The 62,229-nt window shown below is 34.3% G+C and overlaps 5 protein-coding genes across 5 annotated transcripts; 3 read left to right on the top strand and 2 right to left on the bottom strand.

The window, feature by feature from the left end:
- Positions 1-2,508: 2,508 nt before the first annotated feature.
- Positions 2,509-6,552, bottom strand: LOC132554694 (U6 snRNA-associated Sm-like protein LSm3). Its single transcript, XM_060219005.1, has 4 exons — positions 6,532-6,552; positions 4,298-4,408; positions 3,375-3,470; positions 2,509-2,705 (listed from the first exon to the last, which is right to left on the bottom strand). The coding sequence occupies exons 1-4, from the start codon at positions 6,550-6,552 to the stop codon at positions 2,622-2,624; spliced, it is 312 nt and encodes a 103-aa protein (XP_060074988.1). The 3' UTR covers positions 2,509-2,621.
- A 223-nt stretch (positions 6,553-6,775) lies between these two features.
- Positions 6,776-20,053, top strand: LOC132554706 (transmembrane protein 209-like). The gene is made up of 16 exons (XM_060219017.1): positions 6,776-6,810; positions 7,760-7,895; positions 8,757-8,815; positions 9,293-9,424; positions 10,073-10,311; positions 11,301-11,532; positions 11,821-11,913; positions 13,325-13,500; positions 13,963-14,025; positions 14,394-14,490; positions 15,283-15,408; positions 15,704-15,798; positions 16,284-16,398; positions 16,978-17,075; positions 17,420-17,493; positions 18,541-20,053. Exons 1-16 carry the CDS (start codon positions 6,795-6,797, stop codon positions 18,590-18,592), a joined length of 1,803 nt encoding a protein of 600 aa, XP_060075000.1. The 5' UTR covers positions 6,776-6,794; the 3' UTR covers positions 18,593-20,053.
- Positions 20,054-20,869: 816 nt separating this feature from the next.
- On the top strand, positions 20,870-24,532 carry LOC132554693 (uncharacterized). Its single transcript, XM_060219003.1, has 6 exons — positions 20,870-20,931; positions 21,445-21,496; positions 22,407-22,594; positions 23,031-23,221; positions 23,706-23,798; positions 23,979-24,532. The coding sequence occupies exons 1-6, from the start codon at positions 20,870-20,872 to the stop codon at positions 24,530-24,532; spliced, it is 1,140 nt and encodes a 379-aa protein (XP_060074986.1).
- A 10,577-nt stretch (positions 24,533-35,109) lies between these two features.
- Positions 35,110-44,025, top strand: LOC132554692 (nucleolar protein dao-5-like). The gene is made up of 9 exons (XM_060219002.1): positions 35,110-35,172; positions 37,751-37,802; positions 39,210-39,314; positions 39,612-39,716; positions 40,380-40,430; positions 40,857-40,991; positions 41,164-41,280; positions 42,421-43,404; positions 43,475-44,025. Exons 1-9 carry the CDS (start codon positions 35,110-35,112, stop codon positions 44,023-44,025), a joined length of 2,163 nt encoding a protein of 720 aa, XP_060074985.1.
- Positions 44,026-48,815: 4,790 nt separating this feature from the next.
- Positions 48,816-61,046, bottom strand: LOC132554712 (uncharacterized). The gene is made up of 17 exons (XM_060219023.1): positions 60,913-61,046; positions 60,461-60,523; positions 59,300-59,332; positions 58,588-58,769; positions 57,604-57,763; positions 56,997-57,093; positions 56,168-56,253; positions 55,475-55,639; positions 55,075-55,156; positions 54,442-54,596; positions 53,639-53,801; positions 53,279-53,359; positions 52,592-52,740; positions 51,217-51,334; positions 50,482-50,623; positions 50,018-50,150; positions 48,816-49,577 (listed from the first exon to the last, which is right to left on the bottom strand). The coding sequence occupies exons 1-17, from the start codon at positions 61,035-61,037 to the stop codon at positions 49,439-49,441; spliced, it is 2,073 nt and encodes a 690-aa protein (XP_060075006.1). The 5' UTR covers positions 61,038-61,046; the 3' UTR covers positions 48,816-49,438.
- Between the last annotated feature and the right edge of the window lie 1,183 nt (positions 61,047-62,229).

Genomic DNA, 62,229 nt, shown 5'->3' with positions numbered 1-62,229 from the left:
TAACACCCATCTTGTTTACTGTCCTATACATACAACGGCGATAACTATTATTAAATACACATTTACTACTAGGCGAAATTATCAATCTATAATATAAAGCCTAGGTTATCAAAATGCAAAGTATACTATCGAGGCCTGCTGGATTTGAAATATTACACCGGCGTTTGGTAAAGTTCGATGAGATAAGCTTATAAATTTTAATGTATTTCTAAATATAATTTCCAATGACATGAACGGTGATATGTTACAGTTTAATACACGGTATATGGAATGTTGTAGGTTCACAAAACTATGTTATTTAATGTATTGTAGTATTATTAATAGATAGCTACTGTAACAAGAGGCCCATGGGTCTTAACGGTCACCTGACTACAAAACTTTCAGCAGGGAGAAGGGTTATTTTTCTACTTTGAACGAAATCTTATTATACTTATTAAGAAGCCGTTTTCATATTGCAGATGATAGTTTAGGTGAGGAGTAGGAAACTGTAATGAGTGTTATCTTTTTTTTTTAAAGCAGAGTTGGAGCTCAATGCAACTGGTGAAACTTGAGAAGTTTGAAATAGGTGTTGCAAAGGAAAGTCTTGATTGTGCAATCATGTTTAAAATGGCCTCTCTGGCTACCGTGTCAAAGTTTTGACAAGGTCGAAAAATAACAAAACTTTGTTGACTACCTTTCCTTAACATTCCCTCCGATGTTTAGCTCAATGGCACCAGTGGAACTGGAGATGAAGTTTGAAATGTGTTTTTTAAGGTGGCGGCCATCTTGGATATCAGACATACTAAAAAAATAACAACACTTGGTCAGGACCATCTCAGGATCATTTCGTGCAAGTTTGAGCTCAATCCTTTTGTTGAGAAAAAGTTTGAAATAGGTGTTGAACAGGACAACCACGATTGTGCAACCATGTTAAAAATGGTCTCTCTGGCTACCTTATCAAAATTTTGACACGGCCAAAAAATAACAACACTTTGTTAGCTACCTTTCCGTAACATTCCGACCAATTTCTAGCTCAATGGCACCATTAGAACTGGAGAAGTTTAAGATATGTTTTTTTCATGATGGCGGCCATATTTGATTTCAGATACACTCAACAAATAACAACATTTGGTCCGGACCATCTCAGGATCATTCCATGCATGTTTGAGCTCAATCCCACTAGTGAAACTTGAGAAGTTTGAAATGTCAAAAATTTCCGCACGGGGGACAACGGACGAAATACGATGGTTATAGGTCATGATCATTCAAGGTCAGGTGACAGTACTGCAACTGGTCCTGCTTTATTTTTATGTCACAATGCTCTTTTTGGCCATTCATTGTTTCCACTGTTCCAATAACTTAATATCCTTCATCGTACAAGACCAAGATTTTCGTAACATGTAACACAAATACAATTCTATAACCAATGTTTCCCAACTTGATGTTGGTGATGTAAAAATGTTTATAAAAGCAGTGCTTGAATGGAATTACAGTTGATATAATTGCAAAATGTCCTTCGTGAGTTCATGGGATTTAGCAGGTCACTTTGCAATCTTAACAACTACAATTACAATAAGAAAACATTTCATTTCTTAAATCTACTCTAGTTTTGAGACACAACGCATTACTTAATTATGGCTTTTTCCATTAAAATATCTACCTAATAGGAATGCAGGTTTTTCATATAGGAATTACTCACAGAAGTGATTTAATTAACATATTATCTATTAATAAGTTTTTTTCTCTAGCATCCAACATGCACACATTCTTTATTTGCGGAGTTGGATATATTTTACTGGCATAGAACCAACAACATGAGATGCATGCGCAACTCTTTTCCAATTATTCATATTTTTCGTCTATGCTTGAAAGACCCTTATGAACTTGGAGGTAGGTCAAGATCATTCATCTGAAAAACTTAATCCCAGCACGTGTCCATTCCCTTTTATCAAGACTCCAAGTCTCTTGGTTACAAGTTGTACCAAGATTTAAAACCCATTTGACCTTGTTTTCATAATCATGGCAGGTAAAACTATGAATATGAAGATGAAAATACTTGAATAAACAATAAATTCTTTTATCCTTTCACTTTATAAACAATGATAATTCTGGGAGCCCTATACCCCACAAACTACTACCCCTTACTTTTTATTTTTAAAAAGAATTTTCATTTTACTTCTAGGAAAAAACGGCTTCAATCCTCTCTGATCTTAAATGATTCATTAAAAAAAACCAAAATAACATGTGAGTCCTCAAATGTAACCAACTCACTCTTTACAAGTTGTATTCATAATAAAATTCAGTAATTAACCAGAGTAAATTATTCGAAATCGGTGATCAAAAAATTCTGATCCAAGAAAAATTCAAACTGTATTCACTAGTATGAACAAATATGTTCCGCTCGAGACTAAACATAAATGATGTCATATTTCTTACAAGCATACCAAGAGCAAATTAACATTTTGTAAAGGGAGATAAACGTGTATGATCTCCACATTTCCCTAACCAATAACAACCAGTAAACAATGGTAAAATTATAAATGAATATGAGTTTAATGTGTTTGATGCAGATCATGAATTAGCACATAAACAGTACAAAATCAACATAAAAAAAAGAAAATCAAAATTTGCAGTTGTGTTGTTCAAGTGCCTGTCCTCATGGGAGGCGATACCAGAATCACACCATCTCCTCGTACAAACAACATCGGAATATTCCTCTTGGTTGACTAGAAAACAAACAGACACAAATATAGAGAGATACATATTTACTAATAAACTAACCATGTTAAGTAATTAATTAACTAACTTTCTAATTATTACCTCATCAATAACCAGAGTTGTGTTTCAGAAGTACCTATTAATTCTAAAATATATTTGAACATTAAGGTCATCATATAACTTACAAAGAACTTCTTCTTTTTAGCTCAATATGATGGATGTAAAACAAGTAACTCAGGTTCTTGTGAAAGCAATGAAATAGACAATGAACTGATACACTGGCACCAATGTAGGGACTCAGGAATATTACTTGTGACACTTTTATAAGCATTGCTGTAACACCTAGAAACTTATGGTTGAGTTATTTTCTGAAGGGTGAGTATATAACCCAGGTAAATACTTTGCAATATATCAGTAGGCTGTAGAGATCTTCTCTCTAACTCAATTGATTAAGTGTGAGACTAGTAATTCAGAGGTCTGGGATTTGAATCCTTGTGATAGCAATGAATGGAATAATGACCTCTACTACAAACAATTTAGAAAAGAAATAAGAATACTGAATAGGAATGCTATTCTCCTTTGGTTTAAGAATTAGGTTTTTTTGGTGGTGATATCTTACTGTATATTACAATCTTGTCATGATCTCCCTGGTAACTCTAAATTTTAATACAATGTACCTTGTAAATCTCCTCGTAAGTTTCTTCATCAATCTCCACTGTTGTGACGGTTTCCTCAACATCCCCCATTATCATGTTGAGATGCTGATCATAAGCCTGAAGACAAAACAGGAATCTTAAAATACAGTATAGATCAACATAAAGGCATTTTACCTGATAACTCTCTTGGTGTTTCTTAGAATAGCAAGTATCAGATAAATATTTGAAATAATCTAACCTGCATCTGTTTCAACTCTTCACTATTTTCTAGATTGAAGTTATTTCAGCAATTACATGTCTCATTACATTAGATGTGTCAAAACCCAAGTCAAATAGGCAGGTCCTTTCAAACACAAATAGTCAAAATGTCCTTATGTATATAAACTTTATCTATTTTACAACAATTGCGAAACAAGTTATGTCAACTTATACTAATCACTCTTGTTGGCCTGGATGTAAGCGCGCGAGGGGTCTTATTGTGGGAGGAAACCAGAGTGCCTGGGGAAAACCCATGTCAGGCAGGTGACCCCTTACCTTTTCATGTCAGTTCCGGGAATCGAACCCTGGTCGGCTAGGTGAAAGGCGAGTGCGTTACCACTGCGCCACCCCACCACCCAATGTCCTTATGTATATTCTTTACTAAGAGTTCCATGGGCCTCCCCTCTCATCCTGAATAGTAGCATCTAGTCTTCTCAATATGAAATGCTTTGTTGTTCCTTTTTATACACAATATTCAATTCCTCCTTACGAAGAATTGCTCAAGGTCTTGGTTATTTAACCCATTCAAAGCACCCTGATGGACAAATTTAGAATATCAGTAGCCTAAAGGGGGTTGGACTTTGAATTTTGGAATCTAAATCTACTTTATATGTAACAAAGCAAAGCTTTGGACTTAAAGGATTGGCTAATACATATGGAAACATCACAATTATGAAGAAACATACATGAAGCCTTCCTTTCAGCTCACGCTCATTCCTCATCTTAACATAAATCCTTTCATCAAGACTCAGTCGGATCAAGTCAAGTGGTTCCTCCACATTCTGCACAGGAGCTTGCTGTAATTAAAGAACAAGTAAAACTTAAGCTACAATATGTATTAGCATTAAGCTATCTCTCACCTTACTTAATACAAGTGCAGGATGTGTCAAAGAATGTACAAATAACACCTTTTACTAATATACTTAAGATGTAGTAAAGCCTAACAAAGAATTAAGCTTCATCAATTTTTCAGTGTTTTTCAAAACAATAGACATCCTTTCTATGAGTCGATTCCTAATTTTTTTTTACTTCTTTGTCACAGTTGAAAATAATCTCATTGTGTGCGAGAATTGTGGCCATTTCAACTTCTAAAACAAAATCATTTGGATAATAGACATTTACATGAGTTATAATTAGTCCCCTTTGCTTTTTATATGAATGGTGTTACTAGATTTGAGCCCAGTAATATTTAGTGTGCAGCATAAAGACTAAAAAGATCCTGATGGCGCACTTTTTCAGGTTTTATCAGTTTCATACAAGATACATATTTACATAATTATATATGTGAGTGCTTTATATACTCCAACAATTGCATTATAATCATAGTGAAATGTCTTATCAGACATGTTACTACAAGTGAACAGGTTAGGAAACCCACATAGGAATAGTAGTCCTGTATTTACATGACATTGACTGCTTGAGGAATAAATTTGTTACTGAAGTGTAGGATTATTTGAAATATCAATATGTGATTTATTTTTAAACATATGCAACAAAAAAGCCTCATCTTTTTAACATGGCCCAAAGGCCAATGTGACTATTCATTTATATAAGAACTATTCATTTCTGTTATCTAACTTTGTGTAAAATGACATTTTATGTTACTGACTTTGTTCTTTAACAACTATACCCATTGAAAGCAATTCACTTAACAATTAGTTTATGTATAAAGAAAACTGTACAATGTGCATCAGAATGTCAATACATGATAGCAGGCATTTTCAGACACTGTGAATTTGGGTTTTTTTAACAAAATAATTCACTTTATTATGATAAATTATGTGCATCAGAATGATTGATCTTTGTATCATTATAATCAATTATGTTGCTGTTAAACAATTAGATAATTGATTAAATCCTATCATCGTCCAATCAATATATAGTATGCCCTATTCACCGGTGTACCTAATGAGTGTCCTGGGACAAATGAGTGTCCTGGGGCATATTTAGTTCCCAGCAGTTCATTCATTAAGATACTTTTATATTTTATATATGCATCAATACAATTTACATCAATATCTAGCAACAAAGAAAAGATAATTATGATTTAACAAAAGTATAATAATAGTAAAAAAAACCCACTGTTGAATTTGATGTGGAGCAAGCACAATTTACATCATATGGATCTACCATGTAGGAGTGAGTGTCCTACTAGGTTTTCACGCACCCAGCACCTCATTAATTGAAAATTTTTAAATATTTTTTTTGTATTACCAAGTATGTACTTTACATCAATGCATCATTGAAGTTAACATTAACAAATGACAAGAACTGTCATGGAGGAGTATGATAGGAAGGACGGTTCTATGATTGTCTTGGGGTATTCATTATTTAAGATATTTAAAAAAAATTGTATTATACAGTGAACATTCATTAGTCTGACCACAGCCATTTGAAGTGATTCTCATTTTCGTGACAACAATAACGCCAATAGATTAAAGTGAAACATGCGATTTGTTTTATAAACTACAATAGCAAACAGAAATTATTTTTCACAATCAATTCGAAAATCATTAAGCTTTTACTACTTTTGAACAGGTTAATAACGTACTTTTTGAGAAAAATATAAACATAGCAAAGCTATAGATAACTCTAACTTGTTCACTATAGTGTTGCAAAGAGACATGTGCAGTTCCGTATCCAACTGTATCATACGTCCATGATTTGCGAGAGAAACAAATTTACTAATCATAGCAGTAATGAAAATACGACTACACTGTGTAGGAAGGGAGATAACTTTGTGTGCAAGATAAATGAACTTTCAAACACTTAGCGCAGTTTAGGGAATGAAAATGATTTTACAACGATGACATTCATCATTTTTACTGGCACTATTTGTATTCTGAGTTATTAGGGCCTATATGCTGCACTACAGTAATTGTAAGCCAGTCGCCCTGTTTACAACGCAGCCATCACGCACCTGCTCTTGATCGTCGGCCATCTTTCTTTTAAAAGTTCAGCGTGAAGTGAATATACACAAAAAAAAATCACTGGAAATTATAACTGTCCATAACAATTCAAAATATCTGATAACATTATAAAATTGAACTAAGTAGTTTTTGCGTACTAAATATTTTAACATGCAAAGTCTAAATTACAACAAAACTATTTTGACCAATCATTTTAAATGGTGATAACTGACATCTTGAAACCGGAAGTAAAGCATTTTCTCACGCGGGATGAATGAAAACATTGAATGGTAAGCCTTCAGTATAGTACAAATCTCGTTATTTAAACTCTAATTTAATACACTTACGTTATTATCCCTTGATACTTTAAATATAACAGCAAAGTTGTATTTCACACATCTATCAAAAAGTACATGTTCTCCAACAATGCAAGAGGTTTACACTACCTAAAGCAATGGCGAGAGAGACTTATTGGTTGGTTGACAGGTTTGTCGTCTCAGCGATTCCTCCCGTGTCCGGGTATCGTCTCACCGTCGAATGTCAGTGTTTTGGCAACGGGGGAGGAGGGGGGTGGGGGCGACCTACGTCACCTTTTGTACGATGGAACCGTCGTAACGGTGATCGTTTGATAACACTAGTTTTGAGTTTTAAAAGGCTGCTCAAGGGCCTAATAGTGCCTTATCCTAACTCTAGCAATTGAAACATGTCTAGAAGCTGACAGGAAGTGTAAGGGCCTATCTAGTTTCGGTTTGGATAATTTTGAAGTCCGTCTAATGTCCTTAGAATAATCGTATTGTCTGACACTATCCCTTGACCCCTTAACTGGTATTATCATGCCTACTCTTTTTATGAAAATCAAAGGGGGATCTTAAGCGTGTGAGAGTGGACATTCCTCATATGAAACTATATCAAATGAGTTGTACATATTAGTCAATTTGACTTGTTAAAGTCTTTCAATAACTGTGCAAGTGCGTTGATGAAGTCAAATTTAGACAGCTTATAATACGCCATTTAGGATTGCAAATTCAATTGTAAAGTACAAAAATAGTAAATATTAATTTTTTTGTTTTTGTTTATAAGATTACAATCATGTGCCAAATAGATTCCAGATTCAGTTAACAAACCATGGTATTCAGTAACTATATGTTGTAACTATGTATTCGAAAAAGGTAAAGAAATGTCAAAGTGATGATTTTTACCCATATTTGAACATTCAACTTTTTGTAATATATTATGCAGAAATGGCAATAGGCAACATAACAAATCCCGTGGTGGAGAAAGCATGGAGAAAACGTCGGTCCTGGAAAAGGTCAAGACAGTCATTGTTCTGGTTTGGTGTTAACCTACTCCTGTCCTTGCTTCTGTACTATGAGCTGTAAGTATAACTGATTTAACAAAAGTGTGCATGTATGCTGTACATGTAGCTAAGACTATGTCAGATTGACGAACTCTTTCCCATATTGTCCAGGATTGATAATCTATGTTTGAATTGAAGAAACTGAATATTGGTATACACGACCCGAGAAGTACAATCAAGGAGGTTAAGAAGCAAAGGGGATCAGGTATTGAATTATGTGTAAGAACATATACCTGTGCTTGTACCAGTGATTTTGGGACTCATCATTTGAATCCTGGATTTTTTGTGTGTGGGACACTGCTATATCTCTTATTAATGGGACATACCAAGATTTAGGAAATTGTGTTCAGAACTTAAATGAAAAATCCAACAAAATGCACTGAGTACTTTAAAGTGACTTTTCCCATTATATACATTATTAAGGATTTTAAAATGTACGAAAATTTGAAACACAGTAATACCACAACTACTAGAATGATATCATTGTATTTGCAGTAACAAGTAAGGTACTCAGAAACCCAGGTCATTGTTAAGACCAATACACAAACTATGAACATTTGCTTAACCAATTGATCTACATAAACAAGTAGTCAATCAGCTGTTCCTCTAGACTCCTCTGTTGTCCAAAAAGTCATTGAACCTTTTAAAGACCTTAAATTGAGCCGAAGAAAAAATGTGTACATTGTATATCAATTTCTTTTGTTTTGTTAAGTTTAGGTTCAGTGACTAATGTATGAATTATAACAGATTGGGAAACCTACAGCCAGACTACAAAGTAATTGCTATGTAAATTGAGACCTCTGAAAATTATAATTATTGAGCTAACAGGATGCCCTTTTTATCATTGTTTATATTTTCAACCCCCTTTTTTGTCACCAGGAATTTCAACACGATTGGGTCCTGTTTTGAGTTGAGTCATCCATTGCTGTGGTATACAGGTAAAGCGTTTCTTACATTTTTTTAGGCGGAAAAATAAAACTAAAATAAATTACACCTAATAATTTTTGGATCTTATTTGAGTTATGTACTCATGCTTTTCTTGTGATAATCACTCATCTTTTGAAAAAAACTTTATCTCTGTGTATCGGGACTCATCTAAATTTTGGATATGAAGTTCTTTACTCTCTTGAAAAATGGTACAAGAAGGACTGTGTCATTGATTTTTAGTACTCAAGATTTTCCTTTGTGGAACTCTATCAATTTGAGTACCCACTATATCTTGTAGTAATTGGACTCAACAAAATTTTGGTGTTGGTGTTTCATATTCTTTTGAAAAAAACCTACAAAAATTACTGTTATGTCTTACTACTTGGGACATTGCGAATGAAAAGCTGAACACTTATGATTATTTCACTGGATAAATAATTACAAAGTTTTTGATATAAAATTTTATATTTTCATTCTTTCATTTACAGAATGTGCACTAATAGTTGTATTCCTCTTCAATACCCTGGCTAACCTAATGGTATATGTACGTCCATATTTAATGCCAAGTACTGTAGAAGTGACCACTGGTCAAAAGAAGCTGCTTGGGATTAGCGATACAGGTTTGTCAATTATTGAATGGTTAGTTAAAAACTTACAAAGAGTCGAAAAAATTATTTAACTCTTCCCATGAAAATGCATTTTTGCTGATGTTGTCCTAACGTTTACATATATAGTGGACCCTCTTATAAGAGTCATTTTCCTAGATTATGTTGCAATAAAGATGTCTGTGTTTTCAGAATATCTGAATAGATATGTTGTATTTTTCACCATGAAGCTATGACATCACATTGACCTTTAGCCTTTAAAAGCTAATTCATGTCATATATTGTCTTTTATACATTGTCTTTGATACAATGAAAGTTAAAGTACTATCATCCAGCCAAGGATTAAAAGCATTTGTGGGCTTCGGAACACTGTTACATCTGTTAGCATAGATGAGGGTCTTCAAAAGGTGGCATTGAGGCAAAGTTATTATACAGTTATGGGTCACATGACCTCAGTACAATTTTAATTTTTCAAAAATACAAATAACATCAGGCAGTTTGATTAGTGATGATAGATTTTCATTATAGGAACTATCATTTATTTTGTAAAATTGTATCTTTCACATTGCGACCATATAATGACAATATGATGTCTTTTCATTTTATAACATTTATTTTTTACATGTTTATATTTAATCAAGAAATATTTTTATCCATTAACAGAACTTGGATTCCGATTATCCCCAAGAAAATCTCCTAGCTCTGTTTCCTCAGAAGGCAGCCTGATATTTGCCAGTACTCCTTCAGGACAGTCCAGTTTCTCCAGTAGTGGCAGTCCACGTTCCGTGGGTCATATCACACCTACCAACATTGGTGCATACCCAGGTCACAAGACCTTTGGAGTTCCCTCCCCTTCTGCATCATTTGCTTCGTATGGTTCACCAAGTACCTCATATGACAGAGTAGGTTTCACTTATCTACAGTAAACTCCGATTTTTCAGAACAGTTTAAGTGGCGTATTAAGGAAATTTGAAAATTAAAAAAGGAAGGATTTTGTAATTTGTTTAAGCTTAAGCCATTTAAGTTTTGAGCAAAGAAGATATTTAAACAATGATTTTAGTTAAGAATTTTATTCTTAACAAGACATCAAAAAGATTGATAAAGTGAAAATATATCTACTTTAGTATTACTTTATTGGCTACATCAATATCGCTGGGTGTTCACTTGGCCCAGGGATAACACACATGTCTTTCACTGAGGCCACCTGGATTCAATATCCCTACTGGACATGACAAGATATGGGGTCTCCATCCCAGTCAAGTGGTTTTTTCCTAGGTTAGCTAAAATAAGAAAAAAGTGAGTTTCATAAGTCTCATATTGAATGGAAATAAATGAAAGATCTTTTTTATCACATGATTGCTTATTAAGTAAAAATTTTAGAAAACAGACATTTTCACTTCAAACTTGAAGCCATTGTGGCTCTTTATCTTCAATCGTTATAGTAAAGTGAAAATGTGACATCATTTCATTACCTAAACCTTAATTCAAATTAGATTGTATTACATATGTGTAATATCACATGAGAATAGTGACTGAATAACAAGACATCTGACGTATGTAATGTACAAGATGGTAGGGAATCAACGAATGTATTTGACTGTACACAAACATATGCTATAAAAACACAGTGTGATTAGAGGGTTAAAAGATAATAAAAATTTCAGAAGATGGTAACAACATACTGAAGTCCATTCAAAGTCATCAAAATGTTACACTTTAATCTTCTACAGGTGGTATTGTAAGAAATTCTTTTCTAATGACATTACCAACCATAAGAAACTGATACATAGATTACCTGGATATTGTTGAACATGTGCAATATATAAGATTGAAGATTTACTGTTACAGTTTATGAAACATTGTAACTTTAGTTATGGTCTTTTGCTTGCAGCTGCCAGTCCAGAACCTCAGCAGTCTCAGTGTTGGCCCTAATGCCAGTTTTGGATCCATTAATGCATCTCTGTCTCCCGGGATGTCATATTCTCAAAACCTGTCCTACTCCCCCGGGGTGTCCTTTTCCTCTCAGGGGCTAAATCTCTCCCAGGGTTCAGGTCTCCATAGCAGTTTAGAAAGTAGTGGTTTACGATCACGTCACTCTCTCTCCTCATTTAAACACTCACCAGGTAAGAAGATTTCACATATGTTTTAAAAGATTCATTAATACAGCTCTTGCCTTTGGTCGCAAATGACAAAAATGATAGTTGTTTGGCAATTTTAAATAACATTTGCAAACATTAAGATACATGTACCTGGGATTTCTTTACTTGTTTAAAACATCACCTTTCTTGTTTACATTTATTTATTTGAAATTTTTTTAATGGGGATGAGGGGGGTTATGAAAGGGACACCTTTTATGACAGTATAGTAATGATATACTTTCTGCTTACCTTCACATGTTTTCCACATTTCAGTGATGTCGTACGACCAGGGACAGATTACAGACCAGCATTCACTTACACAGTTCCTCAAGGAGCAGGAAGAGAAGGACAGCAAGAAAGCACTCAGTAAGTATGGCCCAGTTTTCATCTTTCCTCTACACCAAATTAGAGTGCTTGTTGTCATCCTTACATCTGTATTGACATAACATCTTACATTTTGTTTTGTAATGAGTATAGCCTTTGAATGTGAGTTACTGTTATGATTCTCCAGGACATGTCCTTCAAAGGAGTGGTGTCAGAAAATATTGGTACATATTTGTATTGGTTGATTTTAGGGTACAATGATGAACATGATACAGACTCATTTTCCACTGTTTGAAATGAAATATGCACACACTCAATTGCACTATTTTTTGCCAGTGAATAAGATGCTTTCTTTCTCTGTTCACTGTACAAACAACAGATTAAACTTCAGGACACCAATGCTTAATCTATGGTAAAACTTGTTGATCCAGCTCAAATTTTCAAAGTCAAATTTTGGAAACGTTTTGGATTCATTTTGGTCAAAAATCAAATGAGAGTCTTTGAAACCAATAGTGAGAAGGTTACTTTATAGTTGAGAATATCTGATGAAAGTTTCCAATGCAATTTAGTGAATTTGGCACATCATGATACAGGTATTGTGAGGTGTTCTCATTAAGATCAGGTTGATGAAACACAACTTGATTGGAAAGTTTGCTGCCATATTGTAAGTATCTGGTGATTTTATCAAATAACACGAATGTCATACTATGACCTGGAAGTAAACAGACATCAAGTCTGAGACCTTTGCAAGCAAGAATCTGATATATCTGTGGGTAAAAGATTTGTCATCTTGTTTCCATATTGTTGTGTCTCCTTGAGTGGGTGTTATTGTCCAACTTCAATTTCAATTTATCTAACATGTAAACCATTTAGAGAGGATGGTTGTTATTAACATTGAGCGACTGTGGTAGATCAGATGGTATGGCATCAGACTACCACAAATATAGGTCCCAGGTGTGTGGTTCATTCTGTACACCAGACAGTTTGTGTTTGTTAAAAACTTAAGATTACAAATCATCCTATACTGAGTTTGTTGTGTCCTTGTAGTATGTAGTGGACCTCCAGCATATTTAATGGTGCAGTCAAACGACTGACTGGGAAAGGTGTGCTACACCCATCAAATAGAAAACCAGTTAATTATGTAATGAAATTCATTGTCAATCAAGCTACTTTTCTTCATGGTAATATTGAAGGCATTGGATGGTAACACACTCGCCTTCACCTAGCCGTCTGGGGTTCGATTCCCGGAATAGATGTGAAAAGGTATGGGATCATCTGCCCGACCACATGGGTTTTCTGCGGGTACTCCAGTTTCCTCCCACACTAAAACCCCTCGCACGCTTCCATCCGTGCCAACAAGATTGATTAATATAAGTTAGAAAAACTTGCTTTGCTATTGTTGTAAAATAAATAAAGTTTATTATTATTATAAGGAATTGCTCTTTATTTACAGGCTCTCCTGATGCCACTAACACCGGTAGTACATCCTTCTGGAGTTATGGACGATCGGCCATGGATTACACTCATGTTCTTCGCAAATACATGTACCAGCTGGCCACCCGATCACCACAGTCGAGTACTGCTCGTAATAATGATAATGACCAGACGTCTTCCTATGGTGGTGATGATGTAAGTCTCCTCTTAGATGAAATATTTAGACCTCTCCATGCCAGGAATTTCCCTTGTTTCTGTTTTGCAACTTCACTGTATTTTTTGTAAATCTAAGCAGACTCCTTTATCCAGTCGCTACAAAGGGCTATTGTAGTAAAACATCTACATGACTTCAGGACTTCATATTAAATCACTTCTATTCGTGGTTCAGTTTACTATCAATTACTTCATAGATTGAATTCTTTGAGTGATAATCTTGATTTAAGCCAACTTGTCTGAAATGATTAGTCAACAATAAAAGAACTAGATAATGATTGCTTATTAAGGAGTTTTGCCTACCTGGTATTGTTTATGAAAAATTGTTTTTTTCCAATATGACACAAAATCTCTTTTTTTTACAACATTTGTGATAGTTTTACTTTAGAAATATGATGTTAGGCCCTTCTATCGGAATGGAAATAACATTGACTGATTTTGTAGGTGTGGAGTAAGCGAGGTGTGACAGAGGATGACCTTTACTTGTGGACAGAACGATTAAGGAAGGTCAGTAACCAGTTAAAAAGCAAGTGTGACCCTTGATCTGTGGTAGGCTTAATCACCATGATATGAAATTGTGTTTTCCTGAATGGGGTTTTGATTATGATTTTGTCACTATAGAAATCATTAAGATTTACATTTTTCATTTTTATGAAACATGGTAGGCTTAATCACCATGATATGAAGTTGTGTTTTCATGAACAGGGTTTTGATTTGGCGATTTGAATAAGAGTTATGCCCCTTTGCTGTTTGGATATTCACGGTCATATTTTGTTCCGCTTTGCGGTACTCTTGTTCTTTTTCATTTTGATGCCCTCCTTTGGGTCTGTTTACTGTGGTATCAGATTGTTAATGCTTTACTTCGATTGTTACAGTGGATGTGTCAAACTGTTGTGGCAAGGCTGGCCCTGGAAATCACCAATGCCAATGCAAAATTACGGAGAATCGGCTCAGAGGATACAGAGATTGGAGGTAATATTGAATTAAACTGTACTTAAAATCTGGAATATGCTTCAAAATTAAAACAGGTTAGAATCTCAACCCCAATTAAAAAACATTGATTGCTTGCCTTGGTGTTGGTACATCTTAACCTGTGTTTAGCATTCTTGGATACCTTCATTTTTATTTCCATGTTTGTGATGCTTTGAGTTCAACAGTCATTAAGTGTTACAGTTGTAACATATAACAGGGTTATTTTTCAATGCATAAATTTTTCCAGGTTGTCTCCTAATTTTGTCGTTGTAACAAATTAATTTCAAACCTAACATAACTCTTCTTCAATTAAAATTTAACAGTTAAATATTTCTCATGTATAACATAAATATAAACAATTAGACACTGGTAAAGAAAACTGTTATATAGTATTTGTTCCACCTACAGGCATACAGAAAGGTGACCTACATTGGTCTTCATTTCTTGTTGATAACTAACTGTAATTAGACTTTTATCAGGAGTGAGTTGGGCCATAAACTATTTTACGACATCATATTGACAATATATATAGTAATTTCAGCAATAACAATGGCAAATCAACATTATTTGTTCTTCGTGTCTTTAGGATTCTATTGTAACAATACCAGTGGATACACGTTAAGGCGACATATGTAGGATACAAACTTCTAGGTGCAGATCACAACAAATGAAGTGAGGGAGCTTGAGTATTTTGATGATCATTTTTTGCCCTTGTATTCACATCCTACACATTTTCTTTGTTACAGATTTTATGTTGTAAACTTATATTTAGTTGAATTGATTTATTGACAGAGGTGAGTGTGTCTACTCTTAAACAGCTGGCTCTGACGAAAGGCCCCATGCTGCCCACGCTCAACACCATTGTACCTTACCTTGATATATCGTCTAACCAGGAGTACCTGGTTCGAAGGATTCTAGGTAAGACATTTGGTATCCAGCTCAGTTACCTTGTGTAAAGGCTTAACCACGAATTATAAGCAACTTACACCAAGTTGATTTTCTACATATCAGTGTAAAAACAATAAAATATTATTGTCAAATAATAATTTTATCTGATGAAATAAATTTAACTGGTGAATACCTGTGAAATGCACTTTACTAGTAAATTTCAGCTTGATTTGAAAGTAATAAGCAAATGTAAAATTCTGATTTTATGATGTAAAAGTGTATTCGAAATTAAAATAACATCACTGAAATATCGATGTATGAACAGACCTAGGTAAGGACGGCTGTATGAGTGAATTTAGCTGGCAGGGTGGCGGCTGTTATGGGAAAGCCTGGGGTGAACACCTACCAACAGATGCAGCAGTAAGTTTGACCTCTCTTGTACATTCCTTCCTTATAACAATAATTCTAAATATTAAATATGATATTGACTCTCAAAAAAATTTTGATTCATGTGTTTGGAGGGACTTTTTTGCCACATATAATACTTCAGAATTGTGTCTTGACTTCAGAAATTGCCAAATGTCAACGTTCTACTGAATGACCTAGATTTGCCAATAGAAGTTATTGTGTAGGTCCACTGGAGTTCTTTAAAACTGTTTTACTCTGTCTTGATATTCAAGGCTAGCAGGCAAAACATGTGGAAAATTTTTGGAAACTTGGTATAAGGAGTTACTTCCCTTCCTTATACCTTGATTTTATCTAAATTTTAAGTGTGCCCTGTATACCTTATGGTATCCTCCTGGGGCATAGGAGATGAATTTCTGCTTATGTACATGTATAGTGTTTAGCTTTTGGTTCTTAGGAATTTTCTACACTCTTATTCATATTTATTGTATTGTTGACAGATTGTGATGCACCTGTTGTGTACATACTTGGACTCAAGGTTACCACCCCAGCCTAAATACCCTGATGGGCGGACATTCACCACCCAGTACTTTGTAAAAACACCTGACAAGCCTAGTAAGTGTTGTATTGTTATATGTAACATGTTTAGTGTCAATACATGTAGATAAGTCACAGACTGACATTTGCTGTATCAGAGGACCAGTTTAGATAAAACATTAGTGACAAAACCCTAACACTTCAATAACTACAAGGACAGTGGATGTCTTCAGACTTGTTTGATTCCAGTCACAAATTTCCTTATATTTCTCATCTATTGATAAATACTGACATACCTTGTCATTTTGTCGAGATATTTTGACAGGGTAAAGTAATTATGATAAATTATCAGATTATACAATTAGTTGGTCAGTTGATAAATACGGTAAGGCAGTCTGGAGTTAATTGAAGACTTTATTTGTATCATTCTTCCCACTTCAAAGTGAAAAATGGATTTTTCAAGAGTGCTTATATTGAAATCGTTTTATTCACATACAAAACATGTTTACAGACCTAGAGAGGGGTTATACTCTGTGGATAGAAAATTTCTAGCTCTCCATCATCAAATAAATGGCTGCTGAAATTGTCCCTTGTCAGTGTTCATAATATCTTTTTCTTGAGAGGTACTTGATCGCTTGTTGTAAATTCTGTTTACAGACCTAGAGAAGGATGACACACTGTGTATATACCAATCCTCTATCAACCCTCCACATTTCCAGGTGGTCACTGGTAAATCCATACTAAATCTGCCGAAGGTAAACACAGTCTGTTCCATGCTTGATTGTAATCAACGTTTTTCCTTCATAAAAGAAATACTCTTCTGTTATTGTTTTTGTTTGAGAATTTCTTATTAAGGTGGCTATTCAACTTTTTGGCTGAATATTTATTATTAGTTCGAGATGTCACAAGATCAAGGAACGGTCATTTGTTTAAAAAAAATCTGAAAATTGTTATATTTAAAGGTGTAATGGAAGGGGCAGTGCCCTCTTCCTACAGAACAAATCCATTTTGGAATTTGCTAGTAAGGAAGTTATAGAATTAGCCTATTTCTATGTAAACAACAAAATTTAAAATTTGATTGTGAATTATTTTGTTACAGGGCAGGAATAACATGTTTCAGGCATTATTGCTGTTTCTGCATCATGTAAAGACGAAAGAACATGGCATGTTGGGGTGAGTTGTAATGTAATTTATAGCTCAATATTGTTGATTGACTTTCATATGTAATACTACAAGCCATGTGTTTATTTCTCTAAAGCTGCTAGATCTTTTACAATACTCTTGACCGTGATTAAACATCTCTGACCCTTACATAACCATAGCATCATGCCATAAAGTTCAGTTACTGCATATTACATTTTAGTGGTCATCAGTTATGGTCAAAGGTCAGATTTTTTTTTCTAAAATAGAAAGAAAGATGAAAATTTTGAGAAATGACTACTTGGTATAAAGTCTTTATGGCTTTGGCTGGTTATTTTCACTTCAGATTTAAATGATGGCCACACTGAAACTAGTACTGTGAAAGTCCCTTGTCCATTCTCAGGATGAGTGATATTTTTGGCATTATTTGTTTAATTTGATTGGATTTTTAGAATTGAAAGTTATTTTATGTTTTACATTGTATCAGTATTTCCTTAAAAATACCATATTTACAAGGAGAGTGAGACGATTCATGGAATTATATTGACTTGTGTTGTACAAGTCAATTCTCTAGCCTTAGCACTAAAATAGCATCATACTTCCAGTTCCATCTTTGAAGGTTAAAAAAAAATACCTACAGTTTTGTATTACTGTATATTGGGTTAGGTTTACAATTTAATATTTTTGCAAAAATCTCCAAAATGAACCATTTCAAAAGTTTTGGCAAATTCATAGTTTAATGTTTCTGATGTGTAAGAAAAATGAGAAATTTGTAGCAAAAGTTTATACTCAGAGTTTACATATGGTTGTTATAAGCCCCATCATCCATTGTTACATTTGTCACAGAGAATACATTATCAAAGCTTTGACTGCTCTGACATGTGTGCATGATATGATAATTGAGATTTGATCATACTCTATACATATGTTTTGGGGCCACAAGTATTGAAGTGGTCCAAAACTACTGAAATATACACCATGCACATATAGCTGCCTTTGATATACTAGATATTATACATTTTACCTTTAAGAAGAAGAAATTTTATATAGTTTTATATGTGCATTTTCTTTCTTTTCCAGGAGAGTGAGTCTTGGAACGTCTGGAGTCAACATCCTGTGGATATTTAGCTGACCGGTAGTTCCAATGGGAAATTGGCTTCAGTATTTAGACATGTTATGATACAGCATGGATGTCATGTTGTTAAATGGAGATAACTCCAAGGGATTATGACGAAAGTATAATGGAAGGATTCATTTATCATAGATGAACATGATCCTTTGATCCAAAAGTGTTCCTGTGTTGAATAAAGGAAAATGGGTTTGGAGGTTATAACAAGATATTCGTTATTTGATCTAGTCTGGGTTATTATAAGATGATTTTACTGAAAAAAGATATTGTTACAGTCAGACTTTCAGTATATTACTGATTATTGAGTTCTGGATACTATTATTGTATAATAAAGATTCATGACAACAGTTACAATTGTAGTTAAAAATAATTTAAAAAAAGATTCTTCTATGCTTGTGTCTCGGGGCATTAGGTCATATGTTTTGAAATAATGTTGTTTAATATTGAGCATACCCTCTGGACTAGTGGAATTATTGGAGATAAACTGACCTGGAAGGATTGTAGGTTTTATATCGTGCATTATTGTGTCAAAATTGCATAAAGTATGAGCTGTGTCAACTGTTTCATTTCTGAATGGTCTTCAATTCCAATGAATTACCTCCATTTCCAAATGTATGTCAAAAAGACAATGGGAAATGACATCATTGTAAAACTTTGATGGCACTTTGCATAAAAAGTCACATAAAGGTACCAGACAGATTAAAGGAGATAAAAAATCTAGCACTGTTTATCATGTGAGATTTCCTTGCATGAGAAAAAGAGTCAGAACCTGATAAAATCATGCTGGTGATACTGTCCTGAAAGCTTTTACACGACTCCTGCATATTAAGATACCTGTAATCTCTTTGATCAAAAACTAACAGAATCCGCAGCAGCTAGTACTAGAACAGACTGGTTTTGATTAAGGTATAGCTTAGATGTATAATATTTGGAGGAAAATCTTTTTATATTAAAGGTGACCTTTATTTTGTTTGTACAAACAACCTGGTATGCAAGTATTTATTGATGAGTAGAGACAATGTTTAAAAGTACTCAAAAATCTTAATATTTGTTCCAATTAGTACTCATTGATCATACTAGGAAGTGTTTCAAGGATATCAAAATTGTATAGATTTCATAGATATTTTGGAGTTTGTATAGAACAGTCTTCAGTGTTGGGAAAATATGTGTTGACGATTTAGTTCTTAGGTTGAATGTGTTGACTGAAAGGTTTGAATGTTGAATGAGGATGTGTTGACTGGATGTATGTAAATAGTATGCTGGATTGTGAATGCTGATGTTTGGAATGAAATATACATTGTATGTATCAGATATGGAAGAGAGTGTGTAGTAATAAGCCCGATAAGTGGTCAGAATGTGTTGTTCTGTGTGAAATACATATTGAAAAATGTTGGTTTCTCATTTTTTTTTTAAATTTTTATTTTCACAGTGAGGAAGAGATTATTGAGTGTACAAAGATTAAAATATGACGAAAAAAAAAAAGAGAAAAAAAAAATGAATAAATTAATGAAAAAAATAAAATGAAAATTAAACCTCTCTGAGTTAAAGTTGTGTTTAATAGCTCATCAAATAAAAGGCAAGCCTCATGTTTGACAACTTAATAATCCCCCTCGTGTTGAGATCCCCCTGTCTCACCCTAAAGGGGGTGAAAGATTCTATTAATCCTATACGGTGATACAAAGTAGACATATACATACGACTTACCATACAGTGACACAAGGAGCTGCACATTTTTAGCCCATCATCATCAGATGGTTGGTTGTTCAAACCACCCTACGTCCGAGGTCCGGTTATCACTATTTCTTGAAAAGTAGTAGATGGATCTCTTTGAAATTTTATGTGTAGGTTTCCCTTTAGTCTCTAGTTGTGCCCATCTGATTAGGGACTTATTAGAAATAAACAAAATGTCTGACAGGTGGCTATCTTGGATTTTGACTTTGCAAGATTTTTATCGCTGTTTAATTTGAAATACTGGATAGATCTTTCTTGAATTTCACATATAGGTTCCCCTTGATCCCTCGTTGTGTCCATTTGAGTTTAGAATTTATCAAAAAAGATGGCCGACATATGGCCATCTTGGATTTTGATTTTGAAAGGTTATCGCTATTTCTTGAAAAACACTGCACAGAGATTTCTCAAATTTCTTAAGTATGTTTCCTTTGGTCTCTTCTTGTGCCTGTTTGATTTTAGGACATATCATAAAACACGAAATGCCCATCTTGGATTTGGCAGGGAAAGATTATCAAAGAATGTTTAAATTTCTTATCATTGAGAGCAAAGATGGAGAAGAGAAATGAGGGAAAAAATCCAACTTTAAAAGCGCAAATAGAGATCAAACAATAGTGGGCGCCGATATCTCTCTGGGATCTCCTAAGTTGTCAGTTTATTAAAACCTGACCTACGAGTTGATGCTAAACATCCACTAGCTCACCCCTTGTAATCTCAAATAATTGTGCGTAAATAGCCTGCCAGGATTGGAGTGACGTGTGATCAGTTTTAATGTTATTTGTAACAGTCAATTCAATTTGAAATCGAATTGCGGAAAATACTAACAGACATAAAGTACACAGAGGTCTTTGACAAAAAGTGATATGTAGAAGAAGGATAGTAATATCTTCATTGACGTCACTCACAATATAAAGAGAAGACAATCTACGAGAATGCCGATGATAGATGTTTAAATCCATTCAAATAATGGCACGGTTAAGAACTTCCTAAATAATCAGGTATTTGAAAATTAAGGAAATGTTTATACATTTTGGGGCTAGCGCACCTCTTCATATATATTTTGATAATTCTTTTAACCAGTTTTTGTTTTCTTAAGTCCCCTCATAGGTTTCATTGTTTTTGTTCAGTTACCAAATGTTACACGCCAAAGGCAGCACTTCGTACAAAGAGTATAAGCAGGTCAGTACAATCTTCACGGTTTTTTCATTTTTAGGTAGTACATGTTACTACTGATATCAGAAATATATTATTGATGATGAAAATTGCCCAAATTCACAGATCTTTCCAAATGAGGTTCATAAAATCGTCCCAATTACATTTTATAAAATTGTCCCAATTACAGTTCACAAAATCGTCCCAATTATCGTTTACAAAATCGTCCCAATTACAGTTCACAGATCTTTCCAAATGAGGTTCATAAAATCGTCCCAATTACATTTTATAAAATCGTCCCAATTACCGTTCACAAAATCGTCCCAATTACAGTTCACAAAATCGTCCCAATAACAGTTCACAAAATCGTCCCAATTACAGTTCACGAAATCGTCCCAATTACGGTTCACTTGATTTATGTTAACTGTTACTGCCTTAAGGTGTCTGTAACAACAGCACATTCTAGACAATGCCAAAAACCTTGGTGTTGAGATCACTACACTACTCGGTAATAGTTGTTTCTCAATTCCCAACAAACATTTAGATTATAACAGTAACAAGGATATTTAAACATTTATTATCTACAATGTCTGTCAGATATAAACCTCTTTGTAATTCATACCGTATATGGTATATGTATATTTCCTTTTCCGTACAGCAACCGGGCTTTCCTTCCTGGCGTATGGCTTGAGCTGACATGTGTAAATAAGATGAATTATATTTTGAAGTGTATCTGATAAAGGTAATATGTCTTGTTTGTTTTAGGTTTCTACTGTTAGTGAACAGATACAGATGCTGAAGTGTGTAGTTGTCATCTTAAAAACTAAAATAATGTAAGGTTCCTTATTAATATTTTGATATTATTATATGTATGCTAGATAACACATGTATTTCATAATTCAGGCAAAATCTTTTACACGTTCCGTGTTCGTTATAGTTTGAGGAAGGAATGGATTTGACAGGCAGAGATCTGTACAGGAGACACCTACGACTTGTGAAGACGGACAAGCTGCTCCAATCCAGTCTGAAATGGTATGATAATCTCGGACTATTTGATGACATCAGAAATGGCCAACAGACCGTAAAGATACAGAAGTTTGCACGTGACACGAGATTAAAACAAAAGTAAGATTTTCGGCAGTTATTTATAGTTCAATTGTTTAAAGGAAAAAACAGAAATATTTCACGTGTACTGTTTTTATTGTATACTCTAACAGAGGAACGGAAACAGACAGGATTTTAAAGGAACAAATGATGTTTATTTCATTAAGATAATGGATGAACACAGAAATGTTCTGTGGATTCATACGTGATCCCCATTGATTAATTTCAAAACCATGATTATATTCGTGAATTACTTATCGTAAGGATAGTCAACACACTTCAGTCTTGTGTAGAAATACGTTTGTAAGAAAATGCTGTATGCCAAGAAAAAAAATTGTTAACGATTCTTAATTCCTTTTAAAGTGTAAAACATACTGAAAAATCTTGGTGCTCAAGTCAGCACCAAGGGCATGTTTAAAGCATTTGGTGTTATAATTTGTTTTCTTATACGTCACAGCTACGTATCCGCTATCGTCCAGTCATTAATCGTGTCTCATGTGTTTGAGCCTGGCTGTTACGGGGAACTTGATATCCCTGGGAATTATGCCGAGGACTTGATCAACACCATTGATGAATGTGCTATAGCGCCCGAACATGAAGATGTCGTCGGTAACATGTATGCCTGTGCAAGGATCGACGGCGAAGAAGGTATACCTGTACATGAGGTCTTATTTCCTTCCTGTTTTCGACTTAGTTTGTAGATGTGTTTTATGCTTGTAAGTTTGTCTGTTAGTTCCGTTAATGTATATCTTTTTTCCTCATTTGAGAACGTGGCTTACATATCTGGCGTCGTCGATTAAGCAGAAGACGCTAACTCTTACGGAGCACCTGGTTTTATTTTCCTTGTACTTTTTTCAGTTTTTTTTTGTAAATATTTCTTTTGTTGATATTTTGCTCTAGTTTTATAGAATTTGAATTTGGATTATGTTGACCTGTTGGCATTTCCTCGTACCTGAAATCTAAACATTTTTTTTATAGCAGAACAATACCTGTTTTGTTATTTTTGATATATTCGTGGTAGGTCCAACATGGTGTAAATACTGCTATATGGATTAAATAAAATACAAATGAATTGTTTACTTTTCCATAAAAATGTTATTTTACATTACTGTTTTTGCGTTCTATAATGTAGGTTACACACCAGACGAACGATCCCTTGTGTGGCGAGCACTTGTTTTAGACGGGGCACTGAAGCTGATCAAGGACACTATTGACCAGAGCGAAAGTAAGAACAAAAAAGAAATTGGTGAATTGTGTAAATGATCACGAACGGTCTTCAAACTTTAATCAACGTAAAAGGTATTATTTGTATGAATTCTCTTTCCATTTTTTTCTAGATTGAGACCGATTTTCTACACAATATCAATTAGAATATATAATTGCTCTTTTTATATGCATTCCTTAGGAGGACTTAGAACATTGATGGACATTAGCTGCGGTCAAGGAGATGTTAGCATCAGACTGGCGAAAGAATTTCCAGCAACAGCAGTTAACGGTTGTGATATGTCTCCGAGTAACATTCAGCGCTGTAACGAAAAATCAGATGGTGTGGAAAATATTTCATTTTCTACCGTCACAAATGTCATTAAATTACCGGCAAACTGGAACAGGACGTATGACGTGGTCACATTGCTCCAAGCTGATCCTCATGACAAGACAAATACCAAGGATATGATTTTGGAAGCCGTGCGGATTTTACAGGATGATGGATTTCTAATCTACATCGAACCGGAAGTTGGTTACAACCCACGTGACAACAGATTCCCAGAGTCTGCGTACGACCATGCCATTTCGTTTTGGTATCGTTTACCAACTGGACAAGTAGGTGTCCCTGAGAGCGAATACCAGGTAGATAATACTGAGAACTTCCTCAGCGATTGTGGACTAAGAGTGGAAGGCCATCATTTGATTCATTGCAGTTTACGGAACCATGCCTTTGTTTGTGTCAAAAGAAGGTAGATGATATAATTTTCGTCAATACCTGAATATATCAACCAATACGTTCAATCTACTGAGTTATGATGACTCAGGTCACATTCCATATAAACTGCGGAAGTCATTTCTATATGTGGTTTTCATATCTCTGTTTGTAATGACTTCTAAAAATATCCAAAGTGTTATATTTCCGAGCATGTAATCACAGGTTTTTTTCTCTGTTTAGAGAAATATTTCCTAAATAAAAATTAAGAAAATTCATGAAATAAAAGATTTCAATTTTACTAAGCAATTAGTCATAACTGTTAGTTTTCTTCATACCAAGCATGCTATTCAATATGAATGTGCTTACAGTCCAAATTGAAACGAAATGTGTTGTAAAGATTTTTGTTCATATCCTTGGTAATATATGCAGTAACAGAAATGACATGACATCGTTTAAAATTTTTAATTGCTTAAGAAATTGGACAATGGCCTTGCAAATCCAAATTTTAGTTGTTCACACGAGCTTTTAAGAAGGTTTTTATATCTCCCCAAAGCGAAACTCATTCTCTGATACGAAAACAAGAACAGTACTTCTAAATGTTAAATGATTATACTAACGACCATAACACTTAAGACAATGATACACATAAGGAGAAATGACCGAGGACAGGATATAATCCAGTATAAAATAAATTCCAACGTAGTGTCATAGACTTTTCTATTTTGATATACTTTGTTACCAATAGTAGTATATTAAAAAAAAAAAAAAAATGGAGCGCTGATATATGGCATTCTGAGGATTTATTTGTTGTGGTCTATATATTTTGTGAAGGCGTTGTTGACGTCGTGATTTGGTTTTTAGAGTTAACAATTTCATTTTTTCCCGTTGCTAGGATACTTCTCTAGAATATAACGCTGGTAGTTTTTGGCAGCATTCATGAATTTTCACCACGAATCATAGCCTTTATTTGAAAAATGTGATTGTTTATTTGATATGTCATCTTTTAAAACTTCATGGCCCCAAAAATGGATATTTCAGTCTGTTTCTTGATTTTTGCAAAGAGAATATTTCGGTAAAATTTAAGAAAAATGTTAAATTTCAGAACTTCTTCAAATATAGGATTTAAGTAAATATTTTTCGGTTGCTTTGGAGATTAGCGACTGTGAAATAAAACTGAAAATTAGCATTTCAGGTTATTTTATGCTTACCATCCCAGTATCACTCTATTGCATTTTAATCAAAACACATTAGAAACAAGGATTGCCTAGGGGAAAAACATATATCTTATTACACACATTCCTTTAGCTTCATATATCCTTAAGGAATCCTATATATCTTTCTATTTGGAGACGTATGATATCTGAAATAGGCTATACATAGAGCGAATTTGTTTGATGTTTGTTTCATTGGCTTTAAAACAATTATCTTACCTTTATCACAAAGGTTATACCTCTCCGAACCAATCAGTGAATTGTTTAGTGGTAGCCTCTTAAGTATAGTGTAGCCCATCCGGCTATTCATTAGATTCGCAAGTTCTACAGCTAGCTTTGTACTGTTGAGTGATGTACAATAAAAACATAGAGTTAAAAACCAGAGATAAACTCTATGAGCTAAATGCGCCGGAAAACCTTCAGACGCAAAAATTCAGCTTATCAGAGAAAATAACTCGATGTAGGATAAATTTTATAGTATATCATAAAATAACTTAAAATCTGACCGCTCGTGTTGCAGTCCTAGGTTACAATGGCCCTATATATACCTGTTATACATATGTACACCTTGTGGCCTCTACTACACGTGGCACGACAATATGCACCTGCCAAGTACTTATCTTACCTTATACTACCACATGAATATTCATAATACCATGTCCCTATTTCACCGCCATATAAGGCAGAGGTATGATTAGATGGTATTTTTGATATACGAAACGAGGAAAAGATTGATTATGCTTGTGTCTGTGTTTGAAATTCAATCATGCACATATCACGTGTAGTCATTAACGTGTATAAATGTGTAAGTAAGCACATATTCTGTTTGGTCAATTCCTTAAGTTCTTAATCACCGCCCTTTACAATGGCGTCATAATATGTATCTATCGCTTAAATCGATTCTTTCACATATGTAAAAATTACCGTAGGCAAAAGACGGTGGTATAGTTGAAATATATTGTAACGTATACGAGAAAACAAATATTTTACTAACAAGAAATTGAGTAATAGATTAAATGTAATTGAGGTACAGCCTCCAGCTACGTCAGTAATGGGCTTCTTGGGCACAAAAGGAGAAACTGGTTTTATTGACATGTCTTGGCTTATGTCAAAACAGGGTCACCTACAGTGTAATTGTACTTTTACGTATATACAAATACACGGATTAAACTGAAAATAATTAGATAATAGAAATTTAGACCTTAAATGGAATTGGAAATCGCTACAGTTACACGTATCGAAGATGATATAAACTATTAAAACACATAATCTTAACGGAATCTTTATTCAAAATAAAATAAGAGCTAAATATGAGAATAAGTTTTCCGTAAGGGTGAGCGTCTTCCTTATATTGGTCAATCCAAGTAAGCATTTTCACTTTCTCAAATTATAACAAGGTAAACAGCAACGGAAATAATAGACACACAACAAGCACAACGCGTTAGGCTTCATATTGCTCAATAAAATATTTTATTTTCAATTGAAATATTTTCTCATAATTTTCATCAATCTGCATCACTCGAAACCAGATTCTGTGAGTTTTTCTGTCTGTTGCCGAAGTTTTGTACGGAAATCATGATATTAGGAACAAGTCATTGAATATCAAAATCAACTGAGGCATGTTAACATCAAAAGCTTGGAATACAGGATTGTTACTGACCTGAAATAGAAAATTCATACAGCTCTTTGAAATGCTGTCCCTGTTGGTATGGTTTTCGGAAAGATGAAAGGAAGGGGTTGATATAGAAGAGTGTCGTGTCCTTAATTTCATATTCCTGTGTGTATATGATTGGCAGGACCGATTTATCTTGTTATTTAAAGAAACAATTTGTCATCAATACATCCGAAAGTGAAAAAGAAGGGCTTTGCAATGTCTTGGTGACCTGTTTTGATAATATCGTCGATAAATTTAGCCAGTTAATAGAGGGTGTTTATGTGTAAGCATTTATGGCCAGCATACTTACCTAATAATACAAAGACAGATTTTGTGGGTTTTTTTTTATTATACTCAGTTCAATGTTTAAAAAGACATTTAAAGTCAGATGCAGAAGTATGAAAATGTCATAGATAAATAGAAAGTTATTGAATCGTTTTACAATGAGTGTTATATAATCTTCATGTTTTTGACACAACTTTGATGCACCAGTCAAGTATAATTTACGATTTTTTATTATACTCAGTTCAATGTTTAAAAAGACATTTAAAGTCAAATGCAGAAATATGAAGTTGTCATAGATAAATAGAAAGTTATTGAATTGTTTTACAATGATTGTTATATAATCTTCATGTTTATAACACAACTTCGGTATAATTAACCAAAGAACAATATTTACAATTACAATAGCAATAGAATATCCATTGTAATAGAATAATATACGTTGTTTCTTTCTTAAAAGTCGAATGTAAACTTTTACAGTTAAATTTTATAAGAAATTTAAAAACTTAATTCTAAAAAACAAAAATGATTTTGTTAGTCAGCTAAAAGTCAAATGAGCGAACTCTTTATAGCGAGTACCCATAGCTTAAACTGAGAAAACCTGTCTCATTTGTTAGTTATTTACATTTGGACTCAGAGCTCCATAGTTACTTCTCTTCATTTGAGACTTTACGTTGAACAATCGCCATAACTCAGAATGAATATGTTCAGTTTGTGTAATTACACCTGTGAGGTTAAATGTCGGCAGAACGTTTTAATTCTTAAGGCGGAGATAAATTGTTTCATTAAAGGTACACAACTGAAAAGAAAATCGATTCTCCTTTCACCTAATGTGGAGAAAAGTAAAAGTCAATGCCTATTTTCATACAGAATTAAAATAACAGCTTTATCCCACACTGGCAGGCCTATTAAACGTAACACAGCAAGGTTAAAGTAACATGCTAAAACCTTACTCAATAAAACAAGACGGTAAAGCATTTTTCTTGTCTACATTATAATCCTAAGTTGATAAGGAACTAACACTTAGCATGTCCCCGGAATTAGTCATACACATAAAAAAGAAAATACCGATATGTCTAATGCAAACTCCTATTCCATGAAACAAACGCAAAATATAATATAAAAACGAGAGAGAGAAAAATATAAAGATTTCGACCGAGACTCATTGAGAGTCAATGGAAATAAACCAAATGTCCCGGAAGGGTGATCGTCTTCTGCTTCATATCATCGACGGCACCTGCCATATAAATGATAATACTAAAAAGCGACATGTCAACTGAATCTTAAAGCTCAAAATATCCATATGTCAACATAATCATAACCCAAATTAACTAACACTGTTGGTTTCGTTGTAGGAAAAGATCGAGTTAAGCGGCTGATGAAGAAGTCTTTCGTGTCATTGATTTCCAATTCTTGGGGGAATATACAGTGGACATGGTAGCTGCGTTTCTTGTAATTTAAAGTAAAGATATCACCAATACAGGTCTTTGTGACCTTTTTGGGATATAATAAGTCCTGTAGAAAATATAACCGTTAGATTTTTTCAATAGAGTGAGATATTGACGACAAGCGAAATGAACTACTTGATCATCCCTACAGCTGAAATGAGATGTTCGTTTTACAGGTAGTCTATGTAGTTATTCCTATAGGTTAAAAGGATACTTTATAAAATGTATGTTTGCCCACCTGCTCAAAGGAAATGTGCAAGTAATGCAGCATGCGTATCCGACCGCAATAGAAACTAATTGTATTGTAAAGGTATTCTAGTCAGTTTAAATAACGATGTACAATGTATTAGCATTTTAGTAAATTTAAACTCATTTTGAAGAGAATTTTAACCCACTGTAAATAGTAGTAAAGTATTTCTTTATCTAAATATGAATCTTGGCTAGAAATATTTCAGTTGTTTTATCCTCGTAGTAAAGCGACATATATTTTGTCTTTATGTTACAGTATATATATATCAAAAGAGAAAGATCATCGAAGCTTATAGGAAATAGATGTCATGCATGGATACTACGCTTACCTGTATACTACTCTTGTGCATTACAGAAATAATCAATTGTGAATATTAACAGTATAATCATATATTTACTTGTTATGACACCCTTTTAATATGACCTAAATGAGATGAGATAAACTGAAGGTTCTCATTGTTTTCATTAAGAGATTCACGTGTTATGCCGTGTGAGGGTGCTGAAGAGAGAGACAACGTTAGAATAATACTAATTGAGATTTCATATCCGTCTTAAGGCCTGTTTTTATGAATAGTTACGAAGGTATCTTAGTTATGTGATAAACAAATTCTTACATTCGTTACCTTTATATAAGATTTGTGAAACTCGTCATGATTTTTTTTTCGTTTTACTGAGCTCTTTTTGTAAAACTCGTATGAATGTATTATTCTAAGTCAGCAGATATCTGACATTGTAAGACCTAGTGTAGACCCTCTTCAGTGATCACAGAGAATACTTTTACCCTGTGTAAACAGTGGGGGTGGTAATTTTGTATTTATATGTCAAAGAATACAAAATATAATGTACTTTACATTTATAAAGAAGTGGTAATCGATTCGAAATATGTTATGCAAATAAATCGTGATCGTTTATAAAGAACAGAAAATCAAAAATATTGCCCGAGGCTGTTTTCAATATAGTTTTAAATACACAGTGTTGTGTACAGGGTATTTCATATTATCTGGCCTTATTCTTTACGTCTATGTTTTTGTCAGTTTTTACAATGCAAGAATGAGGTATAAACCAAAATGACACTTTCAATACAAAATTTACCTCTACTTAAAAAGAAAGGAAAATGGCATCATCAATAACATCAGTTGTCGGTCATTTTTCATGATAGCTACATCAAAATCAACAATTTTGTAAACCTGTGAAAATGGACTATGAATGCAAATTACTCAAAAACTGTCTTTTTCACTTACCAAGAAGAGATTTGCAGATATGAAGCAGTCAAACACGAAAAGATGCAGGCAAATTGCGAAGAGATTCGAACTGTTTGTATCAGTTGAAGACAGGCCACCCAAGGTGTGCATGAACTCAAGAGGCCATTTATCAGTTGTGGACAATGATTTATGAAACCATACAAAAAGTCAGTGAGGAAGAATTTGGGGGATATGGTAAACTCACAAGGGCTACAAGTACATACTGAATGTTTCGATGCGACGCTAGACAAACTCAATAAACAGTTCCTGTCATTCAGCACATTAAGTCTACTGTTATTGTGAGTAGAATTACGTTTGAATTATCAGTAAGCAACAGCATGGACATCGTGCTTAAATTATTGCTTCCTAATGAGACTTGCTGTTACCGTAACGAAAAGGTAAATCAACAGGAGTAGATATTTGGGACTGAGAATCAAGGAGTAAAGAGCACGTCTAATCAAGCATCAGCATTGATATGTTTATAAAACATCGAATTGAACGATTGACGTGGAAAAGCTGTATTATTTTTACATAAAATAAAATATTTGTATTATAGCTTCAGCTGGATAGTTTTCATTTTTCTTCATAATCGTGTTTTGAAAAAAAAAACTTTTGATACAAAAATAGATATCATGAAACAGCCTGTGTAAACACAAATTTAACATGCTATTTGTTGATGACCGGCCAATGTAACGATGTATAGGCGTTACAATCAAATATAATGTTCTGAATTACGTTTTATTGAACTGCTTACGAAAAAATAAGAAAAATATGTCTAGTGATGTTTTTAATGTAAAATGTATAATATGCTGAAAGGAAAAATTAACGCAATTAGGAATTTCCAGGTCAACTACGGGAAATAGAAAAGGGTTTAAGAATGTAATTATGGTGTTACTGGAAGATAGTCGACCACTCTGTCATCTACGAGGATTTCATTCGTGTACGTTAAGTAAACCTTTCAAATTTGACGTTGATTCAAGAGTCACCCCACACAAAATGAAGTGTGTGTGCCCCCGCGAGCTGCAGTAGCTACACGAACTCTTTTGTGCATTGAATTGATCGGGGTATTAACCCTCCACATTGGTATACGATTCCATTCCTCATCAAGTGCCAACGTCAACTGAACGACTTTGATTGGAGGATTCGGCATACGTCTTATCCTTCTGTCCAACTCGTCCCATGAATGTTCTATTGGGGAGAGGTCAGGGCTGTATGGGGGCCAGTCTAGGATGGGGACATTGTTTGCTGCGAGATAGACACGGCGAACCCTCGCTACATGCGGCCGGGCGTTGTCCTGCTGAAACGTCAGTTGACGCTGCTGTACTAGAGGAAAGGAACAACATGCGGCGCTAGGACTTGATCCCTTTAGAGGACGACAGTGAGATTTCCCTGAATAACGACCAGATGAGTCTTGATACCATGCGCAATCCCTCCCCATTCCATGACCGATCCTCCTTCCAAAGCGGTCATACTCTATCATGCAAGCATCTGCATAGCGCTCGTGGGCACGCCTATAGACACGACGTCGGCCGTCTGCAGTAAAGCGAAAACCTGGAATCATCTGAGAACAGGACCCTTATCCAACGTTGCATTGGGAAGCGTCTTACGGAATGTGCATTTAGCCATTGCATTCGTCTGGCACGTCGCCTCCCATTAAGCTGTGGTCCAACATATGGCCTCCGCGGTCTTATACCGAAGGCATGCAGTCGAGTACGCACTGTCTTTGGATCAATTGGAACATAATGACTCCCAATTATGTTCCTTGCTGTTTCCGTGGCCGTTAGAAAGCGATTGCGTAGGTGCAAAAGTCGCATTGCCCTATCCTGCCGACGCGTCGTCTCACGAGGGCGACTGCTTCGGGGACGGTCTGCAACCCTTCCGGTGGCATGTTATACTGGGTTCGAGATATCGTGCTTTTGTCTCTTATTCATTTGTACAAGCGGCGTGCGCAGTTTAGTTAAACATCAGTGATTTTAATACGGTACCATAGGGACCTAACTCAAATGCACACATTTGTAAAGTTTCAAGGGCGTACGTCAAAGATTTAATATACAATATTAACTTTCTGCTAATTGCGTTTCTTTTTCCTCTCAGTATATATCACTTTCCTATCGACACCGAATAATCGTTGTGTCACCACCCAAATGAACGCAACCTTATATTGATTAGTGTTTTAAGGTATTGGATGGGGACTGAGAAAGGGTGTTGTCGGAGGAATCAGTTGTAGATAGATTGTGTTTACTTTATAACCCAAAAATTATTTCATGCTATTAATATAGACCTGAAAAATCATTTGCTACTGAATGACATTATAGAAAATGTAATTCAAAGACCGGACATCCAAGAACCATTTTCTCTCCTATACATCCCCACGGTTTTCAGACAACCTTCCTTACTAAACCTCATTATCTCCACGAATAAGTATCACCTTTTAGGGTATTGTGTTGAACGGAGACACATAATATTTCAAAACTGTTGTTACATTCATTACTTGCAGATAGATTGAAAAGCGTTCAAATATAGCACTTCTATGACAATAACTTTGGTCGAAATCTGCTTTCAACTCTGAAACTAATATTTCAAACAATATTCAACACCATAACACACCCACTGTATCCAATTGCATTTTAATGACAATTTGCACCATTGTAACATAATCATTTCATCTGCTCAATAGCTTTACATTATTTTTGTTATAATTTTAGACATTTGTCATTTATACGTGTAAATTCAACAAAGATACACACAGTACTAGCACGCATGAATTACAAGCTACGTAAACTATTTATCACACTTTAAAATTTACTAGACATGTGGTAATAACATTGAAAATAATTTTCTGGACAATCCAGTCAAGTCAAAGATACAATAACATTTGATACACCGGTCAAGGATACCAGAACATTTGATACACCGGTCAAGGATACCAGAACATTTGATGTACCAGTCAAGGATACCAGAACATTTGATACACCGGTCAAGGATACCAGAACATTTGATACACCGGTCAAGGATACCAGAACATTTGATGTACCAGTCAAGGATACCAGAACATTTGATACACCGGTCAAGGATACCAGAACATTTGATACACCGGTCAAGGATACCAGAACATTTGATGTACCAGTCAAGGATACCAGAACATTTGATGTACCAGTCAAGGATACCAGAACATATGATGTACCGTCAAGGATACCAGAACATTACATGCACCAGTCAAGAATACCAGAACATTTCATGCATCAATCAAAAATTTCAAAACATTTGATACACCAGTCAAGGATACCAGAACATTTGATACACCAGTCAAGGATACCAGAACATTTGATACACCAGTCAAGAATGTCAGAGTATTTGAAACACAAGTTAAGGATACCAATTTTAGAATAACTGTATAACTGAATAACAAACAAACAATATACGATTAATATCTACAATGGAACATTTTCGGACATGTATAAGATAATGTTTTGACCATCATATTTGGTTTTGAATGTTGTGTTTACATTGCTGCTTTATAAAGACGGCCAAACTATGTGAAAAATATGATGCCACTATTTCAAGGCAATCAGAGCGATAACCTTGTAACAATAGCAGCGATAAAAATATACCATATATTTAATTCAGTGCTGCGATTTTGGAAAGAATACCATAATATTTTTGTTTTTTGTTTCTTTCATTTGTTCTTTTTTCTCTTTTTTCTTTTTATCTATTTTTTGACACAAACTCGAGTTTTCATTCAGCATGAAAGCATTACGTGAAATAACCCTCTTTTTACGTAGATATTCACTATTAACGTCAAACAGTTTCAAATCATACCAACATATCATTTAAAATTTGATTGTGAACAGACACAAAATATCAACTGTGTGGAGTACATGCCTAGAAACAATATATTCTACCATTGTGTTGTGTTTATATTGATAGATAATCTGTAGGATGCCAGCATGATTGTGTGTTTAGACAATGAATTAAACATAAAAAGATTGTTGGTTTGGAGTATCTCAAGATTAAACGAAATCCAAAAGAAATTCTATAACCAACTTGATACACAGAAAATCAAGAACCACGCAAATTTATCAATGAACATATACAATCTTGGCCGCTAGTCAAATGCATATGAAAATCAAATTTAAACAAAAACGTTTTGCCTTATTTAAGTTTGCAGTTCTCATTTACAGTATTCCGCGTTGAATAATGGAATAACACAAGAGAAATTTTATATGGCTTAATTGATTTTGGAGTATTTTAAAGTGTTTTACTCACTACATTTCGCTGTGAAAGCTGACCAGTCTCTATGTAATTATGTGTGGCCGACCAACAGGCGTTATTACATCCACTGTGTATTGACACTATTTCATTGCTAAACCGTATTAAAGAAATCCGTCTCGCAATGTGTGAGGAAAGTACAGGTTTCAAAAACACTTAAAAGGTTCTAAATAAAGATTTCTAGAATCACGTTCGGCCACATTGGCGGTATATAAACTTCACTATTGTCCGAAACTGACTAGCAGTTGGCCGTCAGTGATCATGAAGGGTGTTTCCATTTCTCTGCTCCTATTGGGGCTGGTCTTGGGAAGTCTTGCCAAAACCGTGAGTATATCATACCAACGTACATTATTTTAAGGAAGACTTTTATTAATATGTTAAATGATATTAACAATCATTAATCCTGATTTCAAACTGCCCATGACAAGATGTGTATTGTTTCTTAATTACATTACTGCTTGATCAGCCGTTCTAGTATATTTATGTACAGATACAGAATGCTTACTGCTATGATGAGATTTCCTTCTATAAACCAAAGATTTACCGAATAAATTCCAGGTTACAAAATCCTTTCCTTAACCTTGATTCGGATCAGTTAGGCGCTATTGATCAATTTTAAGATTTATTACCAATGAATTGCAGTTGTTACACTGATTACATGAAATGTTAATGAGGCCGATACAACATAAACGAATTATAATGCTTGAAAGTAAAAAATCGATTAAGTTGACATGAAAAAGATATTTATCTAGCAAATGATCTCGTCTGGATACAAAGCCGTAAGGATTTTAACATTGACTTTTTTTCTTTATATATATCAAATATATATTTAAATAATATATATCCTTAAAGGGATATAACGCCCAAAAGAAAAATATTTTCTTGTAGTGTCAAAAACAGAATAACGGTTAATTACATAATAATAAATTAGGTGTGAAATATCAACACATTCAATGTTTGTGATGAAGTAATAACTGAAACAAGTTTAACTGATATATAACTAAAACATAACAAGAACACTCCCCTCCACGTGACATGCTTAGTTTGCAATTTGTTTTTGCAATTACCTGGCTCCAACATTATATATCTAAACTAAAATATAATGCATTTTATTATCATCATAAAACATCCCTATTAGAAATCGATTGCTATGGTTAAACTAACAGGTAAACTATTTTATAAAATGATCTAAAGGTTTCAATTTCTTATTCCAGAAATTTTCAAAATATAAATAATTTGAATCGTAGACTTTATAACCACATTCCAGCCTTAAAGATAATAGGTTCATTAGTGTTGATCATGTTCCTGCTGTGACTTGTGTTCCACATTAGTTATTTCTTCCATTTTTTCTTCATTTACCATTGATAGTTTCCTTTTTAGATTCTTTTTATTCACAATTTGTGCGTCTATAGATAATTGGTTGAATTTGATCAAAATTACGTTAATTAGAATCAAAGTGTAGTATTTCTTGTGTATTTCAATCAAATTGTCATTAAATATGTGATCCCCTTCACATAAGAAAAAAAGGTTACAGTGAAATTAAAAATAAATAATTATTCACTCAAACCCCGTAAGCTGTATGTTTTGATGAAGATTTAATCCTTGTACCTTTTAGCATTGAAGTTCTTTTAACGCCGATTAAATGTGTCCGTCATGTTGATATGACACAAGGAAAGCGGTTTACGGGGGTGGCGCTTCAACCTACTTAAGAACTTTAACTGTTGTACAGCTGTTCCATTAGTGAATGCTTACTCCATTCTCCAGTGTGGCAGATTTAATACGCATTGTCACGTCCATACACCTCACATCTACAACTGAAAACAGAAAAAAAATCCGCATTCGTTGCATTAATTCTCAAGATCTGTTACTTATTAAGGAGATACAAAAAAGCTTAGCTTTCAATGCCATGCTAAGTACAAAAATAACAGTTTTATTTAATAGTATACCATTTAAATTTCTTCCCACAAGATATTAAGCTTATCATCGGATGACCACAGAATTGTTCTAATTGTCATCTATCCATTGGGAAATACATTCATTAAAACAGAATTCTGTGCTATCCAAAAAGCTTTATCTCTCATGCATACTCTCCAGACTCAATTTGCTTTAATTTCATGTCTAATACAAAATAATCGTTTTATGCTCATACTAGAAAATTCTGAGTTTCCAAAACTCTAATTGACACCCTCTCCCATTCGTTTTATTCTTCCTCCCCTCAATGACATGCGGTTGAGAAACGTGCAGATTTTTGACATTTCGATAAGTTTTACTTTTCTCAGTAGCTCTACTAGAGTTGCTTTCTAGAAACGCCAGCCACCACCCCCACTTGAATCGCCCTCTACAAAAAGCTGTATGCTCATTATCATCCATTTGTGTTTTTCAGTTTGTATTGTAACATGATTTTCTCTTGTGTTTTGTAGTAATTGTCGGTGGTAGACTTGACTTCGCAGTCAGTAGGACATTAGTTCCCTAATTTTGAACATGTATATATCCGACATTTGAACATTAAAAAATTATTTGAATATGGTACTAATGAACCTCCCCTCTTCTTCGTTTTCAGATTTTGACATTTCTTTCGAACGATATAAATTTCTCAATCGCCTACTACAATTACACTGTAGGCTTCAACATTTTAGGCCCTTAGCTTTAGAGCCGAGTCTTAGAAGGATGAATCAGGTCCATGATTCCCGATTCGGCTCTTCTAAGTATGTCTTTTGTACATGCTGTCTAAAGAATTATTAATATAACAAGTTCAGGGTATCAGAGACAAAATATATTTCAGTTCAGGATATTTTTACACCTTGGGTTGGCAATTTTGTTTTAATAGAGAGCTTCATAATCATCAATAATCAAATACGATCATATACCATATTGATTAAAAGGTTATTTTTTTCTATTTCAGACACTTAAAGATGTCTTAGACATAGTAGCAGATAGAAAAAACATGGAAAAAGGTAAATTCTTATGTTTGTCACTTGTGGTATTTTCTTCATTCCACAGATGGGAATGTTTCAATCAACAAAAGGACAATAAATCGCTCGTGTTTGTTTGTTCGTATGGTATGGTAGGAATGAAGGATTGAAGATCAAAATACAAGTCATTATCTATGTATATGGCAGTTTAGGAGAGGACTGTTCAAATCGCTCTGCCGCTGTGATTCGAGGTCCGTACGTCCGCCAAGCATTAAACGGTTTTTGTTATCGCTATTTCTTATTTTTCTCTTTCACTTTGGTCCCTAGTTTTGCCCCCTTCAGTTTTGATGTAGATCAAAAACAAAAAGATGACTAGCAGGCGACCATCTTTGACTTCGAAGATAAAACTTTGTTATCGCAATTTCTTGAGAAGTACGGCACAGTTCATGTACAGGTCTCCATTGTTTCCTTAATGACAGCCTTTCGTCTGGTAAGAGAAATATTGGCCAATAATGGCAATTTCGGATCCCCACAATGAATGAAAACCTTATCACTATTTCTTGAAGTGTAGTGGGTTTATTCTTCTCATAGTTTATCTACCAGTTTCCCCTGTGATGTTGATTAAAAAAATGATTGACAAGCCGCCATTTTTTATTTTCACAATATATTGCTTATTCTTGTAAAGGACTTGAAGAATCTTTCCTCTCTGTAAATCTAGCAACATCGTTGGCTAATTGATAAACCAGTATTTCCTTTAACCATCGGAAATATTTTTATTGCTACCGAAGCCATTTATAAATTCCACGACACTGTCATTCATCCGCAGCCATTAACTATAGCCAAATGTCCTTACCGACCCTTTCATTTCTCGTAAACGGCGTAATTCCCCCAATTACCACCCTCAACACTCCAGGGATTACGATCTGTTTCGCTCCATGCACCCCTGTACTATTTCATTTTAAAATTGAAAGTTCCATGTGCCACACCTCGAGGAAAAGACGAAAAGACTAGTTTAATCTTTTGGTGTATGTACACCAAACGAATCTCGCGGTCATATAACGGTGTATTGTAATGACTTTTGGTGTCATTCCTTTGTTATCTTCAAAAGGAGCGTATCAGCCTGTGGTGGCCATTTTTTGTCTCCTGGAACCAATCAAATTACTTCGCTTGTACCTTCAATTTTGCCAGGACATGCTCCAAGTGTGCAGAAAGCGAAAGTTATTGCAACTCTGAAGTATAGAGGATACACACTTACATGAACCTCATTTCTATGTCAGTTTAAACCAAATCTGAATCCAACATGTTCGTAGTGAATTAAGATATAGTTTTAATCAGAGTGCATTCCCACATGATTTTTATAATATTATTAGTGTTAGTAGTTATCATTTCATTGACATTTGATCCCTGTTTACTTTTCCCTTTCTCTGTGATATCCTTATAACATTGTAGTTCTGGAACAAGCCACCGTGCAAGAAATCCGAGATGCAGCTGAATGTCTACAAAAAGATTTCAACGAGGCTTTGAAACTGGTCAAGGAAATTGTTGAACTTGACCGTAAGTTTCCATTTATGTAAACATTTTACTCATCGGTGAAATTTTCTCGGAACAATTCCTTCGTTTGTGTAAAAAGCTTTCTGAAAGGAAGTTACAAATTGTGTGAATTGTTATTTCAGTAACATGCTATAAGATACAATACCATGTATTGTTATAAGTTTTTGAAACCTTTGTCAACAAATCGAGTGTATTTTCGTTTCTGTGATAACGTGACTTGTAATTAAAAATGACCATTTCTTATGTATATAGGCAGTAGCTAGGAGCGAGAGATTAAACGTATTTTTCTTACCATGATAGATATCCTGGATACAACATTCCGACTTAACCCAAAGTTTGAAGTGTTAACAGCAAAGCTTGGTGAGATGTTTAATGACGTAGAGATGGACGTTAATAAACTCCCAGGTGAGATACTTAATTCTAACATCGACAAAATCACTTCAGGACAAATGTCGTAAAATTCCTACTGTAATGTTTATGTCATATTGATACAGACCTGTATATAGGGTCTTCACATGAGCTTCCATTGACATTTATTAAAACAAATCTCAGAATTTTCATCTTTAAGATTCATCAAAATGAAAATATTGTGACGAGTTAGATTACTCACATTTTAACTTAATTTAATATCCTTTTCATCACATGATCGATTATTCAGGCAAATATTGCAAAGTCATTTCGGCTCTATACATAAGGTCTTCATTGCTATATCACAAACTGTTTGTGGCGTTTAGATAAACAATTAATCGACATACACCTGCAAAATTACGTTGCCATAAACGTGTCATCAGATATATGACTATTTGGCATAAGTATGTATGACTTTTCATACACGCCTATGTTGATATAATTACTTGATGTACACGTGTATTCAGAAATATCATTACCTGACACAAGAATACGCTGATATAATTAATCTGCATGCATGTGTATGTAAACATAATTTTATGATTACTTGATGTACACGTGCAGGTTAATAAAATAAATGATAACGCGCGTGTATGTGAATACAAGTTGACACTCACGTGTATGTATATAATTAATAGACACACGTGTTTTACTTTACAGACTTGACAGACAACATGGATGATTGGATGTTCCTCGACCAATGTGTGGAAGGTAGGTTTTACATCACTGCCTAGTCTCTTCTTTTTGTGTGATGTAAGGGTATGCAGTTATATATATTAAATTCAATAGATTCAATATCTTGCCAGATTATACTCATATTAATTCATCATTAGGTCTATACCTGTACTAGTTATCGTATACTCGGTATATATTTTTACTACATATTCCATTGTCATATCAGTATATTTTCACTAAGTATTCCATTGTCATATCAGTATATTTTCACTAAGTATTCCATTGTCATATCAGTATATTTTCACTAAGTATTCCATTGTCATATCAGTATATTTTCACTATGTATTCCATTGTCATATCAGCATATTTCCACGAAACTTTCCCATACTCTTTTTGTATATTTTACAAATGCCAGTACACTATGTTGATTACTAATTACTGTGAATGTTAACTTTCACACAGTTGCCCGTAACACAGACTTTAACCAGATAACAGACAAGAGGGATTTTCTTAACGAAGTTTTCAACCAAATTTTCGCGTGTCAAGCATCAGGACTTCAGTTTCTGGTAGATCTGGCCGACATTAGAGATTTGGCTGGTAAGTATATGTGACGTCATAACAAGTCATCAATTATCCTATCTGTTTAATACTGTAATTGTGACATAAGTAATTTGTATACGTGATATGAAACCTGGTATGTAGATTTCGTTATTTAACTTTATCAGGAAAGCTGATAGATACTGTATTAGATAGTAACTGTGTATTCCAGACAAAGATGTGACGAAGACGACGATAGGGAGGAAACTGATTTTCTTAGAGGCTGCCGTGATAGAGATGGCTCATCTTCTCAAATTCAAAGATGATTTTGTGATCCGTGTTCTTACTGGTATGTACTTTTCAACGTCCAGAAATACTGTCATGATTAATTTCAATTACTACCTATCATTACATAAAAAGAATGCTTATCTAAAAATATTTATTGCTTAATATTTTGATACGGTCTTGTAGAATTACTGAATTATGATATGTTGGTCAACTATGTAGATAAGTCGATGTATATGTACGGAATACACCAATAAATACTTTAGATGGTCTCTTTAAAATCATATTTCTTGAAAATTAAAAAAAAAATAAACATAAAAAGCGGTCAATATTGATGGACCAGCTTCATTTTTTATAGTTATTCCCAGCTGTCGTCATGGGCAACCAGTACAACACAGACATCAAGCAAAGCTGTTTCGTACATCTTATGAAATATAATGTTGATGTTTCCAATATTCAATAAATATGCGACAATATGGCGTACAATAGATTACCGAAGACTACAGTAAAGCTACTGAGTCTGCAGCAGAAGGCTGTGCACACTGATTTTATCCCTTAAGTTTTGATAGTACCTTTTGTATTACTACGCAAGTCACATTACGAAAGTACATTATAGGAAAATAAAATCAATGATGTCCGTAGATTGATCTCTGCGGTCGGCATTGCAAATGTCAATGTTAAAACATACGAGCATAAAAACTGAACACAAAAATATGTAAAACGTTGTCTGAAATACAATTCACATAAAAAACGACATTTTTAATCTTGTTCAAACACACAAATGAACAAAACCTTTCAGAACAATTCAGATTTAAATACAGTAGAACCAAACAGTGATCTAAACTGCATCACACAGCTGTTTCGTCCTTCTAGGACTCGTCAGTGATGTTTAGGGCCTAAAATTTGACGGACAGGAGGCGATTGAGGAAATCCAAAGTGATAAAAAGAAAATCCAAAACATAGATACGGAGGTGCACAAGCTACATAATTCAATATATTGCGTAATTTTTGTATATCTGACAACTTTAGATGAAATAACACACATTTACAAATAACATTTATTTCTGTAAAGAGACACATTTCTACAATTATTCCAACGATAACCGACAGAATTAAGTATATCCTGTAATAACTGTCTCTCTAATAGTGACCTCTATAAGAAAGATATACATACAATTTTATTATGAGAGTCTTATTTTTTCAGACTACGACGAAAGTACCCACAACGAATTGGTCCATGGACCGAATGAAGGAGGACACAAGCCATCCCCGTCTCCTTCACCTTCGCCAGAGAAGCGTGGGAGGCCTCCAGTAAAACAAGGAGGAATGACAGGAAATGACGTCAAACCAAGCTCACCTGCTCCCTCAACTGGAGGACCCAAAGGCACAAGGCCACCACCAGAAGATTCGTCAGAAGAGATTGATGACGACGATGACGATGATGACGATGACGACGAAGACGAAGACGACGAACGAAGTCTCCTAATACGCATATTGAATGTACTTCGTAGAGGAAAAAAGGGAGGAAATAAAGGGAAATCTAAGCCAAAGGGAAGTCCTTCTCCAGTTAAAACGACACCGGCCGGTCCTAAAGGAACTAGACCACCACCAACTGAATCATCAGAAGAGGTTGATGAGGACGATGACGATAATGACGATGACGCAGACGACGAAAGAAGTCTCCTGATACGCATATTAAATGTACTTAGTAGAGGAAAAAAAGGAGGAAAGAAAGGGAAATCTAAGCCAAAGGGAAGTCCTTCTCCAGTTAAAACGACACCTGCCGGTCCTAAAGGAACTAGACCACCACCAACTGACTCATCAGAAGAATCTGATGAGGACGACGACGGACGAAGTCCTCCCCCAGGTAAAACAACACCTGCCGGTCCCAAAGGAACAAGGCCACCACCAACTGACTCGTCAGAAGAAGTTGATGAGGACGATGACGAAGACGACGAAGAGGAAGACGATGACGACGAACGGAGTTTCATATCACGTATATCAAATGTACTCCGTGGAGGAAAGAAAGGGAATCCTAAGTCAAAAGGTAGTCCTCCCCCGGGTAAAACAACGCCTGCCGGTCCCAAAGGAACAAGGCCACCACCAACTGACTCGTCAGAAGAAGTTGATGAGGACGATGACGATAATGACGATGACGATGATGACGATGACGAAGACGACAAACGGAGTCTCCTAATACGCATATTGAATGTACTTCGTAGATACGCATATTAAAACGAATGTACTTGAATCATCAGAAGAAGTTGATGAGGACGATGACGATAATGACGATGACGAAGACGACGAAAGAAGTATACGCATATTAAATGTATTTAGGAAATCTAAGCCAAAGGGAAGTCCTTCTCCAGTTAAAACGACACCTGCCGGTCCTAAAGGAACTAGACCACCACCAACTGACTCGTCAGAAGAATCTGATGAGGACGACGACGGACGAAGTCCTCCCCCAGGGAAAACAACACCTGCCGGTCCCAAAGGAACAAGGCCACCACCAACTGACTCGTCAGAAGTATCTGATGAGGACGATGACGACGACGAAGACGAGGACGATGAACGAAGTCTAATATCACGTATATCAAATGTACTCCGTGGAGGAAAGAAGGCAGGAAAGAAAGGGAAACCTAAGACAAAAGGTAGTCCTCCCCCGGGTAAAACAACGCCTGCCGGTCCCAAAGGAACAAGGCCACCACCAAAAGACTCGTCAGAAGAGAACTTATTTAGCAAAGAAGTTATGGAAGACTTTCTTGATAAGATTAAAGGCGATATGAAAAGAGAATATTATACAAGGTAAAACAACACTGTGACAAGCACTTACAAATGCAGATACATTGCGATGTGATGTATGGACCTGAGAGTATTTGAATTAAGTCATATATTGGAATTCATTTTTCCTGATAAAACTTTGTAAGTCAACACACAGATCAATTTATCTAGCTTTGTTACAATAGACAAATATGACATGTACTACGTCATTTTTTGTCAACAATGAGATTTCCCCGATTCAGTTTCTAGTGGTCTTGTGATGATTAGTTTTTATTTACACAAGACTCACGATGTAAAAGCCCTTTCACAGCACCATTTTACCGTCTATAATTAGAGACATTTGTACCTAGTGGTTTAAATTCTTTAATTGAAAAATAGTATATTCTATACATAAAGTCGATGAACTTCCACGTTCAGCAAAATACGACGCATAATAATCGACGTTTTATAGAAATAAAGAATTAAGAGGTTTGTGAACTGATTGATTTTTCGTTAAATATTTGGTGACAGGATCAGTTTAAAAAGAGAGATTTTAATGGAATATCATTTTCAAAAATTAATTCTTGTAAGAGACGAAGACTAACAAAATATGAACATGTTGTCAACTAGCTATTGAAGTACAGACATAGAACTCATAGATAGTTGCACAACGCAAACAACAAGAGAATCCGAATATGTTAAGATTCAAACTCAGAACACAGGAGAGATTTACTGATGAAATGAGGGAAAACACTTAATTTCCGGAAGCGTAAGCGTCTTCCGCATCATCAACGACACCGTCAATGTAAAAAACAGGGCAAGTCCAAGAACGAAAAGTCACGTTCTTTTATGGATATATTCACATTCAAATGGACTTAAAAAAATTTGCTGAAAATAGCCTATTAACTTACCGACACAATTCAGATGGTAATCTAAGTTATTCCACAGATAAACATCGTTCATTTCACCGTTTAAGGAATAAAATATCTAATAAACATATATATGAAAATATGTCTTACACAAAGTAAATCTCATACATAATATCTGTTATTTTCAAATACATATACATATGTATTGGGCGTCGTAGGTTCGTCTCTACAGTGTGCATTGCAAATGCGAATATATACAAATTAATGATTGTTTTCAAACATTCGATAGTAACATATACACTAAGGTAAACATCTAACTTCATAACGAAAAATGGAACATTTTAACAACAATAATATTTAATCAGTCTGCGTCAGAAAAGTCGGTTCTTTACAGTTTTTATTGTCAACTGAAGAAGATCAGGCACAAGTTATAATTTATCATCGTCTTGTCCTCACAGATAAAACAAAAAAGTTGATGTACAAATAATAACAAAGATATTAAAATACTTATTGCAAACTTTATCAAAATCTTTTCCTGGATTTTATGAAAGTATGCACGTAACAAAAGATTTCTACATTGAGTGTTTAATAGTAAACAATGGACACGGACACCACATTTCTTGACACTTAATAAAAAAAATCGTCAACACGTCCCTATAAGAACATTCGGTCTTGGCAGGGTATTTTTAACTGTTTTATGAGCTCTTCGGCAAACAAAGCATTGGATGATAACAGATCCCAGAGGGACTGGCCTTTATTTTCCTTTTAAAACTTCAATCTGTTCCTTTCATTTGTATTTTCTCTAAATTATATGAAATTTTAAAATCTCCCTTTCAAGTAATAGCGATAATCCTCAACTCCCATGGTGGCCGTCTTTTGGTAATTTGTTTATGTATTCAGTCACAGAATCAAAAGGACACAAGTAGGTAGCAAGGGTGACCTACAAATGAAACCTGAGAAAGATCCATCCAGTATTATCCTAGACATGATGGCCATAACCTTTAATTGTCAAAATCTAAGATAGCCGCCTGTTGCTAATTTTTAAAAACGACAAATATGGTATGATGGGAAACTACATGTGAAATCTGGGTAAGATCAATTATGCATTTCTCCAGAACTTGTGATAGCAAATTTCCATAGCCTTAATCAAAGATTGCGACCTGTCGGCCATGGTTTATTCGATCAGTCCCAAAATTAAAACGGTGCAGCTAGTGACAAAATGAAACCTACATATATGGAAAGGATGCATGTAGTTCGCCTACAGAAAGTGTGATTACAAACTGTGACTGCCAAAAACCAAGATGACTGCCTGCCGGTCATGTTCTTTTCCGATCGGGCCCAAAATGAGCTTTGCACAACCAGGGACCCATGCGAACCATCTAGCGATCTCTAGAAAAAGCGAAGTATTGTTTCAGTAAGGACGGACGGGTTTGAAAATCTATCAATATATCAAAATAGATCTTTGCAACAAGAAATCTAACCTTTTCATGATTTTGTCCTTTCTAAGATACGCAATAATCTAGTTCGTTACCATTTCCTGGAAAAAAACGCTCACAACTAAAAGGAATGCGACCAATTATTTTGAAATGGGTAATATACTACACAGAGAGAAACCAGAGTGAACACTTGTACTAGGATGGACGCTAAGTACCGAATTGGATACTACGAAAGGTGTTCGGAATAAGGTCCTTGAATTGTTTGTCGTTAATAGACACCGAGGATAAATTAAGTAGCAGCGGGCACGATGTTCCGAAGGGAGAATTCGATAAAAGAGTGAAAACTAGAGGCGAAATTAAAATAAAAAATCAATGTTAACACAAGGTGAATGAGGGGACATGAAGAAACAAAGGGAAATTCTAGGTACCGGAGTGGACACGAAACACCAAAGGGAACACAAGGTACCAGAGGTAACAGGACATACAAGGAGAATTCAAGGTATCGGAGGGGACATTGAGTTCTTAAGGAAACACTTTGCATTGGATGGACCATGAAGTACTTAAGGGAACACTAGGGACTGGAGGGGACATGAAACACTAAAGTAACACAGGGTACCAGACGTAACAAGAAGTACAAGGGAGGCTTAGGCACTGGAAGGGACATGAATTACTAAAGTAACACAGGGTACCAGACGTAACAGGAAGTACAAGGGAACACTAGGTACTGGAAGGGACATGAATTACTAAAGTAACACAGGATACCAGACGTAACAGGAAGTACAAGGGGACAGTACGTACTGGAAGGGACGTGAATTACTAAAGTAACACAGGATACCAGACGTAACAGGAAGTACAAGGAGCGTCAGGTACTGGGAGGGACATTAAGTACCAAAGGAAACACTAGTCACCAGAGAGAATATAAAGTGACCATTCATACACATTGGTTTCCCTTCTCCCAAGGATGCTAAAGATCAAATCTGGTCAAAACAGAGATTTGTCTCTCCGATTTTGGGCTAAGCTAATCTTCCTCAAGTCAAAGGTTCAAATCAAAGGATTTCTTTCAGGAACGATGAAATTTTTCCCATGCGACAAATTAAACAAAAGTGGGTGGTATTTGTAGCACCTTAAGTGACTACCCATGAAATAGGATTGAAAAATCCAAAAGGTCCATAGAGCATGTGCTTTGACTCATTTAGTGTCGTAATCATAGGAGTATGACAGGGTTCAGTTTTTCATCCTAAAAAGTATTAAAACCACAGTGTACATAACTTAACAATATACTGTTTGATTAACAGTGATAAGCTTGACAATGTGGTGGTAAATATGTATCAAAATATTGCAAAATAAAAAAACATATAGTTTCAAAATTGAACAAATATGAATTTTTGACATTTTTACACAATTTTTCAAGGAACTTCAGCATGTACTTCCAGTTTGAGTGCAGCAAAAATCTTTACATATTATTTGTATTATTATTCCTCAAAAAAAAAAAAAAAAAAAAAACTGTTGAAACAATGGTGTACATCATCTTAGTATGTCAGTTTTGAATAAGTAAATTCTGCTGCAAGTTTCCATGTCAAAAATACATATAAATATTGTTAATTAATAAAAGTTAACAATCTCAACTTGAAAATGACATTATTTTAACAGTTTCTCTGATAAGAATTGTTTTCTTGAAAGAAAAAAGCCTACTTCCATTTTCAGAGCTCAAAATATTTTTATCAAATTATTTGGCTTGTTATCTGAAGTGTATACCGTGAAAATCCTTTGGACAAAACCCTGTCAATCCCACAGGGTATAAGGAAAATAACAAACAAAAATTTAATTTTCCTGTTTCGCCATTCCCCTCAGACTTAAAGCCCACGACTAAAGTATAATTAGTTCCTCTTCGCTTCAGGACATTTCTGTTCAAATTCACTTCAATCTACTGAGCAGTTTAGGATCAGTTATCATTTAAAGAAAGTAAAGTTGATGGATGAGAGAGGCTTTGTCTTGACTTTCATCCACTGATCTTTGGACCAGCTAAATTTTGTTTCACAAATCTACTATGAAATGGAAACAAGGGTACGATTCTCTTCACAAAGCTTATCTAATCTCCAAGTTTTCACCTTTGCTTGGCAAGTCTCACAATGTAGGCTAATTAGAGATTTTTTTTTTTCAAGGATGGTATTGATGGACACAAGTGTGACCAAATTCACAAGTAAAACACTTTGTTGGAGAGAAGCATCCATATTTTACTAACAATAATTTTTAACAAAATAAAATACAGTTAGATGGAAGGCAAAAATAACAGTTGTCAATACTATACATTATATCACTGTAGATTTTGTATTCTCTCCAGAATTTACAATATCCAGGTTTTAACTCTAGTTCCCATGGTTATCTTACAATCATATATATTTCCTTCAATTTGACTCGGTAAATCATCATGTACTGACACAGCTATATAAATGATGAACCTACGATGTCAACAGTAATGCTAATAGTAGTAATACAACATACATGTTGATCTAGATAAGGTTATAAAAGGCCACTTAAAGCTATTTCAGTCAGACATCTATCCTGACCCAGTACTCCAGCTTTTTTTAGGGATACCAACCATTAAATTTAATTACTAATTTGCCTAGAAGTATTAGGCATGAACCTGAACCATGGATAGAAGTTATTTACTTTGGAGTTCTGAGGTCAAGTAGATGTTTTACTACAATAGCTATTATATATCCTACCTGGGAACTCTCTGACCTCTCAGAATGATATGTGGTCGGATATGGAAGCACTAATATGACGGCCATTAAATACTTTAAATATGCTAGGGTACATCTTGTTGGAATAAAATTCAGAATGAAAATTCTCATACATTGCATATATGTACACATAGTCTGAGACAATAAAACATTGTTGTTTTAAATCTTATGCAGAAATACCATTAAATTCATGGACTTGAACTTGCTGAAAGGCATTAAATGAAATTTTGGGAACGTCATATAGCAGACTATTCTTGATAATAAGCTGCAGCTTTTTGCCTTGTCGGTCAGGCATGCATCTCATATGTGGACAAAAAAAAAAAAACAGAAAAAAAGTGATATTAAGAAAGGCAAACATATTTGAGAGGTCACCAACAAAAACAGCACCAATTTCATCCATGATAGAAAGGTCACTATTTATTTTGGTCCATGTTCTGTAGCATTGCTTGTCGTAACTTTGTAACGACAACATTCCAACGATTCCTCCACTGCTGCAGGTTATGTTGATCCACGAGCACCCAGGGAACAGTTGACTGGGCTGGCTGGTCCCACCTTTATCATGGAGGAATTGGGAGAGATCAGCATTGTAGCAGGTGTAACAAAATTTGCTCAGTCAGGTATTGTAACAAATATCATTATTCTAGACCTAATTTCGAGGCAAGAAATGACAAATTTCAGCATAATAGTGTTAGTCTATAGGGCACAAATCTAAATACTTTCCAAAAGTTTATAAACTGTTGTGTTTAAGTCTATAACATATATACATTGTTGCAATTTCTTGGAAGTTGGTTAATTTTTTCAGTGAAAATTACTGCAAATACTTTCATAAATACCATACTACCTGAAAGTTTAAAGAAAGGTCAAGAAATGACACTTGTAAAATTCTGTTAAACAACAGGAGAGAAAATAAGTGTCCTCTTCATCTTACTTCAAAAGTTATCTGCCTAAATAGGGTTTACAAGAAGGTAAAACGGTTTGTAAAAAACACTCACCAGTCCTGAACAGTCTGATTGGTAGAGTTTGCCCCAACTAAACACTTCTGAGCCTTTTCGATGCGGTCTTGAAGAGCAGGAAGTAATTTATCCAGCTGCTTCCTGTCATGCTCACTGATGTCTTCACAAAGGTCTATCATCAAAGAATCAGTTCAGCATTAGTTACTACATATCACCCAAAAGTTAACTGGCAAAAGGCTCAGCATTACTTCACTGAATCGTATGTACCACATTGTATCATGTGAAGATTCATGGTTAAATGTAATTCATTTGTGTGCAAAAGTACTTAACTTAATTTGAAGATTTTAATAATTGACTTTATCCTTTAACTTAATCATATCACAGATTACTCTCCACATTCCTTTAAAAGTTTGGCAATACAGTGATGATGAAGTAGCGAAAGTCCCCTAAGGGTTCTTTGTTAAACTTTTTGTTTATTTGTTTTTCTGCATGTTTCTACTTACCTTTTATGACATCTACAACATCTTTGTCTCCTTTCTTTGTTCCAAAATGGTGCAGCATGTTGTCATGGTGATCTAACTGTTGTGAGATACTTGTCAATTTTGACTTCTCCTCCAGACAGTGTGACATTATCAACTCTGGTCCCTACAATAGAGAGTTAAACAATTCAGCTTTTATTTGTCAAACAGAGCAGATAAAACAATATAACGTGAATCGTGTGCTAACTTTGGTGACCCTCTAAGACTCAAAGTCTGCTTGTTTCATTATTTGAACTTACTTGATGTAAACCAGTAAAATATTTTCTTCACCAAATATTAGTGTTCCATTACCTAGTTAAAGCCATATTCCTCCAGAATAAGTTTATCTTTCACATTTCAATACCATAATTTATCACCTAATATGCAATTTCTGCCATGTTATAAATATGAGAATTAAAAAAAAGTTGTATGATAAACATGTAAGTGAAAGGACTTGCTATTAAAACAGGCACATAATCATTTTCATCTATAGGCTTGACCAGTTAGATTAGGCTTCTTCATTTAAAGAACTAGGGATCTAATTCTAATTTCTGATGAGCCTCAACTAAGCTCTTTGAGACCTGTACTAATATCAGCTGGTCAATCATATTTTATGCTAAAATATCACACCTGAAGTGCTGATGAACCAGTTGTCCACTTAAACGAACAGGCCCTATGTGTCATTTAAACAAAAAAGTATATAAATAATAGATTTTGTACCAGATACACAGGAAACTGTAGGCTACTGGAGACTTCTTGTAAGGCCTGACAAGATGCAGTAGAGACCTGATTTGTTGGCTGGTTAATTGACATGTCCATCACAGCGACTTTAAAAGGACTGGAATACAAACACATTCAAAACTTAAATGTATTTGATATAACACCAAATGACTGTAGAGTGATTGGTCCAGGGGTTAAAACATTCCTGGGATTATACTCAAAACATTACAAGGTTTATCATGAATAGCATCGATTGCAATGGAGGAAAATCTCACATAAAAAGAGAAATGTCATAAAGTTAATAAACATAATATGTCAAGGAAAAACAAGAAATAAAATGCATTTTGTCACAAACTGAAGCTTTTCCACAATATGTCCAAAATAAAGCAAAAAAAAAAAAAAATATACAGGTATATCTTTTCTGTAGATAGTTGCATTTCCTCCAAAACTAAAACTGGTATGCCTGTGAATAACCTACATGAGAAACTCAGCTTTGTTGGTTATGGATGTGGTGTTTGGTGAAACATACAAAATAATGTTTCGAATGCATATATGCCTATACCAAGTATTAATGTTTTTGGAAAAAACTGGCAGTTTTACTACATCTAAATCTGTCTGACCTTCGACCCTATGACCTCGAATGTTTGTCCAAAGTAATTTTTTCATCATTCCCTACAAGTTTTAACTGTATATGCCTATACCATATAAAGGGTTGAAATTTTTTTTAAAAAATTGGCGAAGGTACTTACTTTTCAGTATTGATGACCTTTGACTCAGTGACCTTAGAATTTGGTGAACAAAATCTTTTCAAACAAAATGGCATTTTGCACCATCCCAAGAGGCTATACCCTCTAAGGCCACAAATTTTGCTGGTATTTTACATTTCAATCATATTGAGCACTTATTTCAGTTATTTGTCAAAGCAGAGAAAATGATTTTTTCAAAATCTGAAATTTTGATTTCCCTTAAGGTAGTGATGCTAGTGATCACATTTGATTGGAATTGACCCAGAAGTTCTTGAGAGAAAGCTAAAAATGTTACAAGTTGATGAACAACACATCACAATGACAAAAATGATGACAATAAGTCACCATGAGTCAGCATGAACACTATCAATATACGCATATGAGTAACATTGTTTGCTGAACTTGCAATAGTTATCAAATGTTATCTTTGACTTTTTGACCTTGAGTGATGACCACCTTCATATGATAAAAGGACTTAGTGTTATGACACAACAGGGTAAATATGAACCAAAGCTGTTGAGGGGTCCTCAAAAATTGTGAATGCAAAATGATGGGAAAGACATGGTCAATACCATGTGCCCCCTATAAAACACTTACAACAAACAAGGAGAATTTGTATCAACATTTACCTGTCTGTCTGACTGGAGAAGAGCAGACAAGGGAGAGTCAGACCAACAAACCTGTCCATTTCACTGACCATACACCCATGGAGGCCATTAGCAAAGGACTTAACTTCCACTTGATGAGAGAGAAGGGATCTTTGAATGTACTGCTGAATCTGTCAGAGAAAGTTTATACACTATTGAAAACAGATATTTCAGAGCCAACTTACACATAATGATCTAAACCAACACCAGACAGACATATTCTGATGATATCTATGAAATCAGTATAATTGTTTTTCTCAATATTTTACATTCGCAAAGAAAAATCAACATTTAATTTATCAATGTAATTACTGTTTATATGGTTTTTTCTTAAGAGGTTTGATTAAAATCTTAATATTGTATTTTCATTAGGCAAACTTTACATATTCAGTGTTAGAGTTGTTTCCTCCTACTTCTCCATGATTACTAACATGTTTTTCACTGAAATATGAACAAATACTATCAAGATTTGTTTTACTAATATTTTCAGGGTTTTATATCACATCATGTAATTACTGTGTTTTTTAAAGAGTATCTTACAATTCCCTAAGCCTTCCTAAGGTTCAATAACCAGTTCTATATATAAGTCACTGTTTCTAATCTACTTGTCCTGTATTTTGTTTCCAATAAATCCACAGCACAAATTATGTTTTCTTCCGGTAGACTTACCTCCCTTTGTTGTTCATCAAGTCTTGATATTGCATTAGCGTTTTGCTTAATGAGGACACGAATTAAGTTCTGTTTTTTGTCCTGTATAAAAAAAGATGGAATTCTTAAATAACATCTAATGAGGGTAACTGCAATTAAATTAAGATATCTCAATGTTCTTTCTAAAGATGAACTAAATTGTTTATTTTCTCTTTACATTTCAAATTGTCTTCAAGACTTGAAATCTGTGGTGAAATTTTTACTTTATTGTTATAAAATCAACCATTTCGTTTGACAAAATTGCTTTGTAAATATCAAGAAATAATGCTGTATTTCATAAACCACTAACCTCCAATAAAGTAAATACATCAAGATACTTACAGCAATCTGTCTAAAATCCTGTATTTTCTGATACTTAGCCAGCAGCATGTCCTTGTCTCGTAGTGATTTAACAATTCTCTCCTTCAGTAAGTCGGCCTCATCTATACAACAGGTCAGGGCAGCTCGCTTGCCTGCTAACTCTAACTCATAATCCACCAACTCCCTAAATCGGCAAACAATAGAATATATATATATATATACAAAAATACTATTTGTTTTGGAGCCACATGTTCAGTAATGATTGATTATAAAGAGTAATTACTGTTTCTCACTGACATTTATTACTAATGATAAGTTAGAACTTAATCCAGTAAAGTGTCTATTTTCACAATACAAGGATTTCAATGTTGATATGTGGATCAACAACTAAGAAGGTTACATATGTGACTTATTGTAGATGACACTGGTAACTATCATAAAACATATAATCACTATGGTAAGGGCAAAAGGAATCGCACATTTTTATAGAGATTAATTTGACAGACATCTGTTTGAATGTACAGCCTTTCATCTTTAACCTTCTAAAAACAAAGCATTTGGTCCAATAGGTTTACATGTCTAGAACCAAAGAAATGGCTTGAAACAGAGTACCTTCAATTTCCATTCCAAGTGTTTTCACTATGGAAAGAACTACAGGAATTTTATAATTCCCCATAACAACATGTTGACGTAAATGAGAGCACACTTGAAAATTAACATTTCATTAATCAATACAAACTTGGTCAAGTTCATCAATTTCACTACTGCCACATGACATTGAAAAAAACTCCCACACTATGTATATCTTCTGATGGTATAGCTACCTCGCCTTCTTCAGACTTTCAGCTTGTTTGAATGTTTTCTTCAGTTGATCATCAATCTTCTGTTTCACATTATGTAGCTGGTCATCTAACTCCCATGTCTCATTCTTGTGTTTCTCTGTCTCTATAAATCTTTGGATTTGTTTCAGCTGGCTTTCCTTTAAAAAGCATACAAAGAAACTATTACACAATTGTGCCTACATCCTTGAACCTTCAGAGCTTCAGAAGTTTAACTCAAATGAAAAAAAAAAAAAAAACAGAAAACTTGAAAAATGTCGTAAGACATGGAGGCTTCTTTTCAAATGCATGGAAGTATTGCTGCTGGATGACTTTACAGAAGATGTCATGTGACCTTTGACCCTTTACTTTTGACTCCCTTAATATGAATAGGTATTCAAAAGTAGATTTTGATTGGATAAATATGAAACAAAACTGTTGAGAGGTTCTGAAGATATGACATTGAATTTAATAGAAAAAAAACACAGTTTCACTGTAATTCCATTATACTAATTATACTTAAAGATTATAAAAATCAATCATGAATATCAAATTAAAGGTCCAAAGTCAACCATTCATTCAGTAAGATAACAGTAACTTCCACACCTTCACTATTACTGTACTACAAAAACTACTTACCTCTAATAACTGGTGAACACTTTGTAATAGAGATGGTGGTGAGGAAAGGTTGGTCATTTCACCTGGCTTCTCATACTTAAAACTGAAAATTGTTCCAATGGTAATATTTTGCAGTTTTTTTTTTACTTAAGAAAAATTGCTATAACATCACATGCTATGCTATCTTGAAGTTCTTAACTTAAAACCAAAACTGTAAACTCAAAACTCCAAGTTATCATTTCAGATACAGTTTGTTAGTTGGTTCAGCGATGAAAATATATTTAATGTACAAAATTACAAGACATAAACTAATAACTTTTAGTTAGCATTCCTATAAATATTGACAAAGAAGTTAGGAGAAAACAATAACATTCATGGACAACATGTACTATTTGTCATTTTAAAACTTTCGAAAACTCACCGTAGACGCTCTGCATCCCTGCGGAGGTCAATGGAACTTGTCTTGTCACGGAGAGAGAGACTTGATTCCTGTGTATTTACCAGTAAAGCGGAGTACGTTTGCTGCACTGAAAACTCACGTAGCACATTCTCCACTTCACTCCATAACAATTCTTTCTTGCGTTGACTGAAATTAAGCCAGTCTTTTAAACATATGCATAAAGTATAAAAACAGCAACACAAATAGCAAATATATTTCAGAAAGCTAATAGTTGCCATGGATATATCAATGAATACTGATACTGAAACTGGTTCACTAGTTGTCTGCCAGCTGAAAATCATTCTAATGCTTGATAGTAGCAAACATACATGTGAAATGATATCTTTCGAATATATCACTTTCCCACGTACACACAAGAAAGAGATCTGAAAATAAAGTATTGCAACACATTGATAAATCTATGTATCACAAAACTGATAATTTTTCCATTTGATGCAACACTGTATTTCACCAATCACAGTTTCAAGTCATGATATTTTTTTCTCTCAAATCTAACAGACAGCAAAATGTATGCAACATACATGAGCTTTTCTTATTCAGTATTCATGTCAAAAAGACTTTTTCAGAGAAGGACAGATTGACTTGACTTTGTGTATCTGTGGTATATTGGAAATGAACAGAATCAACCTAAAATTTAAATATCGGTCTACTTACATGGCAGTTATTTCTGTACCAAAAGAACCCTGCAGAAGTGTATACAGGAAGTGTCCTACAGAGTCACATGTTTCCCGCACCTTTTTCTTTAAAACAGTCACATTTCATCATTTTAACAGGAATGTTTCTAAATGAATACTTCTTAATCATATATTGTTTACTTTGAAAACTAATGTGTGTTGATGAATAATACAAAATATCTGGAATGAAATCGAAAAACTGTCTGCTCTTTATTACACATCTGGTGAAGCTAGATATCGGCTCTGCACATTATAACAGATATTGAGCACACCATTTGACATAAGAGACTATTACAAATTAATCAGGACATGCAAAATTAAACATGAATAAGAATGTCTGATATATATGGAAATCGTAATTTTAAACTACTATCCAAGACATCATACCATAAAAAATATAACATCAAAGCTCATCAAACTATTTTCTTCTTTTCTTCAAACATTTGTGTATATCTAGAGCACAATAACACCAATGAAAGTATTGGAACAATGAATGTAGTTTCAGTGGGTAGAATTCATTAAGCAGCATGGAATAGACTGTTTACAAAATTTCAATTCTGACATGTCTTTTCACTAGCATCTTTTGCCAAGTTAAAAGATCTTTCTATCAAGTTTTGGTTTTAAATGTTGGCAAATACTTTAATTTTAATTTGACATGTTTTTGCCATTTTTGTTCGATTTAATACTTGCGGTTTTAATAAAATATGCCCCTTTAACCCACACTGTTGGGTTGATTCAATTCCTGAAACACTTAATTAATACCAGTAATTAACAGGAACACATAGTATTGAGTTGTCGACTTTGCTTACACTGCATCTTGTCTCCAATCCTGATGAATTGCTGTAGTGGTCATCATCAGTAGAACTATGTTTGCGACTGTAGTATTCATCAGACTCTGTTGCTTTTCTGTCAAAGAAAAAAATTTTCAAATAATTAAGAAAAAAATTAAATAAAAATTTTTAAAAAAAATCTCAAATAATAATAAAATTTCTCTAGGATTAGCACAAATTCCTTAAAAAGTGTCTTTCAGTCAAGTCTGCTTTTAGGGACACACAACTTCAATGTTTTCAGCATGTTTAAATGTCCATTTTGTTTTGAGAATGTAATTAACACTGTATAACTGTACTACAGTTTTAATATTTTGTATTTATTCTTACCAGAGCTAGATTACATGGATTATACTTCACCCCACTGACTCCTCTTGAGTATCTTGCAGTTCACAGAATAACGTAGTTGTGTTTATACAGGCATAATATAATATAATTTCATTGATTATATTAAGATTGGAAACCTCATAAGAATGACCATGATCCTACTATACAGAATACTATTATGGGACACTTCCAGTAGGGACTCAATCAACTGGAACTGATTTATTAATATGGTTTCATTGTACAAGAAGTAATTTTTTTTTACTTTGCTCTGTTGGTGATATGGTTTATGCGACTGTTGATTCTGAGACAGTACTCCTCATACATATGAATTGTGGTTTGCCCTTGCTGGTTGAAAGCGTGGAGCAGGGCGGACTTTCTCCGAAGGTCTGTTAAAGCTGAACATGCCAGAGCATAGGTCCTCTCTTTAATAGAAAGATAATCATATCATACAAAGACAAACCTTAATTACTGACAGATTACGAACACAAACATACCACCATACATATATATATATATAAATATATACCTACAATGTAGACATTTTAAATGGACAGGTAAATATATTCTGTAAATAATCTTTAAAAAGGGTTTCTTTATTTGGGAGCTGTAACCTCCAATACTGATGAATGATTTAGTTGTACCATACTATTTGCAGTAATCACCAATGTTGGTTGTAAGTTGTTTTTCTGAGAACATGTACTAATAATTAAAAACAGATTTATACTTCAAGTACCCATTAGTGTAAATCTGACACTACAGTTCTAGTTCACAGATTAACTAATAGGCATATAGTGTATGATTGCACTTTGATTTAACCCTTTCGGCACCAAATATCTCTCACAATGTACAGCTCAGCGCCAAATATCTCTCACAATGTACAGCTCAGCGCCAAATATCTCTTGCAATGTACAGCTCAGTGCCAAATATTTTCCGGAAAATATCCGAAAACAATGGCAGCATTACTAAAACAAGCATATCTTGGCTAATAATAAAGATATAAAAATTGTCGACTTTAGTCGCCTATGGCGGCCTGTCTGCATGTTGACTTTAGTCGCCTACGGCGCCAAAAGGATTAAGATAAGATATCCACAAAGTAATATGTTACAAATGCATGGACAGGTATATGGTATAAAAATACTATTTACTGTCAATGTAGTACTGACAACTTTAAAGTTTCTGGTTGTAATTGGAAAGAAATTAATTAAATAATAAAAGAAAAAGGATGAATATGTGCCAAAACACTTACGTGTATCTACAAGTTCTTGTTGTTGTCGTTTAAAGTCATTTTCCAAGTGACTAAGATCTGTGATGATGTTAGTTACTTTCCCTGCTAGCCGAACTCTTCTATCTAACAAGTTCTGTCTCTCACTGTCATATTTCTCATCTGATTTGAAATTAACCTTGTAGGTCCTTTTTTTCCTCCCTTTTCTTTGTTTCAGTAAAGGAATTCAATTCAACTATAAATCTATTTCATCTTTACTTTTCACAGGATAACTTTCCTAAACACAATATGAACAACTTTAAAGTTATTATGATACATGTTCCTCTTACTTCATACTGTTACATGGAATTCAAGGAATTTAAAACATGTAGAATAATCATCCTGATACTCCAGGGGTTACAATCACTTTAGCTCTCTGTACCCCTGGAACATGTCATGCCAAATTGAAGGTTCCATGTGCAACACCTTGTGGACAAGAGGAAAAGACTAGTTTGATCCTTTGATGCACATCAAACGAACCTCAAAGTCACATAACAGTATACTGTAATGGCTAGGAAAATGAGTGTTGCTCCTTTGTAATCTTCAAAAGGAGCATATCAGACTGTAAATCTGGAAACAATGAAATTACTTCACTTGTGCCTTCAATTTTTCTATGACATGTTCCTGGGTTACAGAGAGTGAAAGTGATCGTAACCCCTAGAGTATGAATGATATTACATCTAGAGATCAAGGATACAAAGTTAAATTGCCTTGCACTTCTTTAACAGTTCTGAAACAAAGCAATGGAAATGATGAAAGTCATACTGATTACTGGTTTATGATTACAATTACATATTATCCAAAATAATATTAGAGAGAACCAACACTCTTTAGGTCGTTGAAAGAGATAATGTTCCTGGATGGATACCCAATGGTATTCACTAGAGATCCTGTGATGTGGGTAACATAATGTGAAAATAAAGGATTCTCAACATCCAAGAACGGCTGTTTATCTTTATTATTGGCACATTGTCGACATGTTTCGACCGCTAGCCAATAATAAAGATAAACATATTATTATACATATTATGTACAAACACAAATAGTCACTACAAACAGTGTATGTCTGTATTTATAAGTATAGTGTAGAAAAAACATAGACCTGATCTACAAAATATATCAAAACATTTTCCTTACTGAGATTCACTGTAGGTAGGACCTACAAGCGATCCTGCCAACCATTGTACGATCTTCATTGGTTATATAGAAGTTATATAGAAGTTGGATATTTGTCTTTCTTTCCTCTTCTTCCCTTTTGTCAGCCTTTAGTAAGCGCTATTATGTACTTCGAGAAATAACAATGACATACTATAAATTGTAAAATTCATGAAGGCTACTCATCAACCCTTTTGTTTTGTGTATCAGTCTCAAAATAACCAATACACAACTAGAAACCACCGGGAATCTACAGACAAAATCTAAAAACGATTCATCCAGCAGTTCTAAGTAAACACTTATACCGTGAATCGGTTACAAACGGACAAACAAGGAGCCGTTTAAATAGCCAACCATCAGATGGTGTGGGCTGATGAATATTGCATAAATCCTGTTTCAGGCATACTTTGTACCTTGATTATGAAGTTACTCTAGGAATTATGTTAAGGATCACATTTTCATCCAATCAGCCATGCTATAAAGGTCACTTTATATTTTGATAATAACTTTATGTAAATAATCTACTGATTACAATTATTAAAAAATTAAAGTTCAATTAGAATGCATACCTCTGTATCAATATCTGTTGTTATCGAAAGATTGCAGAATTTAGTGATAAAAGTCTATGCAATAAATTTCAAGGTTACTTGAGAAAATAATTCCAATAAATTTCTGGAGAATGACGTCCAACTTTCATACTTACTGTGCACTATAAACATGAGATGTAACAAACTTCCATATGTCTTTCATTTGTCCACGGCAAATGCTGAAATGAAATAAATTTGTATCCATATAAATCAAACAGATATAATTTACTTATTTTTATCACAAAATTTCTATTTGATTATTTCTAAAATGAAACCTGCTTAAAAGTATTGTTACTTTCAGTTGAAAAAAGAAATATTTACTCCATGCAAAGACCAATAAGGCAAAGTTATTCTAAGTCATGCAATCTGCAATAACAGCATAAAATTATTGAACTGTCACCTGTCATTTTAAACGTTTATAAATGGCTGTACAATTTCTTTTTCATCCTTCGCCCTGAACACACATACTGTATTCATAATTAATAAGATTCATTAGCTAAGTAAGGCAGCGTTTTGCTGAACGTGTAACAAAATCTTACCTTACATGATAACTTTAATTAGATCTTACCCTTTGAAATCATCTGCAGAAGGCTGTCGGACACCTACACCCTGTGGCCGGAAACGCATCTCTTTCGTGGCCCACTTATGTAACACCACAGCCAAATCACCGTCATCTCTTCGACTTGAGGTCATACTGCTAAGTTCCTTCCTTTTTAATATAAGACAATTCTTTTTAATTATATTATGTATATCTTCCTTCATGGGGTCTTTTTCTCAAACAGCAAAAGATACCTAAATTATATACAAAATGGACTGAAATAAATAAATAAATAATGAAATGAATGAAAAATTATCAACATCTTTTAGTTTAGATCTGTCCTAAACTACCTCAACAAGGTACCATTGATGAAGCTATATATAGGACCCTGCTGGCTGTGAGGCCACAATTTCAATCATTGTATAAGCAAGATTGAGAACTGCCATGGTATGCAATGTCAGATTGCAAATGAATACCAGTATTTTCTAGTTTTGAGGAATTAGATAATGCTGAAAATTACATTGTGTAGACTGTATATCCAATCATTTGCCATAATTTTTAGACAGTGAATTTAATTGAAACTAAACAGGTGACTAATCGGAAACAAAGGCTGGTAACATTAAACACAGTTTCTAAGCACTGATGATTTTTGAATTACCAAGTACTGTGAAAAATTAAACAGAGTAACTCTCTATGTTGCTGATCTAAAAAAATGTTTTCTTTATTTTATATGAAAAACAGTAAGCAATCATTTTATTCATTTTTCAATATACACCTTATAATGTAACACCTTGATTCATTAAAGAAATCATCTAAATCTTCTTCCTTGGTCTACTTAGGGGTGAAAATTATGTCCAGATATATAACACCAAACACACTTTGTAAAACTTGAAAAGCTCACCCTCTACAACAAATTTAAATTGATTTGTGTTTACCTCCTAAATAATCTGGATTGTATAAGAGTACAAAAAATAACAAAATGATCTCTTTCCCATACATCTAATAGTAATTAATGAAACTTTTCCAGAGGACTTGGGTCTTAAATACTACATACTTATTGTGGAGATAAAACTACAGGGGTTTCTGCTCGTTATGAGTAGAGGTTATTGTACTGGTGTATTACTATAAATCCCTATTTGTTAAGAAAGGGGTGGGGTGGGCTTTCGTTAACTTGGATGTTTTTAAGCAATTCCTTGGTGTTGTATAAGCTAAAGGTTAATTTGATTTGCTAAAGACCTAGGGAAAATATAAGTATCTATTTACAAACACTAGCTATAGAACAACATATATTTCAACAGAATTTTATATTTCACATAAGTAGCTAAAAAGCTTGCATATCGAACATGC

Source organism: Ylistrum balloti, unplaced genomic scaffold (genome assembly GCF_031769215.1).
Source record: "Ylistrum balloti isolate Yb309-2 unplaced genomic scaffold, AGI_CSIRO_Ybal_v1 Utg370432, whole genome shotgun sequence".
Classification (NCBI taxonomy): domain Eukaryota; kingdom Metazoa; phylum Mollusca; class Bivalvia; order Pectinida; family Pectinidae; genus Ylistrum; species Ylistrum balloti.
This window is presented reverse-complemented; position numbering and strand designations above follow the sequence as displayed.

Bases quoted from the DNA above. Each gene is read 5' to 3' on its own strand.
- LOC132554712 (XM_060219023.1), bottom strand. From the start codon at position 61,037: ATGACCTCAAGTCGAAGAGATGACGGTGATTTGGCTGTGGTGTTACAT. The intron at 53,360-53,638 runs GTAAGTATCTTG...TTTTTTATACAG, and splicing joins AGGATTTTAGACAGATTGCT to GACAAAAAACAGAACTTAAT. The intron at 51,335-52,591 runs GTAAATGTTGAT...TTTGTATTCCAG, and splicing joins TTCTCCAGTCAGACAGACAG to TCCTTTTAAAGTCGCTGTGA.
- LOC132554706 (XM_060219017.1), top strand. The intron at 11,533-11,820 runs GTAAGAAGATTT...TCCACATTTCAG, and splicing joins CTCATTTAAACACTCACCAG to TGATGTCGTACGACCAGGGA. The intron at 15,799-16,283 runs GTAAGTTTGACC...TATTGTTGACAG, and splicing joins ACCTACCAACAGATGCAGCA to ATTGTGATGCACCTGTTGTG.
- LOC132554692 (XM_060219002.1), top strand. From the start codon at position 35,110: ATGAAGGGTGTTTCCATTTCTCTGCTCCTATTGGGGCTGGTCTTGGGA. The intron at 39,717-40,379 runs GTGAGATACTTA...TTTACTTTACAG, and splicing joins GGACGTTAATAAACTCCCAG to ACTTGACAGACAACATGGAT. The intron at 41,281-42,420 runs GTATGTACTTTT...TTATTTTTTCAG, and splicing joins TGTGATCCGTGTTCTTACTG to ACTACGACGAAAGTACCCAC.
- LOC132554694 (XM_060219005.1), bottom strand. From the start codon at position 6,552: ATGGCCGACGATCAAGAGCAG. The intron at 4,409-6,531 runs GTGCGTGATGGC...CTTTAATTACAG, and splicing joins TGGCCGACGATCAAGAGCAG to CAAGCTCCTGTGCAGAATGT. The intron at 2,706-3,374 runs GTACATTGTATT...TTTGTTTTCTAG, and splicing joins CTTACGAGGAGATTTACAAG to TCAACCAAGAGGAATATTCC.
- LOC132554693 (XM_060219003.1), top strand. From the start codon at position 20,870: ATGGAGAAGAGAAATGAGGGAAAAAATCCAACTTTAAAAGCGCAAATA. The intron at 20,932-21,444 runs GTGGGCGCCGAT...GTTTTTGTTCAG, and splicing joins CAAATAGAGATCAAACAATA to TTACCAAATGTTACACGCCA. The intron at 23,222-23,705 runs GTATACCTGTAC...TCTATAATGTAG, and splicing joins AAGGATCGACGGCGAAGAAG to GTTACACACCAGACGAACGA.